We start from the raw sequence: 72,089 nt of genomic DNA, 5'->3' as shown, positions 1-72,089 counted from the left end.
GCATATTCCTATCACCAACTTCATGTCTCATATAGACAAACCCACATACCAACATGCTTCTTTACTTTCCCTGAATTTGGTGTGGGAAGAGTCTCTTGGGAGAGGAATGGGATGACAACCTTCCCCCCCAATCTCCTTTCCCTACCCCCAGGTCTCTTCTGATTGCTATTCTGACCCATCTTCACTGTCTTCCTAGAGTCGAGTTGTGCAGGGCAAGGAGCCTGCTCACCTGATGAGTCTATTTGGTGGTAAGCCTATGATCATCTACAAAGGAGGCACCTCAAGAGAGGGTGGGCAGACAGCCCCTGCCAGCACCCGCCTCTTCCAGGTCCGCTCCAGCAGCTCCGGAGCCACCAGGGCCGTGGAGGTAACTGCCACATCTTTTCCTAACTTGGGGGTTGGAAGCAGGTAGAGGGGAACCACATGGAGATGGGATGAGTCAAGGGCTTGTAGCCCCCTGGCTCCCCAACCTTCCCCTCCAGAAGACTGCAGAGCAGTCCTCACCACGAGTCTATGTGATAATTCTCTGACTTGCTATGGGAAAGACTTTGAAGGCACTGCAGGACTGGAAGGCGGGGCTGGTCTTCCCTGGAGCCTTACGATCCGAGGGAGAGCTGAACGTCTAAATCCTGTCTTTCATGTTAGCAGAAGGAACCCCCTGGGAGAGCCAGGCCACCACAAAGATATAAGATGTAGTGGAGTGGATAAGGAATTGTGAGTCCAGAGACCTGGACTGCCATGAGACCCTAACTGTGTGAACTTTCATTTTGCTGGGCCTCAGACTCCTCATCTGCAAAATGAGGACCACATCTCTATTCTCTTAATAGGTAGTTATAAGAGAAACTGTTGTTAAAACTGCCTTGTCAGATTCAGCATCCCTGAACATGAACTTGACCTGAGTTGGGCATCCTAGACAAAACCCTGCAGGTCCTATGGTCTGGACCTTCAGGCTATTCCCAGATGCCTCTTAAGGCATCCCTTCCAACAATGACATATCATGACTCTATTCTTTCTAGAAGAAAGACAAATCCCAAAGGAACAGAACAAAGGACCGTAATGTCACTGCTAAGTGAATCCTCATTCAGAATAGAAGAATCCCGTAATTCTTCAGAGAGGGAGACTTGTGACCTGAAAGAGGATCATAGCATTTAATAGCTAGAAGTGACCTTGTAGATCCTTTGGTCTAACTTTCTCATTTCCTAGATGAAGAAACTCAGGTCCAGTGTCACAAAGATGGTAGGAGGTCAAACTGGGATGGAACCCCAGTCCCCTCATTCCCATTGCACAATTCCTGCTTCTCTAATATTATCATTTCAGCCCCATTTATATAAATACTTTAATGGTTGTCCTACCTCACCCTCTTTCAGCTTAAGGACTTGCTTTGATAAGTATTTTATAGTTCTTCCTCTTCACTGTGGGGGAAGCACCTGGCTGGGGTGGGGGGTTCAAGATGTTTTTTTATCTGGTTATTTGAACTTAGAATCATTGCTTTTTTGGGGGGGGGGTTCTCTCATTTTTCCCCTAGGTAACCCCGACTGCGAGTGAGCTTAACTCCAATGATGCCTTTGTTCTGAAAACTCCTTCCTCTGCCTATCTGTGGGTGGGTGAAGGAGCCAGCAACACAGAGAAGTCTGGGGCCCGGGAATTGTTGAGCGTGTTGAGGGCTCGGTCTGTACAAGTGACTGAGGGCAGTGAGCCAGGTAGGGACTGTGAGGGATGGGCCTGGCATGGACTTAGGGTTGGGGTGTTCTTCCAAGCAATTGCCTGGTGGGTGATTACCACTCACCTTTGATGAGCTGTCCTACTCAGGTCTAGTCCTGCAGCAGAGGACAGTCTCGGGCACACAGGGTCTTCTGACATGGCCAGCATGGTTAACCATCCCTTTAATTCACTGGCTCATTCCTTAAATAGCCAGGGAATGGGAGTCCCTTTCATCCTTTCCTCTCTCTCCAGAATAAAATGTTCTCTGTTTCAGCTTTGGTGAGTGATAAGTAGGCCCAGCTCTGCTCTAGCACTGACTTCAAATCCTTGAGGAGTACAAGAAGAGATGACACACTGCTCCAGGCAACTTACAGACTAGTTGGGAGGCAGATTTAGTATGGTTCCTCACACATCGATGGCACTTAATCAGTGCTTATTGACTGATGGTTCACAGCATGTGCAGTTTGGTGCATTAGTATCACAAAAGATCTGGATCTGAATCCTGGCTCTGACCTTTATGAGGTACCAGATTGTAGGCAAATGATAACCTCACAGAGCTTCAAACTTCATCTTTAAAATGCTTGCACCTGAACTCAAGAGAGCTGTTGTGAGGAATAGGCTTTGAATAAATATAATCGCCAAAGAAATATGAGTTTTTTTAATGTGCTGAGAATTGAAAGATGGTTATCAGGGAAGGTCTCTTAGAGGAAGTAAGACTCCAGTTGGGTCCTGAATCCTGGGTAAGATTTTGATAGACTGGAGAAGAGAAGAGACAGGGTCTTCCAGGGCTATCCTTCATGGAAGAATTTTCTTGTGCAAAGGGGCTAGTGATGGAAGGCTCCTTTTTTCAATAAGCAGCAAGTATTTTCCCCCTCCCCTAATGAAAATAAAATAAAGGAAAAGAAAACCCTAGTAATGCATAGTCAAACGAAACATCCCCAAATTGGCACATGCTCAGACATGTGTATTTCATTCTGCACCTTGAGTCCAACTATTACCTGTCTGTAAGAAAGTGGGTAGTATTTTCATCATCAGGCCTCTGGAATTGTAGTTATTGTGTTAGAGTTCTTAATTCTTCCAAAGTTGATAGTGTTTATATTGTTCAGTAAATTCTTCTTATTCTATTCATTTCATACAAATTCATTCACACTCCTGCCAACCTGATCTCTCTCCCACCTCCAGATTTCTACATCACTTAAATCTAGTGGTCCTCTCTTAAGACTCAATACATAAAAAAACTCATATTTCTTTGGTGATTATAAATATGAAATGAGCTTGTTCATTTAAAATTATTCCTTTTTGTCATTTCCTCCAATATTTATGGAACATTTCCACAATCAATGAATATTGATTATATTCATATACCCAGGAATGTGCTGAGAAAAGGTTAACAATAGACTGAAAAAAACAAGGGCCTATATCACACTTTTAAGTTTAATATGAATCATTCACATTTTTATCTATTACTTATTTAAGTCTAGGCAGTCATCATCAAGAACAAAATCAGTCAAGTCCTGATTTATAATGTTTGTAAACTGCTGAGGTGTAAATGTTCACACTGAAAATTTAACAATTTGGTCTTTCCTTCAATTGTAGTTAGCTTGTGGCTTCAACACCTACTGTTTATACCATAATCTCTTCAACTATTTCCAAATTTCTGGGCAAACTAGTTTCCAATTCTTTGCTACCATAAAAGGAGTGTATTATATCATTGTACATATGAGTCCTTTTTTCTGATCTCTTTGAGATTTAGATTTAGTATGTGCTAGGGGTATGCACAATTTAGTAACTTTATAGAGTTTAGTTAAGAGACTTTTTTTTGACCTTGGTATGAAAGGCAAAAATTTATGGAGCCATATTTGAGGGAAGAAGGAGGCTAGAGAATAGTTGGTTTGACCTATGGAGTACGGATTCTTCCCTCAGGACTAATGAAATCCAAGGCTAGTGAGATATATTCATGGAGAAAGCCAAGAAGATAGCAGCCATTTGTCTGTTTGTCCCTCACAGACAGTTTCTGGGAAGCCCTGGGTGGGAAGGCCGCATATCGCACATCTCCACGGCTGAAGGACAAGAAGCTAGATGCCCACCCCCCTCGCCTCTTTGCCTGTTCCAATAAGATTGGTCGCTTTGTGGTGAGTTCAAGAAAAGAGACCTCAAGACATCTCTCTCTCTCTCTCTCTGCTCCCTTTCCTCAGTTTGCCCCATAGACATAAGAAGTTAATTTGATGGAGTTTATACAGATACTGTGTTCCCTTGTGTAGCAATCCCTCCTTTTCCCTGCATTTTCAGCATCTGATTCAGATTCATGGGGTAAAAACAGGTTCCATCTGGGGGCAGCTCAATGGCACAGTGGCCTGGCCTCATATATTTAATAATTACCTGTGTGACCTTGAGCAAGTCATTTAACCTCATTGTCTTGCAAAAACAAACAAAAAAATTGAAATGAAAGGTTTCATTGCTGCCCTTGGTGGTACATTCCAGCATTATACACCCCTGATCAGACCTTTCTCGAGCTTGAGACCTTTACATCTTGCTCTGAGTGGGAGGGAGACCTGCTTTCACTGTACTACTACAGGAAATGCTATCCTTAGGGAAGTTATTGAATATACTCCTCATCTCCACTTGACTTGAAAAGGGAGGGGAAGAAAGGGAGAGGGGATGTTCCTCCTCATACTGGACCAAGCTGAGCGTTTCCTCCCACTAATTATTTAGCAAACGAAGGAATATGGACCAGCAGCTATATATTGTGGAAAATTCACTGGATAAAGATTGAGAAATTCTTAAGCTGAGTCCTGGTCCTACCATTTTACTGGCTATATGATATTATTCAAATTAATTATATGCTATATGTTCTTTGGGGTAAAATCTCCACCTTCTAAATAAGGAACCCAAGTCTCAGTGATATTAAATGAACCAAACAGGGAACTTCTCTCCTGTCCCTGAAGGTTCTGTACCCCTGCCGTGAGACAACCAACTTGCAGACTGTTCTCACCGACCCAGAATCTCTTGCATTGTCTTTAGACCATTCTGAATGGCTAGATCCTGGAAAAAGGAAGCGATTTCTTCCCTCCCCCCTCTTTTCTTTCATTAATCCTTCCCATTTCTTTCCAGATTGAAGAGGTTCCTGGAGAATTTATGCAAGAAGATCTGGCTACAGATGATGTCATGCTCTTGGACACCTGGGATCAGGTCTGAAAGATGGAAGGGATAAAAAGGGTGGGGGGAGGAAGATAGAAGAATAGCTAGCTTAACTACCTGGGCCCCTTTTTCTTCTCAAAGGGATGGCACTTCTACTGTGCTTAATTGCTTGGGAGAGGTTATAGAAAATGAACTGTATTTTTTCCTCCAAGGTTAGTCTGAAGACATGGTGAAAATTTCCTTTCCTTTACCAGACCTCCAGTGAGGCCTTTGTCCTTTAGACAAGCACATATAGTAATTGTTTCATGATATTCTTTTTTTTTTTTTTTTGACAAGGCAGTGGGGTTAAGTGACTTGCCCAAGGTCACACAGCTAGGTAATTATTAAGTGTCTGAGACCACATTTGAACTCAGGTACTCCTGACTCCAGGGCTGGTGCTCTATCAACTGCATCACCTAGCTGCCCCTCTCATGATGTTCTGTTCTTCTGGAAGTGGGGCTGTATAGGGAAGAGCTGGAAGGTTAGACAGCTTTCTAGCTACTAAAGAACTATTAAGTACTGGTGGCATCCTTCAAGGTTTTGCATCCTGGGACAAGATCCAGACCACCTTGCTCTAATAGCAACTCCACATGTTGCATTCCCACCTTCCTTCTTATGGCAGAACCTTCAGCTGTTTCTCCGACAGACTATATACAACCTAAGGAACCTCACTTGAAATAAAGACAAAGAGCCATCTGTGCTTCTAGGTTTGAGGACTCAAGTCAGACCCAAGTAAAAAGGAAAATGATATTTGAAAGGATAGTGTCTACCCTCCCTCATCAGCCTACTTTTGATGTCTGCCTTTCCCTGTATGTAACTCATCTTCCTCCATGTTGAATGTATAGGTATATGTCTGGGTTGGAAAGGATTCTCAAGAAGAGGAAAAGAGAGAAGCCTTAACATCTGGTAATTTCCTGTTACTTTCTATCTACTTTGAATGTGATTCAACAGGAAGTGAGATGGGGATCAGGGTAGAATGGAGAAGGTTTGAGGTTGGTTCTCCTGGAAGGGTAAGATTCATGTTCTGAAACCCAAAGTTTCTTAATATATAGCTATTGCCCTTTAGATCCTTCTCCTATAGCATCACTGTCATCTACCTAAAAATTCAAAAAAGAAAGTAGTGGGAAACACACTGGACTGAATAAGAATGAGGAGACTTGGTTCCAGTCCTGGCTTCTACCTTCTAGTAGTATGGTTACCCTGCCTCCCCCAAACAAACCCCTTCTCCTTTTTGAGCTTTAGAACCCTCTGCTGGAAAAGAGAGGATGTTAAAATATTAAAGTGATCCTAACATTTTTAATGCTTTGTCAACCTTAAAGTGACATTATGCATGTCAGCTGTTATTTTTGTTAAATTTTAAAGCCCCTTCAGCTGTAATATTTTTTGTCCCAATGTACCTTCCAGACTAAACATCCTCTTCTCCTATTAAAAAATAGCAGTGATGCATCATAATAGAATATTCAGGTTGGAAGGGACCCCAGGGATCATCCCCTTCAACCTCTACCTAACAGCCCATCCAGGAGAACTGACTTTCCCTTTAGAATCTTAGGACATAAGATCTTGCATTTCTCTGACCTCTTTGAAATCTGCTCTTCCAAATCTTATTGAGTTTTCCTTCTTTATCATGAACTCTCCTAATAACAATTAGCTACTTCCAAAATTTTCATCATTTTTACTTTATCAATTAGCTCACAGACAATTGAAAAGAAGTTATGTGTCATCATTTTACCAATTTCTGTACTAGAAAGCCATCAGCAAAGGAGAATGAAAATGCTAATAACCCCTGGTTTTTTGATTCTTTCTGTGTGTGTGTGTGTGTTTTTTTTTGCAGCTAAGCGGTATATTGAAACCGATCCTGCAAACCGAGATCCTCGAACACCCATTACAATTGTGAAGCAAGGTTTTGAGCCACCCTCATTCATGGGCTGGTTCCTTGGCTGGGACAACAGCTACTGGGATGTGGATCCATTGGACAGGGCCATGGCTGAGTTGGGTGTCTGAGGAGCATAAGCCCTACCTGTTCTGGTGCCTTTGATCACTGTCTGTCCACTCTTCAAAGAGAATGACTCAAGGCAGTTTCTTCCCCCCCCCCCACTTTGGTGTTTTTATTTTTTTTTTATAGTAGCCTAATAGTTATACAATAATTGAACATATCCTAATGTCTATGCTCTGGAGATTTCACATAATAAATACATGGGACGTGTAACAACCTAAATGTTTCTTTTAGTAGGAGTGAATAAGTGCTTACTCAATTTTTTTGTGTGTAATGGTTTGTATAGAGAGACCTAGATCAGTGGATTTCTTAGAACTTTTGACCACTGAATCAAAAGGAACCTTAAAAAATAAAATGTTAATTGTTCAGTCAGTAGTCATTTATTAAGGACTTAATAAGTGCTAGCTTTTAACCCATGCACTGGGAATACAAATGAAAGGGGGGAAAAAGACAATCTTTATTTTAAAGAATTTCCATTCCAGTGGAAGGAGAGGCAAACTCTCCTGTGGGGTGAGGTAGGGAAGAAGGACCAATGAGGAGGCAAAGTTCACAATCAGTTCCAGGAATCAGGGGCTGAGCTGAACTTAGGATGAACATGACCATTGTTTGTCCTTCATTCTTGAAGAAGGGAAGGTGATGCCAAGACAAACACATGAACTGGATTTGAGGGAGGGGGTGCTGTGCTAAGTCCCCAACCTCACTTTCTCCTCCAGAGTTATTTGAATCCAGTGGTCAGATATGAATCAGGATGACTGGAGATGGTCCTGGATATGAGGCTGTCAGGGTTAAGTGACTTGGCCAAGGTCACACAGCTATTTAGTGTCAGTTGTCTGAGGTCAGATTCGAAATCTGGTCCTCCTGATTCCAAGGTCAGTGCTCTGTCCACTGCACCACCTGGCTGCCCCTTACTAGCATGGATATTTTCTTCAGTATAGGTTCTAAGGATAAGGTCCCCCCAATTAAAGGGGGAGATTATAGAAATGAAGCTGGCCTGTGGAGAAGAGGTCTGTAAATAATCTGGGGAGTCATGGACTGAACAAACTTTGGAGAGGCACTGGGGACCCAAATATAAAAATAGGATAGTCCCTGCCCTCAAATAGCTTTCATTCTACTTGAAGATTAGAACATATACTATTCAAGTTTTCATTTTTACAGGGAAGGAAATAAAAATCCAGAGAATTCTGCAGTGTTTAGGAAAATAGGGGAGATAAGTCAATTAAACTTAAATTGTCTAATGCAAATGGTTTCACTATTTTTTTTTTTTAAAATGATCATCTTGGGGCGGCTAGGAGACGTAGTGGATAGAGCACTGGCCTTGGAATCAGGGGTAACTGAGTTCAAATCTGGCCTCAGACACTTAATAATTGCCTAGCCGTATGGCCTTGGGTAGGTCACTCAACCCCATTGCCTTGAAAAAAAAACTTTAAAAATGATCATCTTGTAACTTTTTTCCCTAATTAATATGGTTCATATTGGAAAATCATATTCATGTCAAAGAGATCCCTCCCTTCACATAGTTGGGTACCTCATCTACTTTTTGAAACTTTGTAGTATTTTAAACTCTTCTTTTTTCACTAATTTGTTCAAGTGGTTCAGATTCTTTTTCTTTTTTCTTGAAGACCTTACTAACCTTTTCCTGACCTTATATTCTAAAATCTGGGTTCAAGTCCTAGTTTTGACAGGAACAGTGAGCTTAGGTAAGCTATTTTTTTTCTTGATTCTCTGTGGTGATATGGAGTCACAAGGTGGAGTATAAACTAGCACCATTGTGCCATGGAATGTCTGAATGTTGGTGGAATTTTGAGTGAAAAATTTGTCCTCGTTCTCTGAGAAAACTACAGGAGACAAAAAGCAGGATCATTTGCTCAATGGAAGGATGGGGAACCCAAATTCCACTGACTGAAAAAGGGGACAACCTGAAAAAAAGATGTTCAATGTAGGATTCTTTTTTGAAAGAAATAAAGATAAGCTTGATCTGTTTTAAAATTTAAGAGCAAGAACTGCAAAGTTATTAAAAAATCCTTTTCTCCCAATCAGTCAAATTCAACTTTATTGTCAGTAATAGGAGAAAGAAGAGAAAGAAGAAAGATGGGAGAAAGGAAAGATTTAAAGTGCTGGAAAAGAAAACAAAAGAGAATCACAGAGTGGTGATGGATTATTCATGTCTGAAATTCCCAATTAGTAAACATCATAGCAGAATTCTAATACAAACTATTTTACCTTAAATCCAGGCCACTTTCCAATTAGTTCAATTGTATATGAACAGTAGTTCCCTTTAGACTTTGAGAGATGGACAACTTTTGACACAACCTGCATTCCAACTTTGAGTCTGTAAAGCAGAAAATTCTTCCTAGCTACAAACTTCCCTAGAATCATAGTTTGAGAACTAGAAGGAAATCTAGAGACCATCTAGTCCAAACCCTTCATTTTACAAAGGAAAAAACTCAGATCTAGAGCAGGTAAAGTGATTTGCCCAAAATCACAGAGCAAGTGGCAGATCTGAGATGACAACCCAGATGTCCTTGTTGCATATGTGCTGTCTCTCTTTAATTTATTCTCTAGTATTAAGCATTGCATCAGGGTCATCTAGGGATTTGAGAGAGTCAGGTGATTAATGAATGTGGCCACTGTCCCAGATATTTGCTGGAATCCCTGATGCAGGTGAAATTACCCACTTCCTTCCTACCCTAAGTCTCGATTTGTACTTATGGCACATTCTCTTGTACATGCTGAAGGGAGGGAGGGGCTGTTTCAGAGAGCCTGCCCTGTGAGAGGAAACTGGATTGAGAAACCAGGTTTCCTATGACTCTCTGGATGTTATCCAGTGGTTCGATAGGAAGGAAAACATGTGATGGAAACTCTTACACCCTTAACAAGCTTGTTTGATTTATTAAGGTGGCATATTAATTAAGAGAGTTATGACTTCATTGGTGCTTTTAAACGAGTTGTTTGATATGATGCTGGTTGCAGTGGGCTTATGAGATGAAAGGAGATAAATGCCCCTCTGAGACTGCAAGCTTGTATATTATAAAGTCTGAGTTGAAAGAGACCTGAAGGAACAATCACTTGTCATATTGTGCAGTACTGGACTGGGACTTAGGAACTGGCTCTGATACCAGTTGTTTAACTCTGAGCAAATCACTTGATTTCCCTAAACCTCAGCTTTTTTAATCTATAAAATGACAATAATAATTATGCCACTTGCCTTAACCACTTGCCTTTGATTTCTACTAACCCAAATGGGGTCACAAAGAGCCACACAAAACCAAAATGACTGAACAGCAATAAACATGTACTCAAAAGGAAGTAGACATAAGTTTTTTTAAAATGGATTTTATTGCTTTATTTGCTTTTATGTCATCTAAATTTCCCCCTGTATCCTTCTTTCTCCCTTTCCCAGAGACATCCTTTATAATAATGAAAGAAAACTAGGAAGAGGGAAAGGTCACTATATATACATAGTGTATAGAAGGTGGATTTATATCTGAGACCTGGGAAGCACAGAAAGATCTACATGAATTACTGCCAAGTGAAGTTAGTAGGGACTGACCTTGGATCAGGAAGACCTAAATTCAAAACTGTTCTCTTAATCCTTATTTGTGTGACCCTGGGCAATTCACTTGTCCACTGCCTACAGCTTATCTGTAAAATGGAGGTAATAATAACACTTGCTTTCTAGAGTTGTTATGAAGATAAAATTAGACATTTGTAAGTGCTTTGCAAATTTTAAAGTGATATATATGTGCTAGTCATTATTATCATGTTGTATACTTGTGTATCTCCTCCCTCACCACCATCCTCACAAACCTCTGCAGAGATTTTGAGATCAAACTTATTTTTTGTAATTTTGCAACACTCATTTTCAATTATTTTGTGGTGAATGTTCTTTCTCTTTACATCATTGTAGTCATTGTGACTATTGTTTTCTTGGCTCTGCTAACTTCACTTGGCCATAGTTCATGTAGATCTTTCTCTGCTTCTCAGGTCTCAGCTATAATTCCACCTTCTATAAGAATTTTTTCTAATGTTCCTTTAATACTACTGCTGTCATTCTTAGATTATGTCCAATTTATCTTTTCTATATCTTGTTCATTATGTATATATATATATACACATATATTTATATATGTTATCTTTCCTATATCTTGTTCATACATAGTTATTTTCAGATTGTCTTCCCCATTAGACTGTGAGCTCATTTAAAAGCAAAGACTGGTTTTACTTTTCTTTGTATTTCCAGAGTTCAGTAGAATGCTTAGTACATAGTTGGCACCTAATAAATGATTGTTGACTTATCATGATTTACAAAAGGATTGTATTAATTCATAGCTTTACCAACAATTAGTATGTCTGTCTTTCCATAAGAGGCTTCTTTCTCTTCCTTAGAGGAGGGTGGTTCATTCAGATAGGGCTAAAAACTGATTCAGCAATTTGATGGAGCCCTCCAATTTTGACTACTGCCTATCTTTTGCATATTCAACAGGTGTGAGGGGAAACCTCAGGGGTGTTTTGCTTTGCTGTTCTTTTATTATTAGGAATTTGGAAAGACATATTAACAGTTAATTAACTGTTAATAGAAGAGAGCTAAAGGACTTTTCTCCCCTCCCAGGCAAGGCACATTTTAAAAATACAGTGGAATGGAAACAAGATCTCAGTTCAAAGGAGTGATTCTAAAGATAGGAATTATAGGCCAAGGGAAGAAGGGCAGTGTCAGGGGCAGGCCAATAGGGAGAATTTTTTCAGCATAGAGAATAGTCCTAAATGAGCTGTAGCATAGGGTTATCTGCTTCTAGCAGAGAGGATAAGAGGGAGAACAGTGCAGGACTGGACTCTCTTGGGAGATCTGCTAAGCTTTTCTCCTTTAATGAGAAACTTGTTTCCATTCCTTAGAGGAGAGTGTTTCTTTACACAGGGATTGGAACTGATCAACTGTTTGACCTTGAGCAGGTTATTTTCCCTGCTTAGTTAATAATAAGAACTAGTATTTTACAATTTGCAATTTAAAAATAATCTCATTTTTATCTTCACAACAATCCTAGATATTATTATCTATTTTATGTATGAGGAACTGAGGCCAACAGAAGTTATGTGACTTCCCTACAGTTAGACAATTAGTGTCTGAGGTCACATTTGAACTTGGGTCTTCGAGACTCAGGCCTAATGCTCTATCCACTGTCCCTTAGCTGCCTTAATCCTAATATCTATGTCCTATGTACCCCTCAAGCTCTAAATTCTTTGCTCTAACATTTTATATTTGGAGACCCACCTTAGATTTTCTATAAACACCTGGGAGAACAATATGAATGAAGGCAGAGACCAACAAGACCATAAAGAAATCAAACCATTTAAAAGGATTGATTTCAAATGACTGTTAAGGATTGTACTAAGCTCCAAAAATATAAATGGAAAAGTTAGTGACATTTCCTATTTCTTAGAGTATATAATTATTCTGTTTTATTCCCTTTCCCACAATTTACCTACACCTCATCACATGGTGAAACCAGGGTGATGGAGTACCTTGAGTTCATGACATGAGCATCAAGTAAGGAACTGGGTATGTGGAACCTGCACTGAAGATTTCTATGGAGAAGAGAATGGATTTGTTCTGTTTGGTCTCAGAAAACAGAACTGGAAACAATGGGAAGAAGTTATAGAGGTCAATCTGGCTTCATGTGGGAAAAAACTTCCTAATAATTAATTTTGCCAAAGAGAAATGGGTGGCCTTGAGAGGTGATAGATAACCCTTTCCTTGAAGATCTTCAAGCTGGGGTTGGATAAACACTGTTTAGGGTATAATATAGTGGTGATTCTATTCATTTAGAGTTGGACTAGACACTGAACTACCTCTCAGCTCTCAGATTTTGTGAAATTCTCCATAAAGGACCCTCCTAGAGATTCTGTTCTCTGACTTGACAATTTTATTAAAAGGGCAGCATTACACATTGGCTTTCCTGTTTTCTCTACAAGACTGGTTCATCTCCTTTATCCATCATTTTCAAGTCATGGAGGGTGGCCTTCATGATACTCTTCTACAAGACATTATTGGTAATAATAATAAATAAAAAATAATAATAATAATAATAATGAACCATTTGTCTATCCAAATCCTTTGGTGCCACTTGCAAATGTTTAATCTTCTGAGATTATGATGATCCATAATATGTTGTTGCCATAATAATAACCATTGATATAGTACTATGTGCCAACTACTACTTCATATTAGATTTATCCTTACAATAATCCTGAGAGGCATACTTATGCTTTACGTAAGAGGAAAAAGACAGAAATTTAAAGTGACTTGCAAAGGGTCACACAGCTAATATCTGAAGCTGGATTATGAACTCAGGTTTTCCTGAATATAGGCCTGATCCTCTATCCATCATGCCATCAAAGTGCCCTTGTTGTTTGTTCTTTGTTCTCTAAGAGAACCAATATATCAAAGAAGTGATATCATGACATATAAATGAAATTGAATCCAAGTGAGGGGGTGATGGCCTAAGTCACCAAATTCAATTTCTCCTCTGGGGCCATCTGGGTCCAGTGGCCAGATATGGATCAGGATTGTAGAAATAGCATCTTGATGGCCCTGGATGCAGTGGGTCTTTAAAGCATCTTTAAAGGCATCAGTTTGACTATCCCTAAATAAAATCACTAGGAGAGTCTTCTCACCAAAGTTCTAAATTTTGTATTGTATTGAATTTAAACTTGCCAGTTAGTTCCACATTGTTTGGATGCGAAAGGATAGACAATGAATTGGGCCCAAAATTGGAGAGGGAGACTGATCTGTGAGAAATGGCACAGGGGTTTTAATGATCCCAAGTTTTATACATAATAGGTGATATATTTGACTATCTAGAGATTTCAAACACAAGATCAATCTTATCTATTACCATTTAAGGGAATTTAAAAAATATCCAAAGGATTTCAAAAGACTTAAAGAGCAAAAATTCCCAGGTAAAAGGATACATTATCAAGGAGAGTCAAGGTGTGTAGTTAGAAATAGAATAGGATAATCTTGTTTTTTGCCATTATAGTGATCTGTCTTCAAAGGCCTTCTGCCTTTCTTGAGAGTAACTCTCAAGGTGTGTAGTTAGAAATGGAATAGGGTAATCTTTACTTTTGGCAATGTAGAGATCTGTCTTCAAAGGCCTTCTGCCTTTCTTTCTTCATGGAAACTCAACCAGTCTCCTTTTTAAGGTTTGTCTATCTGATTGGCTGGAAAATAAATATCTGTTTCTCTAGGGTCCTAGTTTCTGGCTCCTAGGGGAACACTTGTGATCCAAGTTCTCAACTGGTAGAGATGTAGTTTCCTTGGTCACCAGACCAAAGTAAGGGTAAGAAGCAGTAAGCTTTTAAAAAATAAAGTACTTTCACTTTAAAAATTTTTTTTTCTTTCTCATAGTTTTTTCCCTTTGTTCTGATTCTTTTTTTCATGATATGACAAATATGGAAATATGCCTAACATGATTGTACACATAACCTGTATAAGAATACTTCTTATATGGGGGGGAGGGAAAAATTCAAAGTCTTACATGTATTGGAAAAAGTAAAGGAAAAAAAAGAAAATAGAATAAGAACAAAGTAACTGTAGAACCAGAGGAAGGCAAACTATGGTCTATGGGTCAAATCCTATCAGCTAGGGAGTCAAGTATGGTTTTTGCTTTTTAAACATAATTTAATGAGTGAAGAATAGTTTGTACATTTTAAAATATAAACCATTTTATGAAGTCAGTTTGGTTTTTACAAAATACAATTTAATGAATTGTATTTAATAATTTTTAAATTATACTTTAAAATGTAAGAATATTAAGTTATGAGCTGTACGGTCTAGCACAAATCTTTATTCTGCTCTATACTAAAAAATATATTTGTGAACTGTGTTCTATATATATTTTTAAAAAGGTCCAGGGACCATAAAGGAAATTTTAAAAAAGTTTTAATTGGAACAAAAGAGATGATGGTAAATCAGTTATGGGAAGTGAATGACTACTTGTAAATTTGAGATTTGGACCCACAGAAGGTTCTTGTGGGAAGACTCTACTCTAGGATGTTTATAGGTCAGTTCTGAGCTTCAGGGGAAATGTGAAATAGAACGTTGCCTTCTTATCTGTGGGAAGACTATCAGGCGCTACTTTTCTCAGGGAAATGCATGATGGAGTGGGGAGGAAGTGAGGAATTAGCAAACATCTATGAATGTCAATTCATAGATGGCAGATGCTTATTTCTACTTCTAGTTGCTGGGTGTCTTTCCCTGGGTCCTTTTCCTCTTGAGTCTAGAAGGAATGAGTTGTTAGGATGGTAGATCATATTGTGTTGTCATTATCTTGATGCAATTGAAAGGATTTTAAGAAAAAATGTTTTGGGGGGAGGGTGGAAAAGGAAATTCTGTTTTAGTCAAAGTAAGCTGAAAAGTGTTTTCATATTTTCTACAGGATTTAACATCTTTGGGCTTCAGTTTTCTTATGTATAAAATCAAGGGGTTGAATATGATTTCCATGGTCCCATCCAGCTCTAATATTCTTTGCTGAGGTTTAAGTTCTGACCTTCTCTGTTCTAAGGTCCTTTCTATATATAATAGACTTTGAGCTCTTTTGGATGATGCCAGATGAGTTTAAACCAAGTTTCTTTCTCCTTTGATCATTAGCATTCATAAACCCTTGGAAAACTAGAACACTCAGGATTTTGCAATAGTATACAGCCCCACCCCCTTCCCTTTCTTTAAAGGCTGAGTCTCCCCTAGATGGGAAGTACTGGGACTATTCATGGGCCCAGACCCACTCTGTCTGCCATAGGAATTTTGATCTGCTCCATTTTCAAAGTGGGTCACTTCCTCCAACTTAGGCAACCTTTGTCACCCTCCCAGTTAACCTTCGAAGGGCTCACAGTATTGACAGACTTAAAATGGAAAAACATCTAAATTGCCTTAGTGTACTGAAGCTCACAACCCCAAATTCAGGAAATCCATCAGCCTCAAACTTTGAGGTAGCAGGAACTGCAGAATACATTACATGTATCAGGTATGTTTACAGACAAAAAAAGACAATAGGACCAGGAAGAGAGGCACACAATAATTTATTAAGACCCCCTTCAGAGAATCCTTGGTCTTCTGCTTCCAGTCCAGTCCCTAACAAGCTATTCCACCTGAAGCTATTGTTCTGTGATATCTCTATAACAGACAAGGGAACGCAGCTTGGGATCTAGATTTAAAGCAACCAGGGAAAATAGTAAACTCCATGATTGTGAGACAGAGACACAGTCAGGATACAGTTTACTTGGTCAAAAGATCAGTTTAAGAAGTGAGGGTTGGATTGGGGTAGGAAAACCTTTTTAGAATTGGCTAACAAAAAATAAAGACTTTAAATTAAAAAAATATATCTATGAATTTTGTATTTTATATATAAAAAAGAAAAAAGTTCAGAGATCCCACAAATAAAAAAAACCCCAAAAAACTTTAACTGGAAGGAAGAAAAAAATGATGGCAAATCAGCTAGGGGAGTGAATGACTATGTCTAAACTTTGAGGATTGGAGTCACAGAGGACTTTATGTATGGAAGCTTCCACCCTAGGATGTTTTCAGGTAAGCCCCAAACCTCAGAGGAAATGTGAAATAGACCACTGCTTATTCTATCAGTGAGAAGAATAGTAAGTATTACCAATTTTCTCAGTATGAAATGCACGATGAGGGAAAAATGTGAGGAGTCAGCAAACAGATGAAATGGAATTAAAGTTTTTAGAAGCATGTTTTAAACTTCTAATTTTTTTGGGGGGGGTTATTCCTTGGGCTCTCCCCCTTTAGTTTTTAAATTTAACAGTGATTGTAATGAATATAGAAAGAGGCTGCTCCCACCTACAGAACCCTCAGCATATCCTTACAATGGGTAAGGGAAATTGTTCTATAAATACTCACCAACGAAAGATACTTCACAGTGGTATATACATAACAGGAATCATGATGTTTACAAAGTACATTATCTCCCTTTTTTTTTAAGACAACCATATTGAATTCTAAAGATACAGAAAGAGATCTATAAAAGTTGGCTTATAGAAGTTAGAGAAAGGTTCATTTAAAAAATCAGAATACAAAACTATTTTAAACCTGATGCTCAAAGATAATAAAGCACTTCTGGGAAGGGGTTTCGGCTGCTTTTTAAAAAGGCCAACGCGTTGCTCCTTCACTAAAGTGGCTGAGATCAATTTTAAAAAACAAACTTCTTTTTTGCACAGGATAGAAATGATGGCAGATCCATAAAAGGTCTAAGAGGTTTAGAAAGGTTAGCTTAATTGTTCTGAATGGCAAAAATGGGGCTCTGATGATATCGTCTCCATGACTACTGGTCTGTAGCCATGGCAACGAGAGGCTGATGACGTGTTTCAGGGCAGCAGAATACAGCCATCTCTAGTAACAAGGGCAGGAGCTGTAAACTCTAGTTTCTCCCCACGATGAAGAAGCAAGAAGCCTTTTTAAATAAAGGGAACTGAGTTCAAAACATGGTTTGGATTCATAAGGAAGGGGGAAAGGAACCACTGAGGAATTATCCTTTGAAAAGAAGGCTCCTGTAAGATAACTTGTGTAGGGGTTGGATAGCAGGAGGCAAAGTTGTTGAACAGAAAGGACCCCAGTCTGGGTGTCAAGAGATCTAGTGTTCAAATGGCTTTGTTACTCCCTCATTGTGTGGCTTTAGGCAAATCTTTTCTCCTCTTCTCTCTAGGCCTCAGTTTCTTCCTGTGTAAAAATCAAAGAGTTGAACTACATTGTAGTTTTGGAACTAGGAGCAGTTTTAAAGATCATCTGGTCCAACACACTCATCTTAGGATCTCTCAAGGTTCCCTCCAGTCCTACCTTTTCATGTTCTAATACTCTGTGTTTTCATTATGTGCTGATATCACTTTCTAGATTGAGCTTAGTAAATGTGGATAAGGGGAAGAGAAAGAGGGTGATTGGAAGGTCAATCACCGTGGGCTGCCAAGATGAGCAATAGACTGACTCAATCAAAAGAGATATTTGAGCTACAAAAGGATTATCAAAAAGCATGAAAAGTATAAAATATCATAAATTTTCCAGCTGTCTGATATCTTTCAAAAGTCACCAAAGCTAATGATTCATTGGTTTGTTCTTATGATCACTAGATAGCCTAAACACATCAAACTCAGCAATATCAAGACAGAAAGCAGAATGAAGGGAAGAAGGAGGAAGGAGTGAAAGCTCTCTCACCCCATTTACTCTTTGCATGCTAAAGGCTACTTTGGTTCCCCAGCTCAGCCTTCCTTCTGGACAGTTCAACTCTGCCCAGTCCTAGGCAAACCTAGTGCTTTGCCCCTACGATGCCCTGAAGCATGTCTATGGGCAGCGGGAAGACAATGGTTGAGTTTTTCTCTGCAGCAATTGTGGTCAGGGTCTGCAAGTAGCGCAGCTGGAGAGCAGCAGGGGACTCGGTGATGACCATTGATGCTTCCTTTAAGGCCCGAGAAGCGTTCATCTCCCCTTCTGCAGCAATGACCTGGAGCACAACAAAGGTACAACCACTTAGGAAGAGGAATGCATCACCAGATCAGTTAGTCATACTTCCCTGAATAGTGACTTATACAATGGGGGTCTGCCTGCTTAGAACCTTTTTGTTTATTATATCTGTTTACTGTTACATTAAAGAGACTGGGAAGAAAATGTTAAAAAGCATCTGGTCCAACTTTCTCATTTCACAGAAAGGACCCTGGGGCCTTGGCAAGAATGGTGGCATGATTTGCACGAGGTCCCACAATTAGGAGGGTCATGGTTTGCATCCATGTCCTCTGGCTCTACTGCATCACAGTTTCTGTATTCCTGAGATTTTCCAAGTTCATAATTCACCACTATTTTGTGAGGTGCAGTAGAGTACAAACATAAATTGATCCATTTTATAGATGAGGACTCTGATGTTCAGAGAGAAGAAGTCAAGGTCACATAGCTAATTTCAGGAAAAGGTGGCATTGAAACTCAGGCTTCCCTCCTCCAAGGTCAGAGTTCTTTCTATCACATTGTACCATCTCTGAAAAGGAAAGAATTTAAGGGATTCATTTGCTCATCTATCAGGACCATAAAGCTGAAAAGGAATAAATTCGCCACAATACCAGGAGTGGAGGGTGGGGTTCCACACTTACTAAAACATTATTGAATAGACTGGCTCAATTAATAGATCACTTCACTATTAAAATTTCAGGGCTCTAAGAGCAGCTTTTTTTCATGGGACAATATTTTTGGTTGAAATCAATTCAACCTATAAATTGGAAAAGACAGCGGGCAATCTTGTTATCTGTTGTAGGTAAAAGCCCTGGCAACACATTTCAGGAAGATTCTGACACACTGATACTGATCTAGAAAAAGGTGACAAGAATAATATAAGACTGGAAACCATGAAGAAATAGTGAATGATTAGACTGGAGAAAACACCATGATGGTAGTAAAGAGCTGACCGCAGAATCCAGAAGACTAGGTTCAGGTTCTGCTCTGCTAACATATTGGCTATATGACTGTGGCAAGTTTTAGCCTCCCCCTGAGCCCCTACTATGGTCACTTGCAAAACAGATGCCAATCTACATTAGTAGGAGGAGTTTCATACTAGGGGAATCTTTCATGGATAAAATCACTGACCTTGTACCAAAAAGTAAATAAATAAATTCATCTTATAAACACTTATTAAACAATTACTAAAAAAGTTCATGCTAGAGAGTACAAAAACAAAAATGAAATTGCCCTGGAGCAGTTAAGATTTTCATTGTGTGCTATGGGACACAGGCAATTTGAGAATAGAAAAAACTTTCCCCAAACCTGTTTAATTCTAATGTCTTTTCTCTGTTGATTACTTTCTATTTACTCTGTACGTGTCTTGCCTTGTATATATATGTTTGCATGTTGTTTCCCCCATTAGATTGTAAGCTCCTTCAGGGTAGGAACTATCTTCTGCCTCTTTCTGTAACCCCAACACAATGCCTGACCCATAGTAAGCATTTAATAAATATTTATTGATTATTTGAGATGAAGGAGTACATTCCATGCCTGGAGGAAAGTTTATATAAAGGAAAAGACCTGAGTCCTGTCTTTTTTTAAAAAAAAAATTAGTTGTCTTTAAAACCCTGAAGAGTCATCAATTGTAGACCAGAGGATTAGATTGCTTCAAAGGGTAGAAAGAGTTAGAACCAATGATAAGAATTCTCATCAATGAGACAAATTTTCACTCAATATGAGGGAGGGCTTTACTTATTAGAGACCCTGGAAGAAATTGCTTTAGTGTTACGGTGAGGTCTCCTACAGCATAGGCTTCAGGTGATGCTGGTTCAACAGATGATGCCTAAGTCAGGGATATTATATATAGAAAGCCTTCTGCCTCAGGTCAAGTTGGACTTTCAACTCACTGAAGATTTTTATGCCCTCAAGACTGATTTTTTTATATCCTTTGGAAGAAACACTCCCATGGCAGGAAAACTTTGACTCTGTTATTGCTACCATGAATAGCCCCAGTTAAAATACTGTAGCTTTATAAGTCTCAGTTTCCCAATCTACCAAATAGATAGTCCTTTCCATCCCTATGAGAACTAAACTCAGAATTAAACTTTACACTTAAAACTTAAACTTAGCAGGACCCACAACTAAAAATCCTTTCATTGGTCTTATAAGCACTATATATTACAAGTAAGACTATATCATAGGAAAAAAATAATGCAATTCAAGAGAGGAAGGGGAGAAAGGAACAGGAAATGTTCTAATTTCCCAAGCTAGCAGTTAAGGAAACAGGCCTCATCTAAATAGTAGTCTGGTTTTCTGTGTAAGGACAGAGCTAATGTCAGGGAGTATGCTTGGCTTAACAATGACCAGATGAAACTTCTTCTGGCTCACCATTAAGACCAGCACAGTTGATTGGATTTGGAATCATGAGAGCAGCGGTCACATAGAGGCTGGGTGATTTTGAACAAGTCACTTTTCACAACTCTGGCTACATCATCTGGCAAATGCGGAAAATAACACTTAAAACCTCACCAGATTATTGTGAGGAAAGGACCAAAGAGACAGCATTCATTATCATTAGCATAGAAATAAATGGTTGCTACTCTTTAAGAAAAGCAGGCTATAGCCATCTCTAGTATCAGGGCCAAGATCTGAAAATTTCATTCTTTCTCCATGGGTCTTCTCATCTGAAAAATGGGAACAATAATTCCTATGCTACTTTCTTGGCAGGGCTGGGAGCTTAAAGAGCTACAGAAACACAAGTTAATCTAGACCTTGGTTTCTCCCTCTCTAAAATGGGAATCAATCTCTGTATGACTGACTTCAATGTGAGCTAAGAACTTACAGGGCTATAGAAATGGAAGTTGGTGTAAAGGGAAGCAAAAAAATAATGACTTATGAGATAGGCAAAGGCTTAAAAGAGACAGAGAAGAGAAAGAAAAATGTCAGAGGAATACATGATAGGAAGGAACAGGAATTCTGCCTGAGCAAAGCTTCTCTCTTTTCCTCAGAGTGAGAGTGGTTTGCTGGTTACCTTGGCTCGGGCCTCCCTGGAAGCCTCAGCCTCTGCAGCCATGGCTCTCTGTAGCTGCACAGGTAACTTCACATCTTTAATCTCCACGCGCTCCACCTTTATGCCCCAGTCATCAGTGGCATCATCCAGAGTGGCCTGTTGGGGACAAAAGGGATGAAGTTGAATTTGCCCAAAGACCCAGCATACAAAATAAGGAGATGAGGCAGAGGTCCTTAAGGATGCAAAGTCCTATAGGTATGACAGTCTGTGATTCTAGCCCATGGTATGAGAAAGATAGGGATTAGAGCCCGGGAAGGGGAGAAGAGGTGGCAGTGCTTTCAGTCTATTAATTGTATGTGCAGAACAATGGAAGGATGAGAGTCAGGAGACCTGGTTTTGACCCCCCATCTTTAGCATTGACTACCTTCATAACCCATTACAAGTCATTTCTCCTCCATGGATCTTAGTTTCCTCAAGATTCCATTTCCATTTCTGACACTAGTTATGTGACTTCAGACAACAAATAAATAAGCATTAAGGACTTACTTGGTACCAAATACTTAATTATTAAGTATCTACTGTTTGTTAAGCCCTAAAGATAAGAAAAGCAAAGAGTGCCTGATCTCGACCAGAATAACCATAAAAAACATGATCTATACAGTGAAAATGGGAGCTGATCTCAGAGAGAAAGTACTAGCTGATTTGTGAAGGAAGTCAGAAGGACAGTTAATGAAAATGCATGGAGTTGGGAGATTGGGGGACAGTGATTAAGGAATAGTAAGGATCCTGGTGTATATAGATGGAAGTAAAGGATATAAAGACTGGAAAGGTCTAGGTTGTGAAGAGTTTAAAAGTCCACAAAAGATGTCAACATTTGATCCTAGAGCTAATAGGAAGATATAATGGTAGGTTGGGGTGGGGGTGAGGTGTGACATAGTTAGGAGCTGTGCTTTAAGAAAACCATTTTGTGATGTCAAGAAATCTGAAGGAAAGCCTCTAGCATTTTGGATGGATCAACCCCTCAGGGGAGGAGACTACAGGCAAGAGTCACATAGGACAAGAAGGCAAAAAAGTGCTGCAATCTATCAAATAAATGCTTATTGACTTGACTGCTTCCTTGAAGGGGATCTCCACATTGAAAGGAACACAAATCCAAAATCCTGATGTTTTCCAGAAAGGACTTTGTATCTGAGTCTGACAACAGGCTGAGAGCCCAGCCTGCCTGAGGACTAGTCAAGCTCAGAGAAACTCATCACTGAAGGGGAATTCCCTACAAGTGAGAAATTCTTTTTGGCTATAGCTATGAACCAGGAGATCAAGATCTTAACTGTTGAATCAAAGGGTTAGAAATGAAAGATCATTTAGTCTAATCCTTTAATTTAATAAGGAAACAAAGACCCTGAGACATCCTCTAACTTCCTGCAATGATACAGGTAGCAAATAACAATAGCTATGAATTAATTTAGGTCTTCTGACTACCTTTCATTACCACCATGCAGTTTTTCTGGATTTTAGTGTCCTAGCTGTTAAATCACAGGTTTAGACTATATAATACCTAAAAGGTCCTTTCAGCTTTAAATCCTAGGAGCTAATAAGAATCACTAGTGCAATATGACCAGAAAGGATAATGATCATCGTTGGAAGAGATGTGGGAAATCTGGGACACTATTACACTGTTGGTGGAGCTGTGAACTCATCTAACCTTTCTGGAGAGCTATTTGGAACTATGCCCAAAGGGCAACAAAAATGTGCATAGCCTTTGACCCAGCAATACTGGGTCTATATCCTGAAGAGAAGATAAAGGGTAAAAACATTACTTGTACAAAAATATTTATAGCAGCCCTGTTTGTGGTGGCAAAGAATTGGAAATCAAGTAAATGTCCTTCAATTGGGGAATGGCTTAGCAAACTGTGGTATATGTATGTCATGGAATACTGTTGTTCTATTAGAAACCAGGAGGGAGGGGATTTCAGGGAAGCCTGGAGGGATTTGCATGAACTGATGTTGAGTGAGATGAGCAGAACCAGAAAAACACTGTATACCCTAACAGCAACATGGGAGTGATGATCAAGCTTAAAGGACTTGCTCATTCCATCAGTGCAACAATCAGGAGCAATTTTGGGCTGTCTGCAAAGGAGAGTGATATCTGTATCCAGTTAAGGAGCTGTGGAGTTTGAACAAAGTTCAAGGACTATTCCTTTTAATTTAGAAAAAAACAGATATCTTATTATCTGATCTTGTTACCTCTTAGAATTCTTGTCTCTTCTCTAAGGATATGATTTCTCTCTCATCACACCCAATTTAAATCAAGGTATAACATGGAAATAAAGTAAAGTCTGACAGATTGCTTTCTGTTGGGGGGGTGGGGGAGGGAAGTAAGATTGGGGGGAAAATTGTAAAACTCAAATAATATCTTTAATAAAAATTAATTTTAAAAAAGAATCACTAGTGCAAGAAACACTCTCTCCTCATCCCCTTCCTAGCTACATGGAAGAAAATTTTTCTGGGCAAGGACTTTGAAGCTTTCCAACCCCACCAGTCCCCCTTAATCGTAACATCTTTTCCAAAGCCTGTTTTAATTCACAATTCTGGGAAAGGAAACTGACAGACCAGGCCCTATCATTGATTAGACCAGCTACTGCTGTACCAACCTGCATGTTATGGGCAATCTCCTCCCGGTCAGAGAGGATCTGAGAGAGATTTTTGGTGCCTAGAACATTCCTCAGGGTGGTCTGTGCCAGGAGACGGGTGGCTGAGTCAGCATTGGTGATGTTAGCCACTGCTAGGGTGGCATTTTGTACACGGTAATAGACCACTCCATCCACACTGACAGTCACAGAGTCCTTGGTGAGAATCTATAGGGAGAAAAGAGAGAACTTTATGTCCATTAACCTAACAGACAAAATCTTAAATACGAGTTGTAGAAAATATTGAACTTTTTTTTAAACCAAAAAATGATTTTCCACTACAATCCCTTTATTCCTTCACAGGGTAAGCTTAGGTATGACCTTTTCCATGAATTCTTTGTTGTTTGCTTATTACAATGCCTAGCCCAAAAGAAGGATTATACACATGTTGGTTATAATGATCAGTATTCTCCCAATCAGAAATCAGTCAACTAACATTTATTATTGTGTTAAGATATGGCCTCCTTAATGCCAGAGAAATATATGTTATAGATAGAAAGAAATGCAAAAATCAGTCTCTATTCTCAGTCTAATGGGAAGAGACAATCTACTATATACATATAAGATCTGTACAGGATAAATCAATGATAATTCCTCAGCTCAGACAGCAGAGAAAATTAAGGAAGAGTGACTGGGGAAAGTCTGGAAGTTGAGACTTGAAGGAAAGCAGAAGGATCAAATAGAGAGAAAGCCTGGAGTCTTGTGTGAGGAGAAGCATGTAGGCCACTGTCACAAGATGAAAGAGGGCATGAGAGGAGGGAGGTGCAAAGATACTGGAAAAGTAAGAAAGGGCCTGATAATAAAGGGTTTTGAAAGTCAAAGGGGGGATTTTATATTTTACTCTGCAGGTAACAGGGAGTCATTAGAGTTTGCAGAATAGGGAGGTGAAATGATCAGATCTGTGGTTTAGGAAGAACAAGATGGTAGCTGAATGGAAGGTAGATAGGAGTGAGGGAGAGACTTGTAGCAGAGAGATCAACCTTCAGAAGGCTATTTTGAAAGTCCAGATGTGAGGTGATAAGGTCTTGTGCCAGTTTCAGAGAAGAGAACCTTAGTTTAAAAGAACATCTTTAGCCAAGGAAAACTGTTATACTTCCTTTCTTCTAGAGCACTTTGGATCTCTTTTTTAATTCCAATCACATTTCTTATATTTTATCAGTATCCATCTTATATCTCCCCTCCACCCTACTCCCTGACCTCCCCAAAGTAGTGTATAAGCTCCTTGAAGGCAGGACTGGATAATTTTTCAACTCTGGCTCCTCAGTGCCTAAATAATATCAGTTGAACTAAAGGTGACAGAAATTATTCTATCCATTACATTTTCTGAGGTTTTTGTCCAGGAATCAGAAGACATGAATTCAAATCCAGGCTCTGAAACTTATAAGACCCAGTTATATCAGAGAAGTTTTCTTATTTAAATATGAGATTTTCCCTTCCTGGGTTACTGTGAGAAAAGAAATTTTGTAAAACTTCAAATGCCATCAAATTCTATTCCAAAAAGACCATTTCACTGTTTTGTATTGTAACGCAAAACTTAGCACGATGTCTGGTATAGAAGAGATGCTTAAAACATGCACATAAATTGACTAGATGGTGGAAATGTAAACTGTGCTGATTGTATCATTCAATCAATAAGGGGAACCTGCATTTTAATAGGGGACAAAAGAATGAACCACAGAATCTCAGCCTGGAAGGAACTCCAGGGACCATTCAGTCCATACCATTCCTAAACAGGAATCTTCCTCAATGATTACACTCAATTGAGTATTTGTCCAGCTCCAGTCTTAAGACCTCCAGGGAGAGGACTCTATCTCAGAAGGTTGTTTAGCCACCTCTTGGGTAGGGAAGCTCTCTCAGTAATTTTTATAGTATAGTAAGACTGAATTTGCTTCTTTGTTCTGTTTCCACATAGCTTTTAAAAAGTTCTGCTAATCTCTACCCCATCCCCAGGCTACTTTAGGAGAAGTATCTCCAAGACCTTTTCTGAATTCTCAAGGTAGGGAAGGTACAGATTATCTCTAATTGCAGAATGTGAGAATTATCTGGAGGTGGGTAGGATAGAGCTGGGGAATCCAGAGGATAATCCTGGCCTGGCTCCACCAAGGTGGGAAACACACTTCAGCAAATTTATACCTTTGTGACAAAAAAATGGATGACTTGCAGTCTGCTGCAACTTCTGTGTGCATTATTTAATCTTTTCTGAAGAAAGAAATCCAGAACACCCAACCACTGAAAATGACCACCTTGCCCTACACCTCATCCTGTAAGACAGTTTTCTGTAAGGAACCAATTTAGTAATAAAGAGGACATTGTATCACCCAAATTACTCTAAAAGGAAATGACAAAAGGATACAACTGCTTAGGGATGTGGTTTCAGGTGGAAATGGTTCTTTACCCAAAAAAGAAGTTCCCCTTTGGCCTTACAGCCAACTAACAAAGGAGACCTGACTTCACCTATATAACATGGGCAAAAGGAAGAACCAAGCCCAACAAGGTCTCTGAAAAAGACATCTAGAATAGCTGGCTTTGGGCAACTTTGGGTTTCTCTTTTTGAAATCTGTTTCCTCAACTATAAAATAAAGGGTTTGGACTAGACAATTTGTAAGATCCTTTCCAATGTTTTTTAAGTCTGGGAGAACAAAGTTCTCTCTGATACCATTTCTTGACATTCAATTTTCTTGGTTTGGTCAGAGCACTTTTTGACTCGGGGACTTTCCTTATCTGTAAAATAGGAAATCGGCCACTTGCCCTGATACTTCATTTCATCATTAAGAGGAGAAATGACAATTCACATTCTGAAGTTTTAGACTTTATGACACATTTTCCTCATGACAACTTTGGGTTAGAGATTAGAATTTCACATTTCAAAGATATTCCTTTCCCACTAAAATATTCTACCTTTGATGATCTCACATTCTCTGCTCTAAAGTCCTTTTCAGGTCTTCTGACAGCAAACCCTGCTGCTCTTCTAAAGTATTCTATAAATCCAAGGTAGTATTATTAGTAGTAACATCCATCAAATAGATTTTATAATATATGCCAATTTAATGCTGATAAAAATAATCACACAATCAAAAGCAATGATCCAAATAATAATGCATAATTTATGATGACTTTGTGAACATATGTTCAGTGGTTTCTTGGACTAAAACAAGAAGCTGCAAGACTGGGGATCTATATTTAAATTCTACTTCTATCACTACCTGGTATGTCACTTAAATTTCTCTAAGCCTCAGTTTTTCCTTCTATAAAATGTGCTAAATAATCTATGATTTCTTCTGACTTTATATCTATGATACTATAATTCCAAAGAAATATTTGTCAATGTGACTTTTATTCATGTTAACATTCTTTTTTGAGTCTATGACCTCAGTCCATTGTTTGTCTCAGGCAGAATGTTTATCTTAATTCACAGTAAATTCACAAGAGACAAGAAAATAGAAATCTTTGCCAAGAGCTCCGATCGATCTCCTGAGGATTGGAAAGGCAGTTGAAATATGGCAGTTTAGAATAAGCCAGCTAAAGGGCATCAGTGTATGCACAGACCTAGGTTAGTCCCTTAAAAAAGGGATGCCTTAGGAACAATTCCTTAGCTCAACAGAGTGCTGAGGTCAGACTAAGAGAAGGTTAGCCCTGGGCCTTTCACTGTGGCCCAATAAGATTTTTCCCCCTGCATATGCTTAGGGATAAAGTCAAATACTAATGAAGACATGCTGCAGAAAGCAAAGGAACAGATTTTAGTCACTAATCCCTAAAACTATGACCTCAGAGGGATTTTTTCTTCCCACACTCCCCATCTTTCTTATTCTATCTTTTTGCTGCCATATGCTTACCAAAGGATAGTGAAAAGAAAAGGGAAGCAGGAAATCTGATCTTTAGACTTAGCCCTGCCAAAGAACCACTATATTATCTGTGAGTAAATCAAAACCTTTGGGCGTGAACCTTAATCTATAAAATGAGGGAGTTGGACCAGATAATATAAAATACATATATTGTGGAAGCAGCAGGGAATTGGTACTACAGAATCTAGGTTTGTAGTCCAGTTTGCTGTTTATTGCTTGTATGATCTTGACAAGTCACTTAACTTTCTAAAGAAATTAGATTAGGTAATCTGTAGGGTCCCCCCCCCTTCTAATTTTAGACCCTATCACTGTACATTCTAAGGGCCTTCTAGACTCATCATTCTAGGATAAATAATTCACTGTATGTACATAGGAAAATAATTTCCTTTTTGAGTCTGTTTTTATTTTATTTTATTTTACTATAGTCTGGTGTAGAAACTTTAACCTTGATGTAAAAGAAATCAAAGCTGTCCAAAATGGACTAGGAGGAGAACTTTCCCTTCCCTGGAGGTCTCTAAGTGGGGATTATAGGAAGCCTAGTGAGCTATTCAATAGAGGGAGTTTGATTTCAGCTAGTGGCCACTGGGATCCTTTGATAAGCTAAAATTCTGATCTTGTGATGATAATAACAATCCTATCTACTTGGGAGAGTTGGGTTGCCGTGAGCATCAACTTTGACATAATAGATTTCAGTTCAAGTAATCTGAAATAAAATTAGATTCTAAGAACAAACAGAGGCATGGTACTAGAAATCTGGCACTACCACAGATGAGAAATGCTAAGAATGAAAAGAAACTTCACCTCTTGGGGAGGAATATCAAATGAAATGGTCCGCATGTCCACTTTGATAAAGCTGTCAGTGCAAGGCAGGATAAAGAAGAGCCCTGTACAGAGAATCAGATGATTAATGAGAGACAATGACAAGTAATGATTTTATTTTGTTATTAAGGCAGAAGAGAATCAGATCTAATCCATTTTCTGTCTAGACTGCCATGCAAAGGGAGCTGTCTGGGTATAGTCATTTTCCATCCACAGATATATTTTTCTTATCCAAAGATCTATGACTAGCCTTGGCCAAGTTTCAGAGGCTTTCTGACTTCAATAGAATGTCACTATTCCTTTTCCTTTTTTAAAATCAAGTGTTATAGAAACCCTTTGTTTGAATGAAAGCTTTGTCCAAATATTATTGCCCTGTCTTCCTTTCAAAAGAAGTCCTACAAAGAAAATCAGTTATGCAAAATTAGTTATCAGAGTGACTCAGCAGGGACTAAAATCCTTTCCTCACTTCTTTCCCAAAAAGAAGTAGGTTCTTAGAATGTCCTATTTCTAGATGAATTTCACTCGAGTAGGTCTTCTGAAGCAACAAATTGGATTGTCTCTCTTCTGTGCACTTATTAGCTATGTGACTTGAGGCAAGTTATAGAACTTCTTTGCCTCAGTTTCCTCAAATGTAAAATGATGATAAAAATGGTACCTATCTCACTTAACTTCCTAGAGACAACTAGGTAGTGCAGTAGGTAGATTACTAGGTCTAATCAGGAAAATCTGAATTCAAACAAAGACTTAGACACTATTATGTATGACTCTGGGTAGGGTTGTCTGCCTCAGTTTTCTCATCTGTAAAATGGGGATAATAACTCCTTCTTCCCAGGGTTCAACTATTTAGCACAGTGCTGAGCACCTTTACAGAGCCACCATCCTGTAAGAAAAGAAGGAAGGGGACACAAGCTCCAGTTCTTACTGTCAAGTGTCAGGAAGTCACTTTCCTTTCCTGGGCCTCTGTAAAAAAGGAGGCACTTATCTTACAGGGCGGTTGTAAGGAAAGCATCTCTATGTATGTCATGGGGCTATCTTATTCTAACTCAGAATCTATGATAGTACCATCATTGATAGAATGATGATGATGATAATAATAACTAACATTTATAGAATGCTATGTTCCAACCATTGTACTAAGTGCTTTCCAATTATTATCTCATTTGATGCTCACAACTTTAGGAAGTAGGTACTATTGTTATCCCTATTTTATAGATGAGGAAACGGGAAACAGACAGAGGCTGACTTGCCCAAGGTCACAGTTGTATCTAGGTTGCATTTGACCTCAGGTCTTCCTGACTCTATCTACTATACCATCAAATGCTGGGATAAAATAGTTGCAGAGGCACAATCTGGATGTGTCTTCTCAAAAGACTAACTGCCTTTGGGCTAGGAAGAAGCAGTATGGATTAACAAAAAGATTTCTAGACTTTTAAAAGTCCCACTTTTGAATCTTGATTCTAGTCCTTTCTGGTTGGGCACATGATCCTGGGCAAATCATTTTATATTTCTGAGTCTACTACTGGTTGTTGTCCTCTGTTCTCAAAGAGGACTCAAACGACATCACTATATAAGAGCCAGTGTATCCGACTGATGGATCAAATCAGACCAAGTCGAGCTTGAAATGCTCCATCTCAGGTTGGGCATAAATAGTCCATGTGGTCCTTTGGGGTGGATGCTCTTTATTTGCATATCTCTCATTTCTTTTCAGCTATTTCAATTTTGCTTTGTTCATAGAGCACAGCACCTTTTCTGATGACAGCATGCCATTCTGGGGACTCCTGTGCCAGTGTTTTCCATGTTGCACTTATCTACAAACCTGCCACAAAACCTGTGTGACCTATTTTTGCAGGGCATTTGCAAATACCAAAGTGTTTACCTATTTGAGCTATAATTGTTGTCTTAAATTATAAAAATGACTTAGTTTCCCACCACTTTGCCCCTTCTTTCTAGCCATATTTCAGACACCTCAAAACTTTAGCCAAACTGGATTCCTCAGTTTCCAGATTTTGTCCTGTTCTCTCCAACCTTTATGGGTAGCTGCCTCCTTACATTTACAAAAATTCTTTTCCTTCAACAGTCCCCATTGATGTGCTTCCTCCAAGAACCTCTCTACCGAAATTTGTGGTCCCCAAGCATTCCCTAGTCTGAAGTGATGCCTCATTTTTTCAAACTCTTCTTCCTCTGATCTCTACAATAAGTTTATCATATTCTGACTTGGTCATTAGCACCAAGAGACTCTTCTACCCCATTCTCTTAAGCTCCTTCATGCACAGAGACTATGCTGATTTTCATCCTTATACTGAGCTCCAAGATTTATAAATACACACTGAGCAGTGAGGTGGCACAGTGGATATAATGCTAGGTCTAAAGTCAGGAAGACTCATTTCTTGAGTTATAATCTGTCTCAGACCCTCACTAGCTGTGTAACCCTGTGCAAGTCACTTAACCCTGTCTGCCTCAGTTTTCTCATCTGTAATATGAACTGGCGAAGGAACATCTTAGCCAAAAAAAAAAAAATCTCAAATTGGGCCAGAGTCTGAAACAGCTGAACACATGGTTGGTACTTAATATATGAAATAATGTCAGGGTGGCATTAATAGAAATCTACTCAAAACAAATGGAATTTAGAACTTTTTCCCTGAGTATGAAAGATGCTATATAAAGTTAAGGGGAGTGGATAAAAATTGAAGCAAAATGGACTTTCTGGGAAAAAAAATTTAAAATGGACTCTGCTAAATACAATTCCTGATGTTGACACTCACCTGGTCCTTTGGCTCCTCCCTGTAAAATTCGACCCAGTCTAAAGATGATAGCTCTTTCATACTCTTTTATGATCTAGAAAAGAAAACCACAAATTAAGTATTTAAGAGACTACGAGTGTCTTGATATCTTTTCTTTGGACCATCTTCCTTTTGTCAAGTACATTTCTTTGTATGCAGAAGTTAATAAAGTTTCCTGAATATGAAATAATGGGAATTTTAATTTTTATATTGTTAAACTTCCTGATCATGACCCTTACTCTACATGAATTAGTCATCACATACTATTTTTTTTTTATGTAGATAAAATGTAGGAGTAAAATTGAAGGAAATAGGAGTGTTTAACCTGGAGAAGAGAAGGTTAGGGGAAAAGGGGAGGAGGGACATGGCTCACTGTTTTCAGACAGCTGAAGAGCTGCTATAGGGAAGAAGGGAACAGGAGTTTCTATTTAGCCCTAGTGGGGCAAAACTGAAGTCCTATTAAAAAGAATCAAATCACTGGAAGTCACAAAGTCACTCCTTCACAAAAAGGAGATCATTTGTTGAAGAAGTTTGTAAGGGTATTCTTGTTCACTTATGACCTTATTTACTCTGCCAATTAGAGGGTCTATATGACTCTGTGAACAATGAATGGCAATGGGCAAAAGGGAGGTTGAAAGAGGCGGATTTTTGGCTTGAGGTACAAAACAAACTGCTATCACAGGATATCTTCATCTCATCCCCACTGTTGGAGATACTACATTTGAGGTTCATGCTTCCAGAGGTGTCAGAAGACCTAGTTAGACAGTACCTAGTATACTTAAAATTCAATGATTTAGTAATTATTTTTACATAGTAGAGAAAAAATTTTAAGACCTTGTAAATTGTGTTTCTTCCCAAGTGACAGGCATTAAGTAAGAAAAATGTGCTTTTAAATGTCTCTGCTGGAAAAGTGGTATGGCCCAGTAAATAGAAATCTCTTCTTAATAGAGAAGATTTGGTTCAAGAACATCCCCTAATGGATAAAACCGTATGACTTCCTGGGCAATGAATTTTATATCTTAGTGCCCTAGGGCAACGGTCTAAAACCCCTAAGTTGTAGAGCAGTTGTGATATTTATTTAGCAGTTTCCTTATCCAGAGTTCCCTGTACCAATAAAAAATCAAACATCTAGTTTTTTTTTAAAAAGAAGAAGTTAGAAAATACTTGGTGGGTCTTCTGATCCTACAGCAGTAAGGTGAGGAGGGCATAGGCTAACAACTTATTACTGACTGTGTCCTATGGTGTCAATAACCATCTCAGAACCTCTTCAATCCCTCAAACCAAAGGACAGGTCCCCTACCAGGAAAGTTGAAGAACATTGAATTGGGAGTCATAAGAACTATATTTGACCCCTGGTTCTATTACTTACTATCTCTCTGAAATGTTTGGCCAAATAGCTGCCCTCTCTGAATCTCAGTTGACTTATTTGTAAAAAATGAGGGTTGGACTTGGTGGTATGAAAGGTCCCTCCTAGTTCTAAATCCTGTGAATCTATTGGTAAGGAGCAATTCTGGTCCAAAATACACCCATAAACTAAAGTCTCCCTATCCAAAACAACAAGGAACAATCTAAACCCCCTTTTCAAAGCATCCTAAAATAATGTTCCATTACCTTTATGCACATCCAGACTGAGAATGGGAAAGTAATAACTGTGAAGATGAAGGATATAATCACCAGAATCCATCCACAACAACCAAGGCCCTTACTGGGGGTATCTGCAGGAAAGAATATGTAGTTCATGTTATCAAGACTGAACAGAATCTTGAGGATTGTAATACGAAGGGAACCAAAGAAATTAGAGAGGTTAGCCTGATATATGAGAGAGAATACTGAATCAAGAAACTAGTTTTTTTTTTTTTTTTTATGTATCTGCAACTAACTGTGAGGCAAACTAGACCAATCATGGGATTTTAATTTGGGGGTTATTAGACCTCTTTGGCATTCTGATGAAGCCTGGATACCCCTTCTCGGAATAATGCTTTTCAATGCAAAAAGTAAAACATACATGGGATTACAAATGAAATCAATTATGTTGATATATAGTTATCAAACTATGAAAAAAAAATGAATCCCAGGTAAACTGAATGTATAATCTCCAAGGTCTCTTTCAGTTCTAATCTTTTACATCTCCTTCCAATTTTTATAATCCTATGGCATTACTTCTCTATGCCTTGGTTTCTTCATCTTTAAAATGGAAGTAATAACATATTATTACCTTCTTCAGGGGGTTTTGAGGCAAGCGCTTTACCAACATTAGAACACCCTATAAACAAATAGGAACTATTAAGATTGAGTATTAAGGTTCCTTCCTGCTCTAACATTTTTTAAGTATAAATGAAATATTCAAATATTCATTCAATAAACAAGTCAATATATTGCACTGAAAGAGTCAAGAGAACTAGGTATAGGCCCTGGTTCTGGGGCATACTTCTATGTGTGATTGTAGTTAAATTACTCTTTCAGTTTCAATATCCTCATCTGAAAAATGAGAGGGTTGAATAAATGATCTGAGGTCCCCTTCCAGCTCAAAGAACTCATTACATTCTATGTTTTTGTTTTTTGACAGTTTTATGTATTCATTTTCTTCTGTCAATCTTGGATTTAAATAAGTTTTTTTATTTTAAAATTTTTCAAGAAAAACAAAACCTTTGTAACCAATATGCATAAATATTTCCCCATCACTGCATTCCTTATGCCTAAAAATGATTAGATAAATTAGATAATTAAGATAAAGATTAAGAATGATAAGCTTGGGGGAAGCTAGGTGGCACAGTGGATAGAGCACCAGCCCTGGAGTCAGGAGCACCTGAGTTCAAATCCGACCTCAGACACTTAATAATTACCTAGCTGTGTGGCCTTGAGTAAGCCACTTAACCCCATTTGCCTTACAAAAAAAAAATCCTAAAAATAAATGGTAAGCTTGCTAAGAAACCACAATGGGGAAAGAGAGAATAGTGTGCCCTACAAGTCATGAATGCTGATTGAATAGCTAACCTATCTGTGACACACCAGAAAAGTTTGGGAACTAGATTTCCCACAGTAGTCCCTTGGACTACTTTTATATCATACAGTCTACAGCTCTACAATGGAGCCAAGTAGTTGTGAAATCTCACATGCTGGAAGTTACTTAACTATTTTACTTTGGAAAAAGCCCAAATCTTATATTTCAGAATGACCACGGGTTCAGACATTGCATCTTTAACCACAGCATCATATGACATAAGAATGATCTTACACTACAGAATATCAGGGCTAAAAGGGACCTCATTTGACAGATGAAAAAATTGAGGCCCAGAGTCAAAAAATGATTTGATCAAAGTTACAACCTACATCTTCCTGACTCCTCTCCCAGAATTATATAGCATCAAGGCTAGAATATTTGTGTAGTGAGACTGTTGAGCTGGAGATGAAAGAAATAGCTAGAAAGTAGTGGAGATGATTATTACCAAAGTATTACTACTAGACTATATACTTGCTGAGGGAAGGGATACCGTGATAGGGAAATATTTATTTTTGTATCTCAACTAAAACTTAACCAAAAAACCGCAGCAAATTATTGTCACAAAGGACTTTGGATTTCAGGTTCTTCGTTAGTAACAGGCTTTCTTCCAAATTCAATTCAATTTAATTAAAGAAATATTTATGAAATGCCTGCTTTGTACAAGTCACTTACTGGTAGTGATCCTGGAGAAAGAAGAGTTAGAAGCTTATTGTCACTACCAGTTCAGTGTAATGGGAAGGGCACTCAATGCTCTTGAGTTATAACATCTGCATCTAAGTCCCTTGAAGCTAGATGGTTCAATGAATATTGAATATTCATAAGGTAGCATTTTCAATGAATACTGGAACTGGAGGAATGGGGTCTGAACATGGGCTTAGCCTCTGTGGGATCTTGGGTAAGTTGGTTCCCCTTTCTCAGTTTCCTCACTTGTAAAATAAGGATTTTAGGCTAGATGAATTTCTATTCCAACTTTAAATCTTTGATCTTAAAAGTCCTAAAACTGATTAGCTGTGACATGGAACAAATAGTTATGCCATTCTGGGCCTTTGTTTTTTTAAACTATGATTTGAGAGGAATATTATTCATTGACCTATTTACCTCACAGGATCATTAAATGATGAGACCCAGTACTTTTTAACTGAAGCAGCTTGTTGACTTTAAAAAAATTTTTTTTTATTTAAGGCAATGGGATTAAGTGACTTGCCCAAGGTCAACAGCTAGGTAATTGTTAAATGTCTGAGGCTGGATTTGAACTCAGGTCCTCTGGACTCCAGGGCTCCTGTTCTATCTATTGCACCATAGCTGCCCAATTTGCTGGCTTTTTATCTGTCATTGTGTACTTGGGGCAGACCTGTGTTCATTGACAAAGAACACTTGAGGAGGAATGCCTACTAATTCAGATCTGTACTTTCTCTGTAATTTATTCTCTTAAGAGGTCTGGTTGGTCACTGAGATGATAAAACAACTTGTCTGGGGTGGCACAGTCAATAAGTATCAACACAAGAATTTGAACTCAGGTCTTCCCAATCTAAGATCAGCTCCCTACCATATCTATGATATTGTGCTAGGCTGTACAAAGCTAAACAGGGGATTCTTAGGATTATAGTTCAAGAGTTCAAAGTGACCAGAGAGGCTATATAGACCAATTCTTTCATTTTACAGCTGAGAAAACTGAGGTCTAGGGAGATTATATGATTTTCCCAATATCATAAAAAAAGTATTGAAGGCAGTATTTGAGCCTAAGTATAGATGTCTGTCCTGTGGAGTTGTTGTTCATGTTCATCATCATCATCATCATCATCATCATCATCATATCGTCATTTTCAATGTCACCCATTGATGTTTTTTTATTATTAATAATGTTATTATATTTATATATTAGATTATACTAGCATATTAATTACACTAATTATTTAATAATTCTAAATTTATAACATAATTATACATGTTACATATAATAATCATTACATTATTTTATTATTAACTGTTCTCATAGCCATAATACCTTAAGGTTTAAAAAGTGATTTCTACAGAACCACCATGTAAATAGTATTCTCGCTTTAAAGATGCAGAAGCCAAGGCCTGAGGACAGACAAAGTCTAGGGTCACTGCTCAAAACTGGGTCTCAAACCCAGATCCTTTGACTCCAAGTCCAAGTGTTTTATGATACTGAAGTAATCTTGGAGAACTCTACAAAATCCTTTTCCAAGAAGAAATCAATTCACTGAGAAATTATAAGAAAAGTCTCCAATGTGGTGTTTTTGAAGAAGTCTTCTGTCAAACCTTTTTGCTATCATAAACTAGAAACCAAAAGCCCTAATTACCAGTGGTCTGGTGTCAGTGGCAACTTCCCAAGACAGCTGTATCCAAATTGGGAATGCATTGGAGAAGCTCTGATAATGAAATCTGAGATTCCCACAGAGTAAGCCCTCTTATTTCTAAACAACATTCTTTATGGCAAGAGACAGCAGGAGGCTCCTTGCCAGGCCCAAGTCTGGCCTCCTGAGGCTCTCCAACAAAAAACAGATGTACACCAGCTAGTTAACTCTTTTACTGTTACAGAAAAATTGCAAAGCACTAAATACTGATAGATGCAAAATGAGAGACAGAGAGGGAGGGAAGGAGAGAGAGAGAGAGAGAGAGAGAGAGAGAGAGAGAGAGACAGACAGACAGACAGACAGACAGAGAGATAGGGAGAGGGGGAGAGGGAGAGAGAGAGAGAGAGAATGAATGAGAATGGTGGTTTTTCCTCATGGAATACTTTATAAATCTGCAGTATTTGCCCATAGGTGCATGAGCCTAGTGCCTCTGAATACCACCTGGATACTCAGGTTACTTTTTTCTTTGCTAGATGCCTAAGAAAAGATGGTCTTTCTTTAAAATCCAAGCTTGAGGGGCAGCTAGGTGGAGCAGTGGATATAGCACCGGCCCTGGAGTCAGAAGTACCTGAGTTCAAATATGTCCTCAGACACTTAATAATTACCTAGCTGTGGGGTCTTGGGCAAGCCACTTAACTCCATTTGCCTTGCAAAAGCTTAAAAAAAAACTTAAAAAAATTAAAATCCAAGCTTGTTCAGTGATGAAAAGCAAGAAAAGGAAATTAAGTGACTTTCTGAGGATGGTTTATGAAATGCAGTTGGGCATAGAATGTAAGTGCTGGAAGGGAACCCTAGAGATCACTTAGTCCAACCCCACCTCATTTTACATATGAGAAAATGATGATCAGAAAGATGAAAAGGGTTATATGGACTGCATTGGTTAACCCTGAAATTTTTCCCTCTAACCCCAATCATTAAGATGATGACTGAGTTTGAAACCTAGGTTCTCTAGACTTCAAATTTGGTGTTCTTTTGACCATGATATCATTCCTTTCAAAATTCATGACATTCGTTGTCTAGTTAAGTATAGACAGAGAAGCTAGATTTATGCAGAGGGTTTCACTTCTAGGATTCCTCATTCCTTTGAAATAGAACCTATCAATCATAACTCCTACCCTTTACCTCATCTGATTCTCATTGGAGACCCTGTTAGGTTACATATCTTGATATATTTCTAACCTCTCAAGTCTCCAGGATTACCAAAAAAGTCCACAGATTTACCCCTTACATGACTACAAGCCCTGACAGGTAGAAAAGGAAATTCTAATTTCCTTATGGATATCACATCACAATAAAAACAATTTATCAAAATGATAAACAATTTCTATTGATCTACTTGAAATGTCTTAAAAGGCAAAAGAGGATTTGAAGATGGAAGACCTGAGTTAGAATCCTGATACTGTCCCCAGGGTGAACTAGGAAGGATACAACCTCTTTGGATTTCAGATTCCTTTTCTGTAAAATAAGGGAGTAGGAAGACATCAGGGGGGTTCTTAATTTAAGGCCTATGTACTTACGATTACTATTTTCAATAATATTCAACATATTTAAATATGAAATTGTTTCAATATATTTATAACTATTTCAATATAATATATTGATATTATGTATATTTATAACTATTTCAATATAAATAATTTTCTCCCATTATATAATTATATATTATAATATGATATATATTTATAACTATTTCAATATAATATAAACAATTCTCTCCCATTAAACTGTGAAATCCCTTAGAGTGGATACTGCATTTTTAAAATCTTTCTTTGTATCACTAGTGCTTAGAAAAGTGTCTAACACATAGTAGGTATTTAATAAATGTTTACTTTTTTTTTAGGGTTTTTTTTTTTTGGCAAGGCAGTGGGGTTAAGTGGCTTGCCAAGGCCACACAGCTAGGTAATTATTAAGTGTCTGAGACTGGATTTGAACCCAGGTACTCCTGCCTCCAGGGCCGGTGCTTTATCCACTGCGCCACCTAGCTGCCCCCAATGTTTACTTTTTTAAAACTTCAATTTTGGGGTGGCTAGGTGGCGCAGTGGATAAAGCACCGGCCCTGGAGGCAGGAGTACCTGGGTTCAAATCCAGTCTCAGACATTTAGTAATTGCCTAGCTGTGTGGCCTTGGGCAAGCCACTTAACCCCGTCTGCCTTGCAAAAACCTAAAAAAAAAAACCCTTCAATTTTATTTGATTTTTAGATCTGATTTTCCCAGCATCTCCACTTGACCTCCTCCCCTCCTGCCACTGGGAAAGCAGAAAGAAACAGAACTATTGTTTGTCATATAATTTGGCAACCATATATTATTGTCAAGCAAAACAAATTCCTCGTTGGCCATATCCAAAAGATTAAAAAAAAAAAACCTCATTCCACACTGAGTCTATCATCTCTACATGGAGGTGAATCTTCTGAAATTGTAGTTGATCAATATATTGACCAGAATTCTTAAATCTTCAAAGATGTCTACACAATATCATTGCACTTAACAGATACTTGTTGATTTGACATGATCTCCTTTGTAATTTTATGTATTTAAAACATCATTCTGAGAAGGGGTCCACACCCTTCATTAGAATATCCAATTAAAATGTAAAGATTTATAAAGCTAGAAGCTCTTAGGATCTCAGAAAAGTTTGTTAAAAAAGAACCAAATCAATGGTATATCTAAGAAAAAAATTATTTAGTATCACTGGACCACTAAGAACATTCTTAAAGACTAAGCATCTTTTTTTTTCAACTCTTCAGTGTTCAATAGTGTGTTATTGTCTTATTTTATAGCTGTAAATTCCTAGAGGATAAATGAGTAACTAAGGAATACAAACCATTAAAAGATAATGTTTACCCTCTTGAGTACAGAGTGCAGTATTAAGCATTCATTCAACCTAATTGAACATAAATAGAAGACTTTTTCCAGGAAATCAATTTTCCTTTTCTTAAAAGAAGGTCAAAACTCACACTTATAGTATTGCAAGTTTACAAAGTGCTTTCAATTGTAACTTACAATAGCCCTATGAAGTAATAGTGCAATTACTAACTTCATTTTCTAGGTAAGGAAACAGAGTCACAGAAGTTGAGTGCCTTGTTCAAGGTGATAATAAAGAGGAAAGTTGGAACTAATTCATGTCTAAGGAGAGCTTCTTTTCAAAGCTTCATATGGTAAAATGAAGAACAGGTTTAGAAAGAGTTGTTTTGCATATAAGTTTTGACTCCAGCTTTTGTTCCCATTTAGTCAACTTTCCTAAACCACTATTTTTATAGTAAAATGGAGAATTGCAAAGCAAGGTTGTTGCTAGGAAAGATCCTATAAATCTTAAGGTGATATGGAAATAGGAGCTATCATTAACTCTAAGAGTCAAATTCTGTGCTTGTTAATGCAAGTATTAACAGGTAATTTATTTAACAGATAAGGAAACTGTGAGAGATAGTGAGTAAGCATGCATGAAACACATTCAAGGTCATATAATAGTAGGGGACCCAATTCTGGATATCAATTTGGAACTAAGCCCAAAGGACAATAAAACTGTGCATACCCTTTGATCCAGCAAAATATTACTACTAGGTCTGTATCCCAAAGAGATCATAGAAAAAGAGAAAAAGACCCATATGTACAAAAATATTTATAGCATCCCTTTTTGTAGAGTCAAAGAATTGGAAATTATGGGGATGCCAATCAATTAGGGAATGGTTGAACAACTTGTGATATATAAATGTGGTGTGTTATTGTTCTTTAAAAAAATCATGAATGGCTTGCCTTCAGAAAAACCTCAAAATACTTGCCCATAAACTGATGCTGAGTGAAGTGAGCAGAGGAGCCAGAAGAACATTGTACACATAATCCAGTAGTATCTAAAAGACTTGTGATAATAATATCTACAACTACAGAAAGAACTACAGGTTTTGGATGCAAACCAAAGCATACTATTTTCCATTTTAAAAGTTTGCTTTATGTTTTTTTAACCTTATGGTTTTTTGTTCCCTTTTGTTCTGATTCATTTTTCACAACATAACTAATATGGAAATACATGTATAATCTGTTATCAGATTATTCTCTGTCAAGGGGAAGGGAGGGGAGAAAAATATGAAACTCAGAACTTTATAAAAAGTGAATGTTGAAAACTATCTTTGTAAATAATTGGGAAAATAAAATAAACAAAACAAAAAATATAATAGTGGCAAAGAAGAAGAGAATAAACATTTATAGAAAGCCTAATGTACCAAGCACTGTACTGTGCTAGACACTTAAATATCTCATTTGATTCTAACAAAAACCATTGAGAGATAGGTATTGTTATCTCCATTTTAGAGTAGAGGAAACTGGGGAAAACAGGTTAAATGATTTGTCCAGGTTCACACAGCTAGTAAGTCAAAAAAGTAAACCCTGAGAAGGGATCCACAATTTTTATTAGATTATCCAATTAAAGCTTAAAGCTTCTTAGGTTGATTGAAACTCTTAGGATCTCAGAGAAGCTTGTTAATGAAGCTTCAATCCAATGGTATCTCTAAGAAATAATTATTTAGTATTATTGGATCACTATTCTTAAAGACTAAGTATCTTTTGTCAGCACTCCAGTGTTGGTATATAATTTTCTTGTTTTACAAAAGATGATGTAGCTAAGGAAGAATTAGAAGACAATGCATAGGGGTGGTTAGGTGGTACAGTGGATAGAGAGCACTGGCCCTGGAATCAGGAGCATCTGAGTTCAAAATCAGCCTCAGACACTTAATAATTATCTAGCTGTGTTGGCCTTGGGCAAGCCACTTAACCCCATTGCCTTGCAGAAATAAAAAAATACCCTTTGATGGGCATTGGATACCCTTTGATCTGACAATAACAGCCTCAGAAACTTAATAGCTGTTTTAACCTGGCAAGTCATTAAACTTCTGTTTGCCCTAGTTTCTTCTATTCTAAAATGGGAACATAACAATAAAAGAGAAAGCATTAGACAAATACAGGGAAAACCACAACATTTCCCCTAGGAGATAGCATATGAGTTGAGCTTTGAAGGAAGCTGGGGAATCTAAGAGGCTGTGATGAGGCAGGAGGCCATGATAGGACATGGGGGAATGGTCTTTGCAAAGTTGAACCAGCTGGAGATTTGGAAGTCAGAATTCTGAGATAGTGAGTCTGGAAGGCAGCAATGTAAGCTAGTTGGGTTGGAACAGAGAGAGCAAGAAGGGAAGTAGAAAGCAGTAAAGTCTAGAAAAATCAGATTCGGTTTCACTGAGGAGGACTTGAAATGGCAAGCTGAAGAGTATGTATTTTATGCTGGAGGGAAATGGGGGGTCTCTCAAGGGCAGGAGAGTCAGACTTAAGCTTAAGGAGGCTAAAATAGCAGCTGTGTGGAGGATGGAATAGAGAGGAAAGAATGGAAGTTTTGGAAGACCAGTTAGGAGGCTGTTGTAACACTGTGGGGTAGAAGAGTCAACTCCTGGAAAGTTGTGCAAGCAGAAAGAAGGAAATAGATGGGCAATACGGCATGGACAAAGACTCGAAGACTTTGAAACTTATTGGGTAAAGCTGGCGGGCGAAAGGTACAGAAAGGGTGTGGAATAAAGCAACTGGGCCAGGTGAGGCTGTTAATTCAATCAGTATGGGGAACTGAAATGTGAAAGCTGTGGATAGCTAAAGAGCTAATTAAGATCCTTCCCTACATTAGAATTTTATTAACTTATCCCATCCTTAACACACAAGGTTGCCCAATACCTGACTCATTGTCATGCGTCAGCCTATCCAAGCCTCTCTGTGGTAACAACTATCCAGGATAAAACTATCAAAGAAGAGGCCCAGGAGTCAGGCAAAATGTCCCAGGTTATGCAATATGAATAATAATATAATCAGAATGAGGAAGTAAAAGGGGAGTGGATAATAGAATCAGAGAACAATAGATTTAGATTTAAAGGGCTCATAAGGGACTTACAAAAGGGATAGTTTTTCTTCCTCTGCTTCAGCCCCTAGTCACCCTCATGCCAATTTGAAAGAACAGGCCTAGGGAGACTGCCACTCTAATGCCCTGCCACTGTGCAGTTCCCACTAGGTGTTGGATATCCATTATCATCTGGATATTCACCCCCTTCCCTCATATCTATCTCTACCTGGAGGAATCAAGACCCTCTCCATTGTCACTCCTGTTGGAGCACTGCCTTCTTCCCAACAATGATTAGTTGGAAACTATCTGCCATGCCATTGTTTTCCAAGGTCCACCTGGCTTTAACTTCTGCCCTGCTACTTTTCCTGCTAGACGCTAAGTACTGACTGGCCTCTCTCCATCTGCCATGAATCTAAACTCTCATTTCAATCTTCCCCAACGAATAGGTGACCTTCCTGAAAGGAGGGACAATCTCACTTTTCTATTGTGCTCCCCATACAAATCCTAGGACCCTGATATGCTGATATAGTCTTCCAGTGACGCCATATGGTTTTGAACAATAGAGTCTCCAAAGAATAAGTGTTGTGGGTCATCCAAAGGGCCAGGAAGGGAATTGAGTTTATCACAGAGCTTGGCACTGATTCTCTTCAATCTAGCCAACCCCCCCCCCCCCATTTCATAGCTGTGGAAACTGAGTCTAGGGAGGTTAAGCCACACTGAGTGGCAGAGATGAGGTTTCCACTATGCTGTTAAGAGATGCTTTTAGTTATATATCTATATATGTCTTTTTTTGGTTTTATTTTACAAGGCAATGGGGTTAAAATGACTTGCCCAAGGTCACACAGCTAGGTCATCACTAAGTGTCTGAGACTGGATTTGAACTCAGATCTTCCTGACTCCAGGGCTGGTGCTCTATCTACTATGCTACTTAGCTGACGCCTCTTAGTTATATCTTGAGGCAGGTATTTTCAGGCAATTGAGTTTTCTAAGTATACAAGGCTGAAATTAGAATTGTTTGAATTTTTTTTTTTTTTAGATTTTTCAAGGCAATGGGGTTAAGTGGCTTGCCCAAGGCCACACGGCTAAGTCATTATTCAGTGTCTGAGGCCGGATTTGAACTCAGGTACTCCTGACTCCAAGGCCAGTGCTCTACCTACTGTGCCACCTAGCTGCCCCTGCAATTAGAATTCTGGTAAAAGGTCTTATTTTTAATAAAATGTAAATTACTTTTAATTTTTAGGGTTTTATTTCAAAATCTGCTCTATATTTTGCTTTATTCTTTCTCAAAGTAATACCTATATCTTTTTTACAAAGGGCTTTCCTTACAGCAAACCTGTAAGACAAGTAGTATAAGTATTATTACTGTCATTGGGACTCAAAAACAGTTAAGTTACTTACTCATGACCATCCTGTTAAGTGTCTGGAGTAAGAATTTTACTCCTTTTTTTCTTTTAAATTTTATTTATTTAAGGCAATGGAATTAAGTGACTTGCCCAAGGTCACATAGCAAGGCAATTATCAAGCACCTGAGGCTGGATTTGAGCTCAGGTCCTCCTGACTCCAGGGTCAGTGTTCTATCTACTGCACCATCTAGCTGCTCCTGGAGTAAGAATTTTAACCCAGATCTGCTGACTCCAGGACAGTGCCTTTTGTTTTATACCTGTTGCTTGTAGGCAGCTGATCAAAAATTCAATAATTCAAAAATCCTTTATTATAATCACCTAATATGTGCACCTAATGTGTGTTGGGTAGTGTAGGAAAAGACTAAGATAAATAAGACATAAGACCCTCTCCCTTCTATCATACAAAAGCCCATCCATGTAACACTACTTCCTGGACAGTGGCAAATCATCTAGGGCATCTATTACAGGGAAGCATATCTGAAGTGGTCCCCTGAACTTGTTTTCTTGTATTGCCATATTTTCCAGAAACAAGTCAAGAATAAACCTCCCTCCCCAGGCAACATAATTTGCTCCTTTCAATCCAAATAGAACTCTCAATGTACACTTAAAGAGCTGAGTTAGCTACAAATCTAGCTTGATAACTCAGTAAAATGGGTTGAGATATCTTTGGGACTTCCCACATTGATCCTAGAATCTTGATGCACTGATATGGTTTTCCCATGATGCCACATGGTCTTGAATAATGAAGTTTCCAAAGAATGAAAATTCCAGGTTGCCCAAAAAGCAATGGAGAGAAATAAGACTTCTCTGTTAGTTATTTCCTATTTATCCTGTATATAGCTTGCTTTGTCTATATTTATTTACATGTTATCTATTCCATTAGATTATAAGTCCTTGAGGGTAGAAACTGTCTTTTGCCTCTTTTTGTATTCCTAATGCACATAGTAGGCATTTAATTTTTATCACTGATGAAGGCAGGTGTATATTGATTAGCTATAGCTTGTTACTAAGGAAGAACTATACATCAAGAACAATGAAAGGATATCTCTGAGGAAATGTATAATTAGATGGGGTATACTAGTCACATAACTAGAGGGAGGCCTCAACCTTCCCCTGTGTCCTTGTAATACCAGGAGAGATGAAGTTGCCCAGAAAGTTGGTGTGATCTCCCTTGGGAGGACATATGGGAAGACATGGATAAGAGTCATACATGATGGAGGGGGGTATAGATTAATAGGTGAGATCACATCTCTACTGAAATATAGCTACATCTCTATTAGTGCAAAATACAGAATACTCTGAATTCATTATATTACTTGAATTTATACAGTATATTTCCATTGGACTGGAACCAATTGTCATATCTTACACAACTATAATTTCAAATAATATAAATTAGAATACATATGTTAACTTCAGGGTGATTCAATATTTGCTGAGTCTCTAGGAAGTTGAAAATTGAGGAAGGAGAGGCAATATATATCAGTCTGTAGTCAGACAGGAGACCTGATGAAAACCTTGGTTCAAATTTTTTCCTAAGGTGAACTTAGATATTCTGCATAAAACTGATGCCTAATATATCTGTTTTACTTGATTTTGACTATTTTATAGGTCAATTCATGAATCTGAGTCCCAGTTTCCTCAACTTTAAAAAAAAGGATGTTAATCCAGGTACTACCCACTATAAAAGACTGTTATAAGGAACTTATTTAAAGATTTATTGTGATCATTATAATAGTATAAATTGAAATACAGTAAGGTCTTCAATTCCTTGGAGAGGGAGAAAGAGAAAGGGGGAGACAGACAGGAAAGAAAAAAAGAGGAAAGGAGAAGAAAAGAATGGGGAGAGAGAAAGAAGAGAGAGTAGTAAAGGAGAAGTGAAGGGGGGAGAGAGACAGAAAGAAAAAGAGCAAGGAGAGAGAAGGAACAGAAAGAAAGAAAGAAGTGGAAAAGGAGAGGGAAGAAAAGAGAGAAAGAAAAAAACTGTGTTATGAATAAAATGAAGAAGGGCTACCACCATATAATGTATTAATTAAAACTTAGAAAAAGGTGCCACAACATAAGAATGTCAGTGCAAGAAAGGTTATAAGAACACAAAATGTAAGAATATGAAATAAAAAGTCACCAGGTCCTTCCATTTAACCAATAATGCAAGGGGTGGTCACAGTAACAGCTGATACTGATGTAGCTCTGTGAAAATTTCACAAAGCAATTTTCATACATAATCTCAATTCATCTTCATAACAATTTTGGGAGGCAGGACATAAAGCAAAAGACTAGGAGTTAAGACTTGAACATTTCTTTGCTAGGTGACCTTAAGTATGTCATTTCACCTCTGAGTCTGTTTCCTCATTAATAATATGGGAATAATAATAATAATTCCTAAAGACTGGATAAAATAAGGACCATAAAGGGCTTATATAAATGTGAAAGCCTCCATTTGAAAAGGCCAGAAGTAAAGTGATTTATCTCTGGTTACAAGACTAATAAGGGACAGAAGTGGAATTTGTGTCCATGTTTTTGGAACTGAATCTCAGAACTCTTCATTACACCATACTACCATAGATTTTCATGACTAAAATCAAGGTTCATCTTGATCTTTTATCTGGAACTATTAAAAGCAAAAAAAAAGTACATTAGCACAGTGTCTTCATAAAGTGTGCTTGTGGAAAACCTTTATCTTTCTTGAGAACTGAGAAACTGAGGCACAAGGAGAATAATGTAATTTGAGTCACTTAGAGCTCATCAAGTACAAATTAGATATTAAGAATCTAGAGTGCCCATCCCAGGATCACACAAAACACAAGCCAAATATTAAGAGACCTCTCAAAAGTCATCTTGCTCAACACCTATATCTAATTAAGAATTCCCCTCTACAAATCCTGAGAGTTTATCCAGTCATAATGTGAAGACCTCTGGAAAAAAGAAGCCATTGCCTACAGGTGTGATCTAGCCTATTTCAAGATAGCTCTAATTACGGAAATTTTTCCTTACACTTAGCTGAAATCTTCCTCTTAGCTTCCACCCAATGTTCCTAGTTCTCTTTTCTGGAATCAAACAAAATAAAGCTGACAAAGCCATTGTCTTCCACACTACAGCCTTTTAAATACTGGAAGGCAACTGGCCCATGGGCCTCTCCTGCCTAGCCTCTCAGCAAGGTCTCAAATTCTCCCTTGTCCAGGTAGAGAAAAGAATCACAGTTTAGAGTCATGGGTTTCCTCTGCTCTCTTACGAAGTCAGCTAATATTATGTAAAATGCCGCCTGGGGCCAGCCTACCTTAGAGAAAGCATTAAGACTAACAATGTGCTTGGGGATTCAGTCTCCCCTCTGAGGGACAAGAAAAACACACTTTTGGATACAATTCACAAAAGTCCCCAATTAATAGGACCTGTTGTCCTATTAATGGAATTACTGAAATTCTTTAAGGGTCTTTATCTTCAATAATGTGGTACTTTTTCTCCCTAGGCAGATCCAAACCCCATACGTCATCACCATCACTAATATTTATATAGTGTTATAAGGTTTGGAAAAATTTTCACACATATCATTTTTTATTGTCCTCACAATAATCCTGGGAGGCATGTGCTATTGTTGCCTTCATTTTGTAGTAGGGGAAATTGAGACAAACAGGGGTTAGATAACTTGCCAGGTTTATACCACTGCTAAATACAATGAGGCCATATTATACCCAGATTTTCTTAACCCAGGGCTGAGCCATCTTAACAGAACAATATGTTTCCATAGTTCTAGAAAGTTGAATCAACTTATGAACTTAGTTTCTTCCTTCATAAAATGAGAGCCATTGAGCTTGAACTCTCCTTCTCACAGTCCTCAGCATACACCTGGCAGATAATAGGTCATAATAGGGAGCTAAGCAGTGGAAATATTACTTTCCTCATTTTTACAAATTAAGAAAGAGAGAAGATGATTTGGTCCAGAATCGAAGAGTTAGCAAGGAGGGGAGCAAGGAGTCAAAAAGTTTTTCTAATTCCCAGGGCTAGATTTCTACTCACCCCCTCATTGCTCTGTTAAGAATAATACCTATTTTACAGCTTATAGAGCATTTTCCCCTACAACAACTCTGGGAGGGAGGGTTGTGAAATAATTATTCTCTTCATTTTACAAAGGAGAAAATTGAGATTTAGAGAGTTGCTTTACACTGATCCTGCAATCTGTGTGATCCCATTTAGTCAAAAAGGGGTTAGAGGAGGAACAAAAATGAATCACCAACAAGTCAATTCCTTCTTCTGATGTGATAAGTCCCTTTTATTATGATGTACCCCCCCATACACAGAGGTAAATCAACTGATAATATAAGCCCTGACATAGTATCACTATGCAAAGTTCACTTTATATAGTTTATAATCATATATTTTATATAATTCCATATATAATAAACCTCTAGACTCAAGAGGTTAAAAACACAACTTCAATAAATTATACACATACACACAGAGAGAACAGAAAAGTTACCAACATTAATTAGCCAGATAGTTCAGTAACAAAACAGCCTTGCCACCTCAACCTATACTTCCTTTCAGATCCAGCTGCCCCACAGCCATGGGAACAACAGCACCCATCTCACTACCCACCAGCCTAGCTTTTAATCCAGACATGTTTGCCGTCATTGAGGACAGCAGTACTTGGGGAAGAAGGGGCCACCACCACTGCCACCACCTCCACCACCACCTGTTACTGATGAGGAGGTAAACCCAAGAGCCCCAGAGAGCAGCACCATCAAGATTAAAAGCCCTGCTTCCATTCTGACCTAATGGTCATTACTGATGGAAACAAACCCTGGGAAGGGGCCAGTGCTCAGTACCACCAATACCAACTGCCACTGTCAAGCAACCTAGCCCAAGAGCCTGAGAACAACATTGCTCCTCAAGACCACTACTCTGGTTTCCAGTCTGGTCTACACGGCCATTGGCCAGGCCAGCAATGTGCGTGGATAGGCAACCTGGCAACTAACTCCCTCTGGAGGTACTGCACTCTTCAACTCAGCTATTGAAGAGGTAGAAAATAATACTCTTACTAACAAAGTTCTTGACATCATCCAATAGCTCAGCCTCAGAAAAGGATGTCATACTAAAAAGAAAGGACCCTAAAGAAGATGCATTATCATTTCCTTTTCACCTAAACTGGTCCCTTAATTTGCTGCAGAAACCTCCTCTATGTGAATCTAAGATCCTTGAAAACAGGAATTGTCTCTTTTCTTGTGCTTTAGGGGCCCTTAATAAATGTCTTTTCATTCCCTCATGCAATTCATTAGATACTACTCATCCTCCTTAGGAGGACTTTACAGTTAGAAAAGTCGGATTGAGAATGCCAAAGCAGGATTTCCTTAGTGAACCAGAAAATGAGACTCAGAGAAAGAGAAACTTATCTAAGATCAAACAGTTTATAAGAAGCTTGAGAGTTCTCTTCACTCCAAATGATCCAGAGCTTGCTCTTATGTTTAAAAAACAAAACCCATTTCCAAAAATTTAGTTTATTTTTCCTTTTCTGTAGACTGATAACTTTTTTTTAATGCTAGAAAGCATAATATAATTCTATTCTGCTAGTAGTAACAGTTGAAAGAAAATGGATTTTTCAGTTGGAAGATTTGGGTTGGATTCCCCAAGCTAATACTTATTAGTCATGTGTCTTGGGGGAAAAACCTCTCTTCACTCCAGGCCTCAGTTTTCTTATCAATAAAATGGATCAATAAAGCTTCTTTATATAGTGAGAAAAGTACCTTGCAATCCATAAGTATCTACAGGGATTTAAATAATTGTTATTATTTTTCTGATGAAAATATCCTGAATAGTAAATTCCTTGGGGTCATGGATTCTATTGCTTCTTTCTAATCTACTTTTCCAGCACAGGGTTTTGCATATAGGATTTACTTAAATATTTTTTTAATGCAATAGAATGATCCCACACTATTCACCTTTTACTGATCCCTCAATTCCTCCCAAAAAGTTTCTTGCAAATATTTCTAGCTCTCTAATAGACTTATACTCTATTTAGTACTGAGGTTACCTGTATATACGTCATATTACTCTAGCAGACAATAAGCCCCTTAAGGAAATGAATGCTATCCTATTCATCTTTCTCCAAATTTAGGACAGTACTCTGCACTAAGACTTTTGGGACTCTGTATGTCTGTTTATACACACACACACACATGTACATACATAAAATAGATACATTACTATATATTCAACAATGAAATTTACTCCAGAGTATTATCAAATTTTATTAAGTAACAATATACCAGCACTCACTATATATTATTTGTATATCAAGTCATAATCTAACATTTTGCTAATTTCAATAGTGGTTTTTAAGGTTGCTATTACTTTTGCCAAAGACTAGCTTTGTGACTGGAATGCATAGCTTTTTTTTTGAAAATGAGAAAAATTAGAATGTCAGACCAGATAACTAGATAAATTTCCTTCCAGAAGTAAAAACACTAATTCTATAAAATGCAAAACAGGAAGGAATTAAGTTCTTGTAGCATTACTTAACAGCTGGGTGCCTGATTATTTTTCATCCCAACTATCAATTTAAGATTGAATTTTCAAGAGTTAATTTGGTCTTCAAAACATTTTTATGGGTGGAGTCCTTACTAAGACCAGCACTAAACAGGATATAGGATTCATGATACTTTCTTATCCCCACCATTAGAGAAATTGGAATAATGGGCAAACCATCTTTATATTTTCATTTAAACCTGCCTGTAAATTTCCATCTTCAATTTTTTTTCTTTATAAAGTACAAATTAAATAAAGGGTGAGACCAGTGGAATTCCTTATTATAGTACACTTTTATTACCCTACAACCAGATTGTTATTATTTATTTATTTATTTATTTTGCAAAGCAATGGGGTTAAAGTGGCTTGCCCAAGGCCACACAGCTAGGTAATTATTGAGTGTCTGAGGCTGGATTTGAACTCAGGTATTCCTGACTCCAGGGCCCGTGCTCTATCCACTGCAGTCACCTAGCCACCCTGACCAGATTATTTTCAATTCCCACTTCTTTGTCCACCATTTTCCTGGACTCTCAAAATTCTATCTTAGGCAAATCACTCTCTGGGTTTCCATTTTTCCATTTGTAAAATGAGATGGTTGACTCACATAATCTCCAAAAATCTTTTCGTATCCAATATTCCATGTTCTATTCTACATTTTATATAGTCTAATTCTGTGTTCTAAAGTCCCTTCCAATTCTGACATTATGTTCTTAGAACTTTGTAAATTGTAAAATATTATGTGAATGTGAACTACTGCTATTAGGATGTCTTAATTTCCCTTTAAGGTTTAACAATAAAAATTCTAAGATTCCAAGCAGTTCCTAGAACGTGTTTGATCATAAAGTAAGTTCAAGTTTGGAGTCTTTATAAACAGAGGCTACAATTTTTGACCCAATGATTATTTATTTACTTGTTTTAGTTCATGAAGAAGTAAAGTTTCCCACAATTTTATCAGCTCTAACAACAATGCAATAAACAAATCAGTCCCATGATCCTACTTAGTCTTCTGTCATGATTCTCCCAAGGGGATTTGTTCAGATTCTTAATTATAATGCTACCTATCACTAAGTTTCTTTGCAATCAATTTATATTATTTCATTACAAAGTTTTGATGCTCTGGTATCTTTAATGGAAAGTTGGAACTGTCTAACAGTCTTAGAACTAAAACCTTTGAATGTTAGAACAAGGAGGCACAACAGAAGTCCAAACCAGTTATTTCAAAGATAAGAAAAGAAATGACCAGAAAGGGAAAACAATTTTCCCAGGCAGGGTCACAGAGGCCTGGATCAGAAGTGGAGCTTTTAGACTTCTGAGTCAGGACACATTTGCAGTATACTATGAGGAAGTTGGCAGAATAGGTTAGAACTGAAGCTGCTTCATATTCTGGGAGACACAAGAACTTCCTAGAAGGCAATGACTATGTTTCTCTTCCTAGTTATTGCCAGCAAAGGGTGGCAAGTGTTAAATGGTTCATTTCCCAAATCCAAAGATACCTTCCAGTATAACCCCATTCTATGATGTGCTGCAACTAGCTGGGCCCTCATGGAATTTTCCGAAACTTTTCCCTTTTTATTTCAGAAATGCTGACGTAAAGAGAATTCTGCTTTGGTCTTATGATTTAGGTTACATTATAAGAATTGCCATACTAGGTTAGATCCTTGAGTGGCTATGGTCCAAGACTCTGTCTCCAGGAATTTAAACTGACAAAGTACAAAGTAAACTCTGGATGGTGCCAAGTGCAGATATGTAGTTCATCTAATTCTGCCTTACACAGCATTTTCTGAAATTAGGAACAGTGTGTACTAGAGAATCCTGGCATCTTAGAATTGAAAGAGACCTCAGAACATAGAGCCTCAGTTTTCTTCCCTATGAAATGGGATTAATATTTGTAACGATAAAGCCCTCCATACTAATAAAGCAACATCTCATTATGAGGAAAGAACATCATAAGCATCCAGTTCTGCAGAAATGGGAATTTTTTGAATTTTTCTACTGGCCTTCCTTGTTTGTTGTCTCTAAGATAGCTTGCCAAGAAACCTCTAGCAGCATGTCTTCTATTGCCAAGAGCCCAGTTTGTTGTCAAACAGTTTTAGACTTTTTATTCATGTAATAAAAACTATCACAAAGATCTCTTCTTAAATACATATTTACATATAGTAAAGACAGAAATGATGTTTTCATTAGCAGTTGAAAAATGCATACACCAAAGGACCCACAAAAGAGATGCCTAAGGCCATTGTGACTTTAATTTCTGACCCTTGAGGAACACTAGAAGAGCAACATTTTTGACAAGCTCAGCTTCAAGGGGGAGGTACTGTTCTCCCAAACTTTGAAGGATTAGGTTCTCATAGGGATAGAGCAGACTCAGGGTGTAATTAATTAAGATAAATAATTAAGGGCTAACTGCTATGTCCTGTGAGGCTAAAACTAGCAATCTATCCTTAAATTCCTGCAGGTGCTTTTTAAAAATATATTTTTTTTCTTGGAGTTTTTTGGGTCCATGTTTTCTTTCACATGACTAAAATGGAAATATTTTTGCATAACTGTACCTGTATAAATAACCCATGTGAATTTGCTTGCCTTCTCAATTGGGGGGAGAATAAAGGAGGGAGAGAATCTGGAATTCAAAATGTTAAAAATGTTTTTAGGTGTAATTGGGAAAAAATAAAACATTAAACAAAAGTTATTTCTGCAGTGAGGAAGAAGCACAAACTAGAGAAAATGTTGAGTATGTTCCAACTCTATCAAATTTAACATGGACTCCCATCCTGCTGACCAGACTAGCAAAGGAATAACAGATGCCTTATAATTTACTTATATCTCCCATCTTATCTCCCAGTGTCACAGAGAGATAGTGTGGGAGTTAAGGTCTCTTCAAGAATACTGATGCTCACACAATCTTAGAGCCATAAGGTCTATCAAGGCCAACCTGCAAAGTAATTTTATCCACCGTATACTGAAGAGGTGGTCGTGCAATCTCTCTGCTCAGGCTTCTTAAGCTCATCCCTTCTTCCCACCCTTCTCCATCTCTTCATACCACCCCATTCTCCCCGTCCCCCCCCTGCTCAGGACAAGAATCTCAGTCTCCTAGAAATCCACTGTCTCCTTGATATCACTGGTTTCTCCTTCAAGATCCAGGCACCCTGACCCAGTCTTCTCTGTGACCTCATACCTCTGGATCTCCAGACCACATTGAGAGAGACATACAGCTCTAGAACATGGATCATGACTTAGTCCCATCTTGCGTTATTGGATTTCCCCAATACCAATTCTCTCTCCTCTCTGGGTCACAGGCTAAGTTTTAATCTTGGCAACCATTTATATAGCACTTTGATTTTATTCTTCACAACTCCCTAAAATAGCTAAAGACTGCATTATCACTTCCATTTTACATTAGAGGAAAACCAAGGACTTATGAGTCAGTTCCTGCCTGAAACTACCTGCACAGTGAGCACTCCACTTCCTCTCTTTACTGAGATGAGGCAGCTGGGTAGAACAACTTTAGACCTGTAGTCAGGAAAACTTGAGTTTAAATTTGACCTCAGACACTTAAAGGTGTGTGATGATGGGCAATCACTTAACCTCTATCAAGCCTCTGTTTTCTCAACTATATAATGGTGATAATAACATTGCCTGTATCCCAAGGATTTTATGAGGCTCAAATAAGATAAAATTTGTAAATTACTTGGTACATTGTCTGGCACACAGGAGGTATTTAAGAAATTCCTATTTCTTTCCTTCTGGCTCTGATTCTATAATCATCTTTCTCCCAATACTCTCCTCCAAGTAATCTATTTCAATCTAGGCTCTTGGCCTCCCCTACATATCCTATCCAGCTACTATTGATAATACTTTGTTCTCTTCTACTCCCATGTCCTTGCTCATGTTTATCCTGGATAGCACTTTCCTTATCTCTCTCTCTCTCTCTCTCTCTCTCTCTCCCTCCCTCTCCCTCTTGAGGTAAGTGCCCATGATCACACCAGTATCTGAGGCCAGACTTGAACTTAGGTCCTCCTGACTCCAAAGTAAGTACTCTATCCACTTCACCACCAAGTTTCCCTCTACTTCTTTTTAAAAAAATTTATTTATTTAAGGCAATGGGGTTAAATGACTTGCCCAAGGTCACACAACTAGGCAATTGTTAAATGTCTAAGGTTGAATTTGAACTCAGGTCCTCCTGACTCCAGGGCTGGTGCTAGCTGCCCCACTCAGTACTTCTTTTAACCTTTGAAATACTATCTATCACTTATAAATAATCACCATTAAATAATATGGCCACTTCCTGGCCCAGCCAGGTCTATGCCAATCATTTTGTACACTGATCATCACTTCTACCTTTCCCACAGCTGTAACCTGGACTCTGATCCCTCAACTTGAAAAGTGAACTTTTAAGTCTTTGTCTTGCCAGGCCAATTTCTGGCACCAATACATAATAGCCTTGCATCCTCTCCTTTCCAAATCTTTGTTTTTCATTGTTCAAATATAAGTTCTTGGTGGTAAGGATGTCTTGTTTGCTGATATTTGGACAAAAGGCACTTCTTAACACAGGGTGTGGAACGTAATAACAAGTTCTAAGTGTTCCAATACTCAATTCTCTCTATCATTATCTCTTACTCTTATATAACTATTAACTTTTTTAAATATCCCAGAAATTTATTGAATGTTCTCCCTGAATACAATGAATGTAGAATTACTGGGATTGTTTAACAATTTACTTTTCAATCACACATTCTTCCTTCTCCCCCATTACATCTTCTACTCAAGTCCTTCTTTGAAGTTCTTTCTGTGAAAGATAAAGCAGACTATTCACAACCATCTCTGGATTTCAAGTTTGAGAATTGTTGATTTCTTTGGAACACTGCAGTGTCTCATTTCCGCACAGTCAATCAACAAAAAGGGTTGAGACTGGTGGGGAGGGTCTTGCTCAAACTTTGCTATTCTCTCTTCTATAAAGCACAGTGTAATGCATGCAATAGGTGCTTAAAAACTTAAAAAATGAATAAAATTCACAGAAGAAGGTTAGGAATAGGGTTAACACAGAATTTAATGTTTGTGTTTTGTCTCCACACAGACTAATACTTCCAAACACTTCTATTTCAACAGTACTGACTCAGGACCTACTATGTTCCACTTACTGAACTAAGGGGTGGGATATCAGAAAAAAAAAAACAAACCAAAATGGTGAGGGGAGAAGGCTCTGTTCTCAGGGAGCTCTTGTGGTAACAGTAATAGAAATGATGGATCACAGAGGAGCCGAGGGAAGGGTTGAGGATATTTGTTTAGTATGAACCACAGAAGTCAGCTAATCCAATATCTGTCCTTTTACAATTGAGGAAACTGGGACTCAGAGTGGATGACTTGCCCAGTCATATAGTTTGTAAATGGTAGAAACAAAATGTGAAATTAGGTTCTCTGCCTCTTGAATCAAGAGACATGGACCCAAGAAACCTGGCATATCAAACTCTAACCCTTCACATTTTATGGTGTCACCTCCAACAAGAAAATTCATCTCAACTTTTCTCAACTATAAAATGAGAATAATTACACTTGTATAACTTTCCTCATCACTTTCCCCTGTTTGGGAAGGGAACTAAGTGACCTTGAGAAACCCAGATATCAGGTAAGGAATGAAGGTCTCTGGAAAGACCAGATAAGTCTGATGGTGGGGCAGGATGGGTGTGGTGGAGAGAGAGCCAGGCAAACCAAAGAGGCAAACCTCAAATTCAACTCCAGTTTCAATTTTGTCTTTTATAAAGTGAAATACTAGTCTCACAGGGTTGTCATAAGGATTAAATGAGATTATGTATATACAGCCCTTTGTATTGAGAAAAAAGCATAAAAATTATTACTATTCTAAATAATCAAAACTAGTAGTCAAATATGTGTTTTTTTAAGACTGTTGGAAATTCCCCATTTATTAACCAAACATTATCTCATTCACTGTTATTCTGTCAAAATTTTCCCACCATTAGAGATGAATTCCTTTGGTTTGATTTTTGAGCGGGAAGGGAAATTGGAGCATGAGTTTATTTACAGATGAAAAACTGAATCCCAAAGAGATCAAATGACTTTGTCAGGTGTTTCAGGGAAAATGGGCTGCAGAACTGGCATTCAAATTCACCTCTTCAGATTCTGAATCTAGTATTCTTTCCACTAATATGCCAGTCCAGTTTAACAAAAAAGAGGACCAGCCTGGAGGTCAAGTCCATTTACTAGCCCTTTGACCTCACACTGTGATTTTTTTTTTCTTAGATTTGAGGTCTATACTCAAATGAACCTGAGAGATTACTGGTTTTGCTGCTGTTCCCCTTCAATGGATGCAAACTCCTCCATGTTTGCTCACAGTTTGTTACCTTTGCTCATGTTACTCCCTTAATTTAGCCACAAGAGATCCAGTCACTCCATGAGAAGCCTTTGTCTACTTCTGATATCCTGGATCAGACAGGTACCTGCACTGTACACTGTTACTTTCATTCTTGCCCTCAGACCAAACCAATTACTTTTTCCTCATCATAACTACCTCTAATTATGCTTTACTACAGTTCTTTAAAATTATTTATTTATGATGAGTTGCAGCCTGTTTACAGCTACCCTGTACCTTTGTCTTGCCCTCAGGGTGATACCCATTTGTTATTCTTGGGAACACTGTGAATCCATTTTTCACAGTCATATAACATTATTGGACACAAAATTGGCATTAAAGAGACCACTTTAGTATCTGAGAGAAGCATAATAACATTTGCTTTATTTATCTCATGGGATTGCAGTGAAGAAACATTTCCAATGTGCATCATTAATGTCATTAGTTTTTTGATCTTGAGAGAACTCAGGCATCCTTTGAATCCTTTAGAACTAAAACCCCATCTTCAACATAAGGTCTTTTCATATCCTTCTTAATTCCAATGCTTTCTCTCTTAATTATTTCCTGTTTATCCTGTCTATAGTTTAAGTATTGTCTCCACCATTAGCTTATAGGCTCCTTCAGAGCATGGCCTGTCTTTTGCTTCTTTTGTAACCCCAGAGCTTACAGTGCCCAACACATAATAGGCACTTTATAATAGTTTATTGAATTGAAAAGTGTCCAAAGAAAAATGCAGTTACTAAGGGGTCTTTATCCCCTCAATACCCCCAGTTCAGTTGAAGGCTAAATGAGGTACAAAACATTTTAGAAATGGGAGAAAGGTTATTAGCACGGCCCGAGGTAGGAACCTGGAAAACTAAGAAAGGAAGTTAATAGAGATATTATCAAAGACAATAGCCACCTATTGCATTTTTTCAAGAAACCTGGAGCAAAATTTCTCTGGTTCAGTATCGGGCTTAAAAGGTATAAGATCTATGCTTACAAAGGGAGAAAGAATGAGCTTATTTTATTTGCCAAGACAAAAGGGGATTCGGGGAGGCCAGGGGGATCAGACTGTAAGTGGGGGAACTGGGAGATGCCTTCCTCCACTCCAGGAGGGTGGAGTCTCTGTATAGAGTTCCCTCGAGGGAATAATAAAGATTACCGGGGGATTTAAAGTGGAAAGAAGAATCATATAATCAAGGAATGGTAGCTCTCTAAGGCCCTTTGGAACGTGGAATGTTAGACCTAGTACCCACCAGAGCTGGGGCTACTCACTCCTGGTCTAGTATATACTTTCAGACAATGTAAATCCATGAAGATTGAGAGCTAGGCCATAGAAGAAGTAAGAGGGTCGGTCATCGGGAGTCTTAAAATCTTGGATTAAGTTCTGGCTCCAGCACTAATCTGCTCTGTGACTCCAAGAAGTAATTGTCATCTTTTACCGACCCTTTGGACTAGATAATCTCTCCATCCACTGTGAAACACCACACTGCTAAGGTAGTCACAAGACAGTGAGTGGAGATTTGAGTTTGCTAAAGTGGTTGAAAGTGGAAATTCATAAGGGTACCAGAGTTTGGGAATTAGTGGCTAATTTGAAGATGACAGCTGTAAATATTTCCTAAGGGGGGGGAGACACACACACACAGAGTGTGTGTGGTGGGGGCGGAGTTTATTGTACTTCAGTAAGGTTTACGAATAGGGATGGGCCTAGGGTCTCCCAAATGAAGGCTGTGGCTCTTACGAGGACTGGACTTGTGATCTTGGGCAATTCCTTTGCCCTCTCCAGTCCTCAGTTTCCTCATCTTTAAAATCGAGGTTTGGACTACATGTTCTCTAAGGTCCTTTTCGCTTCTAAAGTACGCACCTTCAGTGCGCTTAGGTCTCTTCCAACTCTAAGGATGAGGATGAACCTCGATCCCCCGCCCCAATAACTGTTAGCCACAAAGGGACCTCAGAGGTGGGGAGAGCCGAGGGTAGCAAATGCCAAGGGGGTGTAGCGGACTTTGGGAGGGAGACTCGGCAGCCCCGTACTCACCACTGAAGGTGTCCGGGAGCCGCCGGGTTTTGGGGTCGGTGGCTACGGGCCGCTTGTCAGACATGGTCCCGCCGGGTGCTCAGCTCAGCTCCCGCCGCTGCAGCCGCAGATAATCAGTGAAGCGGCTCTGGGGCTTCTGGGGTCCGCAGCCCCGTCCCGGGCTCCGCCCCGCCACGCCCCGCCCCTCCAGGGCGCTCCGCCAGTCAGGATTCGGGTACCCGGGGCGGCCACGCCTCCAGCTCGCGCCCCTCCTGGGTCTCCCTCGGAGACTTCCCGCGGATCTCACACTCCCGCCTGGGGTGGAGGCGAGTGGAGGGATCCGGGAAGAGCCGAGAGAAGCGGGGGAGGGGCGGCGGGGAGCCGGCCCGAGAAGGGAGGGCTTGGGAGGAATCTCGGAAGCGCGGTGGCTCCCCCACGGGGAGGGGTCTCGGCCAAGCCCCACCCGAACCAGAACCGCGCGGTCCGAGCCACAAGCGGCTGCTCCCCGGCCAGGAGGAGAGGGATGTTGTGGGGAAGCTACCGCTCCATTTAGGAAGTTTTGGTGGAAAAAAAGCTTAGCGTGCAACTTCGATGTGGGGAGACGGGTTTTCCTGCCTCTTAAATCTTATAAAATAAGATTTACATGAATTATATAAAATTTATATACATTTAATAATTAATATAGATGATTTAATAATAAATTTAATACGGTTTTAGTTATATCTTTTATTTTTACTTCATTCACATTGCCCAGCATATCCGTCCTCTTCCTGGAAAGTCATCCTCAGGAAACTAAAAAAAAACCCCAAAAGACAGTTCAGCAAAACTAGCCAACACCCATCCGACCCCCACTAGCGTGCCTCCCCCAAATCTGCGTAGAAGGGAGAAGGGTTCCTCTACTATTTCATCTTTAGGGCCGAGTTTGGACATTACAACAGACTTCAGTTTCAATTTTTGTTCTTTCCGTTTATGGATCTGTAGACTACGTGCGCAGTATAACGTTTTCCTGGTTCTGTTCATTTACCTTTGAACCACTAAATATAAGCTTTTCCATGCTTCTCCATTTACCCTGTTTCTTGTGGCAGCACTGTAATATTCCTTTATGGTATTGTACCGCACCTTTTTTAACCATGTCTAGATTGAAGGTCAGCTACTCTATATTGTAAATTCTTTGTCACCTCAAAAAGTACTGCTATAAATAATACGATGACTATGGAGCCTTTTTATTATTGACCTCTTTGGCATATAACTCAGTAAAATGTTTAGATCAAAGGACACATATACTTTACATTCTTTTCTCTGTAATTCCAACTATTTTGCATAATAGTTGAACCAAGTCAAATTGTCAAGTCTAAAAGTGTCTACCACTTACAAAGCACTTTTGTTTGTTTTTAGGTTTTTGCAAGGCAAATGGAGTTAAGTGGCTTACCCAAGGCCACACAGCTAGGTAATTATTGTCTGAGGTCGAATTTGAACTCAGATACTCCTAACTCCAGGGTCCGTGCTTTATCCACTGCACCACCTAGCCGCCCCTAAGCACCTTTTTTAATTGCTGGGGAGACAAGGAAAGACAATATGATAGTCCCTACTCTTACAGTACTCACTACTCTGGCTTTAGTGTGCCCATCTTTTCTACAACCTTGACTATTCCCATCTTTTGTCATCTTTTAGCCAATTTGCTAGGTGAGAGGTGAAACCTCAAAGTTATTTTGATTTGTATGTCTCTTTAGTAGTGTTTTAAAGCCTTCTTTTTAATGGTTGCTAATAGTTTGCAATTCTTTTGGACCACTTGGAATGCAGAATAATATGCTTTTCAAATTTCCTTTTTTTTATATTTGAAGGTCTTTCTGCTAGTCTCCAATAAAATTTGTTGTCATTGGAATTGTTAAATATAAGTACTATGATCTTAGAGTTGGAAACAGGATTTTTTTTAATCCTTTGGTTGATGCTTTGTTTTCTGTATTCAGAAAGTCTGGGCATTTCTTGTATTATTTTCCATTATGGTATTCAGATTTTTTGACTTGTTCATTTTCTTCAGTAGGTCACTGATTCCTAAGATTTTTCTCTAAGTCCTGTCTTTGAGATGCAATGTAGTATATTTGTGGTAGACAGCATGTCTTTTTTAAAAAAACATTATTGGTTTTTGCTTGTCTTTTTTTCCCTTTTCTTTTCTTTTTTTTTTTTTTTTTTTTTTTTTTTTTAGTTTTTGAAAGGCAGTGGAGTTAAGTGGCTTGCCCAAGGCCACACAGCTAGGAAATTGTCTGAGGTCGGATCTGAACTCAGGTACTCCTGACTCCAAGGCTGGTGCAAGGGCCGGTGCTCTATCCACTTCGCCACCTAGCCACTCCCTTTTGCTTGTCTTCTTACAGATTTTCTTTCACTTCAGTATAATTATATTCTCAATCTGTTCTCTTTTATTTAGAGAAACTTGCCACTAAAGATTCAAGTTTTTTAATTCTGCTAATTATTTCTTCTCTGTATGCCATAAATGCTCCCATTTATTGCTATCTAAATTCTTCTCTCAAGTTTTCTCTCTTAAAGCATTTTGTAAGACCTTGCTTTGGTTCCTTTATCTAATAATATTTATTTAAAGATGCTTGAAATCTTTAAAGTTTCTTCTTAGTCCCCTTCCTTTCTAAGTTAAATATTTTTCCTTATGATATAAAGAGGCCAATGAGAATGTCCATGGAACTTACCAACCAATTTGTATTTTAAAAAACCTCTACACATAATGAAATCAAAGATAGACAACAAGGGATGATTATGAAAAATTGTTAATTTAGATGTATCACACTCTCCCAGTTACTCCACAAATCCAAACTGCAATTGCAATCCTGTATGATGTTAGTTGCTTTAGTTCAATGGCTAAAGCCTTCTGATCCTCTCTACTTGATTAAGGAACTTCTTCACACATTACTGTGGAATTGTTGAAAAACTCCTTACCAGTTTGAAAACTAAGAGGGGAACAGTTGGGAAGCAGCTTAGCAAATTTTTGTAAATGAATTCAATTGAATACTATTGTGTACCCTAAGAAATGGTGAAAGGTTTGGTTTCAGAAGTGAGCAGAACAGGAACAATTTATGCAATAATAGCACTATGAAAATTTTTTCAAAGATTTAAGAACTTTGCTTAATGCAATAATTACCTATAACAACACATAATAGAAAATGAAAAATGTTACCCATTTCCTGTCAGAGAGATGATGGACTTAGGCTGCATTTTTTTTTAACATGGCAAATATGGGAATTTGTTTTGATTGACTATGTTTTGCTAGCACCAACTAAGAGCAAATAAAATTTTTATCTACTTTATTTTTCCTCTCTAATAACAAAAATGAGTCTTCTCATTGTAATTCTGGAGGGGGAAGATTGACATGCTTTATGGAGATCATAAAGTTCATAACCAGTAAAGTACAAAGGTCCTAAGTTGGGAGGGGACATGCCTCTTGGTGTAATGGAATATCTGATATTGAATTCTATCCTGAGTTGAGGGCCCTTCCTTGATGGATAAACCAGAAGCCAGGAGCAACTTTTTCAGATCTCTCCTTCTACTAGTGGAATTATTTAATGATCCTTATTCCAAATCCCATTTTGGGGATGGTTTTCTAGTTGGGCCTCTATGCATGTGTGTATAATGACAAATTTAGAGAAATTTAATAAATGTGAATGTTAATCTAATTCTCTATTTTTTCTCTCTTGAGACCAAAATCTGAAGGCTAACATTTGTCCCTTATTAGGACAAACTCTGAAGTTTAAAATGATGTCTAGTTTAATACTTTGCTAAGGTTAAACTCATGGAGTTCAATTTACTTGCTGCAAGGATTTTATCTTTTTCTTCTTTCTTCCATTGTAGAAGGGTGGGAAAGAAAATCTTTTTTTTTTGTTAGTTTAAAAATAATTTAAAAAAGGAAAACTCCCTAATACTTCCATTTCACACACATTTTCTGATTCAATAGCATTAAGAAAATTGCTTTTTCTGGTCAGGTGCTAGAGGTGTTATTGTTCAGTAGTATCTGACTCTTTGTGACTCCATTTTTGGGGTTTTCTTGGCAAAGATACTGGAGTAGTTTGCCATTTCCTTCTTCAGTTCATTTTACAGAGGAGAAATTGAAACAGACTTAAGTGATTTTCCCAGGGTCACACATATAGGAAAGGTCTCAGGTTCACATTTGAACTCAGGCCCTCTGATTCTAGATCTAGCAGTACTCTATTCAAGTGGTATTCTAGTTTGCTTTGCAAAATGAAAGGAAAAGACCTATTTACCTTCATCTCTGCTTCACCTTTGAAATGGAGCATCCCTGAGATACTAAGATGGTATAGTAGAAGGAAGCAGTACAGCCTAGTTTCCCTAACACAACTATCCCAACTAACCCTTCTCAAGGAATCCAAAGGATTCCCAGCTGTGATTTTGATTAACAACAGATCTCTGAAATAGCATAGGATGATGTGGTATAGAAAACAGGAACAGGTGCCAACTAATAGTTCCATTTCACTCATACCACAGGGCTGGCTCATATATCTACTGTGTACTAAGGGGGTACTTGAACATGGAGGGGTGGACCAGGGCAAGGTGAGGATGTGGGTCTGAGGCTAAATACTGTATTAGAAACATGAGAGGACATTAGTTGTGTAGTTCTGTCTTTGGTAGCAGAGAGAGATTTCAGATCCAATCCACAATCCAATTTGAAGCTTGTAGCAAGATAACCAGTACAGAGAGCTTATATCACAGGGAAGGCTGTAGTTTAGTTACTCTGAACCTGTAGTACTTTTTAGCTAGCTAATGATGAATCTACCAGCAAGCTACAGGAGCTGTAACCAGGGCCAAAGCCACAGGTATGCTATTCAGACAGAGCTTGCAAAACTCTGACCAGAAAAGCAGTAATTAAGACTTTTTTCCTGGATCAAACCCCCTTAAGATACACTGAAAACATTCAATATACACAAAAATAAGTATCAGAACCTAAGTGAATACAAAATAAGTCCAAGCATGGCCCACATATTCTCTCCAAAAGTATATAGCAAAAAATGACTGAAATTGGTAAGGTTGGAAAAACAAGTAAACAAAAAAAGAATCCCACAATAAAAATTATGGTGACAGGGATAGTCAAGACAAACTCAGAAGAAGAGATTGACTCCAAACATTCACAAAGTCTCAAATTAAAACACAGCACGAGCACAAGTTCAATTAAATAATTCTTAGAAGAAATGAAGCAAGAATTTTTAAAAAGATATTTAAAATTTATAAAATCATTTAAAATGACATTATAAATGATATGATAGCATTAGAAATGGCAATTCCAAATGAGAACTATGGAGGAAAGACTTAGAAAGAGAATTAACAGTTTGTTAGGGACTGATCTAACACCAGCATCCTTACAGTTCAGGTTTAATTTTGGGGCAAAATGAAGTACTTGCAAGTCTCTGAATAGCAAACAAAAGGTAGTTTATGATACTCTAATAAAGTCTGGGCACAGAGAAAATGTAATCTTTTTGAAACTTTTCTGTACTGTGGAAGACTTTCTCCATTCTTTCTTGACTCTGAGATTTCCAGTTCCTAAGTCACATTGAACTTTTGGTCATGCCCTTTGGGGCAGAAGGCCTAGCATAGTAGTAGTTTATATATGTAGAATGCCACTCATATGCTTTGTGTGTTATCTTAGCCACTCTTTGAGGATAACCCAGTAGCAAGTACATTGGAGAATATCTGGAGCCAGGTGTTAAGCCACTTTTCAAGCACTGTCTTTATTCCACCTTCAGCAGAAATGCATTTAAGCAAAAATCCAATGGGGATTTCAGCAGTTCAGAGAGTGAGAATAACTATTAGATGAGCTATGGACAATGCTCTTTTCATCCAAAGAAAGAAAAACCAAATCAAACCAAAAATATCCTTCAGAATCTGATGAACACTACATTCACTTTTTAAAAAAATATCTCTTATGTATTTCTTTCCCAGTTCCTCATACCAAAAATGACTAATCTGTAAACATGTTTAACACAAATGTGTATGTACAATATTTACCTGACTGTTCCCTGCTAAGGAGAGGGGGGTGGGAAGGGAGGGTGGAAGGAAATTTTGTAACTTAAAAATATACATATGTATATAGATGAATGCTGAAAAATTTTCATATCAATTAAAAAAATTCAACAGGGTGGCTTCCTTCTTATTCTCTCCTGGACTCCTTGCTGATGCTCTCTTTCTTTTCTCTCTATAAATTAGACCCATGTGATTTGACAGATCACATGCTGGAACAATATGTCGCCACCCCTCCCCCCTTTCCTATGGCAGGATCTATGTTGATCTAAGCTTCTCTTCTTTTCTCTAGGCTGGATCCACATGATCTGGCTCATGTGACTGGATCTATGTTGATCTAAGATTCTTTTGGTTCCTTTTTTCCATTTTTAAACGCTCAGTGTATTTAACTTTCACTTCTGCTAATCAACTTGTCCTTTAAGAAACCCACTATCTTGTTGCTTCTCCAAAGAATTTAACCTGTGAACTCTTTGTAGACACCGGTGTGAACTTTTGCAGTAATCTGTGAATTAAAGTTAAGCCTTTCTTACTTCTCTGAGTGAGAGATTTACTGAGTTTTTCACCTGAAACAAATCCAATCTTTAAGCCCCCTTCCCTGAATCTTCCCTGAATCTCATTTCTTCTGTCTTCATTGTGATCAAGACTATGATCCAAGGCAATTCCAAAGGACTAATGATAAAAATATGATCCATCTCCAGAGAAAGATCTAATGAACTCAATGTAAATTGAAGCATACTTTTTAAACTTTATTTTTCTTTTATTTTTTTGTATTCTTGCTTGCAACAAGGCTAATATGGAAATATACTATATATCACTGCACATGTATAATTTATATCAAATTGTTTGCCTCCTTGGGGAGGGAAATAGGAAGAAAGTGTGGGAGGAAAATTAGAACACAAAAATAAAAAAATATTAAAAATTGTTTTTAAAAGTAAATGGAAAAAAATAAAATATAAAAAAGAATTTTGTTTTTTACATATAATAAAGGATTATTTAATGAATGGATAAAATATATATTAAAACAACAAACAGCAGAGAAGGACTAAGGCCACAGGACTGGCTGAGTTAGCATTAGGGATTTTCTTTCTTCTTTACTCATATTTTGGTATTCATCATAATCCATGATCTAATTAGTTAACAAAATCTATAAGGCTTTCATTAGGAAATTGAAAACTGGAGAGATCCTGCCTACTCTGTTACTATACAAAGACTTGTCATTGACTTGGACGCATGTAGAAGGGAAACAACTTAGGTCATAAACTTTTATAGCAACATATAGCATTTTGCTTACAGTGATACAGTGGAAAGTGATCTGGACTTGAAATCAGAAAAATATAGCTTCAAATCCTGCCTCAGACATTTACACTAGTAATCACTCAACCTCTGAGCTCAGCTTTCTCATTTTTAATATAGGGACATTAAGAGCATCAACCTCACAAAGTTGCTGTGAACATCAAATGAGAAAACATAGAAAAATTTTTTTTTCACACCTTTGTAGACTACAGCAAACAGAAGCTATCCTAGTCCTTGCTCCAAGATCCTTGAATTGCCTGAGAAAAATATCCTAAGCTCCTCTACCAGGGATTCCCAAGCTTCTCAAAGAACCTTCAGTCTTCTTTTTTTTTGTGCAAGGCAATGGGGTTAAGTGGCTTTCCCAAAGTCACACAGCTAGGTAATTATTAAGTGTCTGAGGTTGGATTTGAACTCAGGTCCTCCTGACTCCAGTGCGCTATCCACTGTACCACCTAGCTACGCCCAACCTTCAGTCTTTATACAGAACTAATTACCTTAATATAGGAAAGTCCCAACCACCTTGCACCTGCAGCCTCTCTTCCCTCAGCCCAAATACTTTACAAGAACCTTGTATCTAGGCCATCCACACTTGCGACTTCATGAAACCCTAGGTGCAACCTCTTTGCTCCTGATAAAGATCATAATTTTTGCTACATTGCCTCCCTTCTTTTTAATTCAAGTTGACAACTTAAAGTATTATGTGCTACTTGCTAATTATTAATTTCCACATGAGTGAGTTAGGAACAAGGATGATTATTTCCATTTTTATGAATATTTCAAATCAGAACAATGATAATATGTCTGCTTTACCTGATCTCTCAACTCTTAGTCTCTGTTCAGAAATCAGATTTTTTTTAATGTCATCTTCAGAGTTTGGACTTAAGACAGACAAGCAGAATTAAATTGTATGTATGTTTTGTTGCAAAGCTGATTGGGAATTGCAATGTTGTGGCCCAATCCAGTACTGCTATTCTTCAGGTTTGGTAATGGCTATGTTGTAGCCCAATCAGATACTCATTGTTCCTTAGGTTTGGTATCAGATACATTTCCCAGTGAATGAGTTGCTTTATAGATGTCACACGATGCCTCAGGATAGGAAGAGGGTCAGGATGAAAAGACCCCAGGGCTCTGTTGTGATGGATGGATCCAGAATATGAACTGAATTGTTGAGGCAGCAGAATGGTCCCTGATACTGGAGAGTTCGGGTTTGGCCCAAAGAACTCCTACTCTTCCTCATAGAATGGAAAGGGAATTCTATAATTCAATGTTTATTCAAAATAATAATTATAGTTTCCTGTGTGCCCTCCTGCACTGGAGGGTGCTGAAAATGGTAAGGCACTAAGCAGAGGTTAAAGGAAATGAAGATGTTCAACCTGAAGAATTTACCAAGAATGTTTTCATTAATCAAGAACATAAGTTGGAGGTTTGGAAGATCATTAGATACAATCATAGTTCTGACCATAAAGGATTCCCATTTGTGATCCTGCAGTGTTATTCCCATAACCTAAGCAGTCTCTGGGGAAACCAGTGTCTTTGGTTGTAGGGTGGGAAGGTAGTGTTGCAGACCTGACAAGGAAAGGGCTTACTGAAGATTAGACTATTGTGATACAGGTTTGGGTATTGTGTTGTCACCAATTGTTGCCAGATTATCACATACTGGAGCTTTTGCCCAGCATTTCTAGTGCTTTACTGATACAGGAGGGGACCATATCCCTAAGACCAAGGACTCTTACAGTATCCAGGCTTTCACCAGAAAGTCCTGTTTTCTATCAAGTCAAGCCATAGGGGGAGAGGGGGAACAGTTCTAGAAGGATGTCTTTGCACCACATTTCCCTAGCTATAATAAACATAATATGCATGTCATGCCACCAATCATTTGATGCCATAATCTTCTTTGATTACAAATGACAACATCCAAAGAAGAGAAAACTTAGGAAGACATAATAGCTATCTGCAAGAATTGGAAATGATGCAATATGGATCAAGGATTGGACATATGCTGGAATCTAAAGCAGAATGAGCAAATAACTTCCTTAATTATACAAAAGTGAAATGTCGAAAGAGATATTCAAACAAAGGCTGGAAGATCACTTAGAGGATTCCTATTCAGGATTGAGTAGGAATAGAATATCTGTGTGATCCCTTCCAACTCAGATTATTTTAAGTATATGGAATTTTAAAGAGGAGACAACTGGCTAGCTAAAGTGCTGGCTTTGGAGACAGGATGTGTCTCTTATTCTCTCTGTCTGTGTCTCTATCTTCATTGGTAAGATAGGGATAATAAGAATACCTACTTTATAGTTTCAGTCATGTCCAGCTCTTTATGATCCCATTTGGGTTTTCTTGACAAAAATGCTGGAGCAGTTTGCCATTTCCTTCTTTAACTCATTTGATAAATGACGAAAGTGAGGCAAATAGAGTGAAGTGACTTACCCAGTATTACCCAGGTAGTAAATGTCTGAAGCCAGATTTGAATCCAAGAAGATGAGTCTTTCTTACTCTAGGTCCAGAACTCCATTCACTGCCCCACCTAACCATCCATTATGGGACTGTAGTCAGGATCAAATGAGATGATCTATAGAAAGTACTTTGCAAACCTAAAATGTAATCATTATCTAACAAAAGAAAAGAAATTATGGAGTTTTTAATGCATCTATTCTACTGTATTGTATTTAACACTTCAGGATACTCAGCAAATATGAAATGACAGACTTTGTCTTTCTGATTTCAACCTTGCAACTTGATTGTAAAGTAAAAGAGATAGAGGCAAGATGATGGAATAAATAGAACATAGGGTATTAGGCATAAAAACTTAAGATATTTGTGAATGAAAGAATGAACAATAAATAGATGAAACTTTACCCCTATTGGTAGCATACTGAGATATGACTTCAGGAAAGAAGGAAAAAATTAATCCCATTAATAGAATGAATGAAAAAAAATAAATGAATATCAAATAAGTGAATGAATCTCTTTCAAAGCTGATAAGAAGAGGGATTCAAAATATAATAAGGATGTGTGTTTGCAGCTGAGAGAGACCTAAGTCTTAATGCACATTTCTTGAGATGACATCCAGTCCTCGGTGATCATTGCACCCAGAGAGAGGGAGGGGTGGGGGAAGATAGTCTCGGTTACTTTGTTTTTGCCTGCTGGGCCTGAGAATAATCTAAAGATCCTCCTTCAATGAGTCATCCTTGAGACTATTCACAGATTTTCTTTTTCCATTCTGCTATGAATAAACCCGGCAGACATGTACTTCCAGAAAGGTCAAATAAAATTTTCAAGCTGGGAAAAGAGAGGACAGAGGGAAATCTTAAGTAAAACTGCATGTCTTTAGATGAATTCAGGTCTTATTTTAGATGAAAAGGAATCCCAGTCTTTCAATGCTACCTCCGTGGTGTAAGATGAGGTTAAAATCTCCAGAGTCTTCCTCTCCCCAGATGGTAGCAAGCCCTTCTGAGTGTCTCTTCCCTACATTTTTTCTTTTCCAGTCTCTCTTAGTTACTAGCCCCGCCCATCACTATGGGTACCTTCTATCTCATAAAGTTTATTTGCCTCTTTTACTCAAAAGGGAGTGGGAAAGGGAAGGGTGGAGCTTACAGGCACCAGCTGCCAGGAAAGAATTAAAAAAAAAAGGCAACAACAGCCATGGACGTAAGCAGGATCTAGTCTCTGGGCCCCAAGGCAATATATCACTTTGGGAGATTTAGAAATCTTCCTCTTCTGGGATATTACCTTTTGGTAAACATTTGTTGGCCTTGTTTCTTATTGCATCAGTTTGGGAGCTAAGTCCAGGTCCAAGGCCCAGAATAAATTTTGTCTTTTTGAACTTAACACTATCTGAGCTTGGAGTAAATGTTAAAAATTTCTGTTGGACTACCTTTGGTTGGTGTCTAGTTGGGGACCTCTAGAGTCTGATGTAAAAATTTTGATTCTTCTTGACTTTGTATTGGTGGATACTGATTTGTCCATACACAAACCTTTGTTGGAGAAATAATCAAAATATGACTTTTACAAGAGGGAGGAGTATGGTAGAGTAAAAAGGCATTTCATTTAGAATTAAGAGACTTCGTGTTTTTTATTTGTGTGCCTGTCTTAATACTAGAAGATCCATTTATTTCTGTGTGATTTTGGCTAAAATGATTAAATTACCAGAGTTTCAGTTTCCTCTTTTGTTAGGGAGCAGCTAGGTGGTATGATGAATAACACTTGGATTTGGTTTGATTTAGGAAGATTTGAATCCAAATTCTACCTCTGATATTTGTTGAATATGGGATTCCAGGAAAGTCAGATCTTTTTTAACCCTAATTTCCCTTTCTGTATAATTGATATAATAAAAACACTTCCCTTATAGGGTAGTTGTAAGAATCAAATAACATTATGTGTATGTACATGTGTATGTATGTATGTATATATATGTACACACACATATATTATATATATATATACATATATATATATAATATATATATACTTAAAGAAGTTTAAAAATGTTGTTTAAAATGTTTTGGGGTAGTCTAGTTTTTGGGTTTGAATGTGTGATGAATTCACTGAAGAATCAACTGTGACCAGCTATATTTAGTGACAAAAAGTTTTATTTATGTTTTTTAAAGGAGAGAGCTAAGGGGCAACTAGTTGGTGCAGTGGGTAGAGCACTGGCCCTGGAGTCAGGAGTACCTGAGTTCAAATCTGGCCTCAGACACTTAATATTTACCTAGCTGTGTGGTCTTGGGCAAGTCACTTAACCCCATTGCCTTGCAAAAAAACCTAAATAAATAAATGATTGGACAAATAAATAAATAAAAATAAAGGAGAGAGCTAAGCTAAAGGAAAGAGAAAATAAAGGCAGTAGACTGATCCCCTAAGGAGATGAACAAGAAAGACAAACAGATAGCAGGAATAGCAATAGTAGCCATTATGGCAGTGTCATCAGCTGCCATAAGTAGCATAAATAGGGAGAACAGTTTGAAGTAGAGAAATTAAAAACAACTGGACTGCAATTGGACTAATAATAACAGTAGCAGCATCAGGGCAAAGGCCAGGTTTATATAGGGGAGCAGTACATGTAGTACGTGCTGGGAAAAAGTAGGTAAAGTGTAAGGAAATACTGGGGCTAAGGCCATTCCCATCATTTCAATGGATTTATATTCCCACCAACTCAGGACTCATTTTCTGTGGGAAAATCCTTGGGGTGAATTTGGGAAAGAAGCCTAAAGTATTTACATTTCATCAGAGATTGAGGTACTTCTACTTCATACTCACACATTTACATATATGTTTGTATATTAAATCTGAGATGCCCTAGACAGAGTCAGCTCAAACTAAGCCGATTGTTAAATTTTTAGGATTAGTCTCAGAAACTGATAAATACTACAAATCAGGGTTTATGTTTTCTTTTGTTTTTCTTTTGCTAGACAAGAAAGTAATGGAAAAAATGCTGAAAATGCAGGCTTAAAACCTTAAAATTTTTTCTTACGTGCCATTGTTTTCTTTTGAGAATTCGCTGTTAAATATTTACCTGCACATTATTATATATAGCACATTGTAAACCTTAAAGCAAAATATAAATATTAGCAATTATTATTAACTATTATTAAATGATCTTAATCCTATGACTTTTATTTTTAAATTCTTGAGGTATTTTAAATCCAGGGTTCTTATCTAAGAATTCCAGAAACTGTAACCAAATTTATCTTACCTTTCATTTTGCTGTTTTTCCTTTTAAAATAAAATTTAAAGAAGTAAGATATTTTA

General features: G+C 38.1%; 2 protein-coding genes and 1 long non-coding RNA gene across 5 annotated transcripts in view; 1 reads left to right on the top strand and 2 right to left on the bottom strand.

The window, feature by feature from the left end:
• GSN (gelsolin) overlaps positions 1 to 11,167 on the top strand; it is a 70,420-nt gene extending 59,253 nt beyond the window's left edge. For all 3 annotated transcript variants that reach the window (XM_074211684.1, XM_074211682.1, XM_074211683.1), the window contains exons 12-17: positions 197 to 367; positions 1,526 to 1,700; positions 3,709 to 3,833; positions 4,813 to 4,890; positions 5,724 to 5,784; positions 6,710 to 11,167. In XM_074211684.1, coding sequence (XP_074067785.1) covers positions 197 to 367; positions 1,526 to 1,700; positions 3,709 to 3,833; positions 4,813 to 4,890; positions 5,724 to 5,784; positions 6,710 to 6,879 — 780 coding nt within the window. In that variant the 3' untranslated portion in view covers positions 6,880 to 11,167. The remainder of the gene's footprint in view (positions 1 to 196; positions 368 to 1,525; positions 1,701 to 3,708; positions 3,834 to 4,812; positions 4,891 to 5,723; positions 5,785 to 6,709) is intronic.
• A 4,489-nt stretch (positions 11,168 to 15,656) lies between these two features.
• On the bottom strand, positions 15,657 to 59,153 carry STOM (stomatin). The gene is made up of 7 exons (XM_074211685.1): positions 59,034 to 59,153; positions 33,100 to 33,203; positions 31,471 to 31,543; positions 28,691 to 28,773; positions 24,012 to 24,215; positions 21,382 to 21,516; positions 15,657 to 18,369 (listed from the first exon to the last, which is right to left on the bottom strand). The coding sequence occupies exons 1-7, from the start codon at positions 59,095 to 59,097 to the stop codon at positions 18,175 to 18,177; spliced, it is 858 nt and encodes a 285-aa protein (XP_074067786.1). The 5' UTR covers positions 59,098 to 59,153; the 3' UTR covers positions 15,657 to 18,174.
• A 10,134-nt stretch (positions 59,154 to 69,287) lies between these two features.
• LOC141517513 (uncharacterized) lies at positions 69,288 to 69,796 on the bottom strand. Its single transcript, XR_012476888.1, has 2 exons — positions 69,726 to 69,796; positions 69,288 to 69,620 (listed from the first exon to the last, which is right to left on the bottom strand). It is a non-coding gene; the product is annotated as an uncharacterized LOC141517513 (long non-coding RNA).
• Between the last annotated feature and the right edge of the window lie 2,293 nt (positions 69,797 to 72,089).

The sequence above is a fragment of the Macrotis lagotis genome, chromosome 1, assembly GCF_037893015.1.
Source record: "Macrotis lagotis isolate mMagLag1 chromosome 1, bilby.v1.9.chrom.fasta, whole genome shotgun sequence".
NCBI classification, from domain to species: Eukaryota; Metazoa; Chordata; class Mammalia; order Peramelemorphia; family Peramelidae; genus Macrotis; species Macrotis lagotis.
This window is presented reverse-complemented; position numbering and strand designations above follow the sequence as displayed.

What these genes read in the sequence shown, in the direction of transcription:
- STOM (XM_074211685.1), bottom strand. Translation starts at nt 59,097, where the DNA reads ATGTCTGACAAGCGGCCCGTAGCCACCGACCCCAAAACCCGGCGGCTC. An exon ending in GGGAGGAGCCAAAGGACCAG is followed by an intron (nt 28,774 to 31,470) that starts GTGAGTGTCAAC and finishes TTCTCTGTACAG; the next exon opens with GGCTCTTCTTTATCCTGCCT. An exon ending in CCAGGGAGGCCCGAGCCAAG is followed by an intron (nt 18,370 to 21,381) that starts GTAACCAGCAAA and finishes GTTGTGCTCCAG; the next exon opens with GTCATTGCTGCAGAAGGGGA.